The sequence below is a fragment of the Staurois parvus genome, unplaced genomic scaffold, assembly GCF_062004578.1.
Source record: "Staurois parvus isolate SC_StPar_1 unplaced genomic scaffold, SC_StPar_1.0 ptg000351l, whole genome shotgun sequence".
In the NCBI taxonomy this organism is placed as follows: domain Eukaryota; kingdom Metazoa; phylum Chordata; class Amphibia; order Anura; family Ranidae; genus Staurois; species Staurois parvus.
The window spans coordinates 998,816-1,070,904 of record NW_028318147.1 but is presented as its reverse complement, the minus strand read 5'-3'; the positions used below and the strand labels follow the sequence as shown (position 1 = coordinate 1,070,904).

At 42.9% G+C, this 72,089-nt stretch overlaps 1 protein-coding gene across 1 annotated transcript; it reads right to left on the bottom strand.

The window, feature by feature from the left end:
• Nucleotides 1–18,305: 18,305 nt before the first annotated feature.
• ZNF706 (zinc finger protein 706) lies at nt 18,306–48,245 on the bottom strand. The gene is made up of 4 exons (XM_089684639.1): nt 48,086–48,245; nt 30,885–31,021; nt 19,087–19,190; nt 18,306–18,542 (listed from the first exon to the last, which is right to left on the bottom strand). Exons 2-3 carry the CDS (start codon nt 31,017–31,019, stop codon nt 19,095–19,097), a joined length of 231 nt encoding a protein of 76 aa, XP_089540765.1. The 5' UTR covers nt 31,020–31,021; nt 48,086–48,245; the 3' UTR covers nt 18,306–18,542; nt 19,087–19,094.
• Nucleotides 48,246–72,089: the final 23,844 nt, after the last annotated feature.

The following is a 72,089-nucleotide window of genomic DNA, read 5'->3' as shown; positions in this document are numbered from 1 at the left end:
CAAGCTGCTTTGTGTTTTCTTCATTGGGGCGCAGCTACACATTAAATTTTGACTCATTTGGTAGCCTGAGGTGAAAGTGTATCTAAACCCAAGAACAAAAATTGATAGTATTTCAGCTTACCAATACTTAGATGTGGCGGCTGCATTTGTTTTCCCCCAATTTTTTTTCCTTTATTTTAACCTGGAAATCCTGTCATTTACTCACTTCCTGTGACAACTGTACTGAGCAGAGATGTCAACCTAGGACACGGAGTGTGTTAGCACATAACCACCCCCTCTCTTCTCCATAACAGTGGGATGTGTTTTGTATTCCACTTCCAAGCTGGTGACCCACAGGTCTTCAGGCAGTCCTTACAAAAAGGATCCGGAAACAGCCAGTCTGTTGAGATATTAGGAACGGTCAGAAGCACACTGTAGCAAAGCACAGGAAAATTGATGTGGCCTTGGGGAATACAACACATCTCAACTCTTGTCACAGCAGCCATTTTGAGCCAGGATTCCTCCAGAGATTTATTTTTTAGGGGTTCTTTGAGCTGTGGCTCATTGACCTCCCATTTTATGGTGGCTGCATAATTCCAGGGCCAATGCCACTTGGTGAGCCCAGCAACATAATACTAATGATCTTTACAGATGTCTGTAAGGGTGGAATTCTAACCACCACTGTTAAAGAACTCTAGGACTGGCAGAAATAAAAAAAACATCACCCATTAGTACACCCCCTACACAAACCGCTAAACCGTTAATACAATTTTGAAAATCCTTACCATTTAGGAGAAAAGTCTAACTGAATTTTCAGGACATCAGTAATTCAAAAGATAGCAGCATTTGCTCTGCAGAGTAGGAGGTGTAAACGCAGGGATCTCATCTCTCTCTGCATTAATAGGAAACTACAGTTCCCATCAACTACAGGGAATTGTAGTGAATGTCGGCGAGTACACTAATCCTGTACATGTTAAATGTGCCCAAGAGTCTCGGTCTGCCCTCCACTGCAAGTGGGGCTGAATTACATCACTTCTTCCTGGAAAAAGAACTACAGAAGGGATGTGCCAAGACCAGTGGATGGGGGAATAGGAGGCATAGCAGCCTCTGGTCTTACAAACAGGAAACCAATGAGAAGGAACGGTTTGATCCGAATATGATTAGGCTTATTCAGAGCAACTACTGAGTGAACCAGATGTATGACATATTGAGTGAAAGTAGGGAATCAACAAGGACATGTAAAGAAGTTTTTGCCCAGAGTTCTGCTTTAAGGGTTGCATTATTCCTGTTGATGTAGAGGGCATTTTTTTCCCATTGACCTCATTGAATTGGTTTTGGAAAGGGATGCCTGAGACCTGAAATTTATTTTAGGGCTTCCTCTGGGGTAAAAAGTCAGAGAAAGGCTGCTCTAAAGGACGTAAATGGCTTCATCCATTACCAAATAAGATTAGAGTAATGCAAAAAAATCATTGAGCACACAGCTAATAATCTAAAGGCCAATGACATCTAAAAAATGGTGGTGTACTGACACCCTTTACATATCAGGATCCTCTAGTAATGCTTTATTGGGATGATTGCTGCAGTGGTTTAATATGTACAAGTACTTTCAGGAACCCTTCACAATTCTCTGCTGCATTAACAGAAAAGCAGTTTCATAAGGTTTTAATTTTTCATACTTCGAACATTTTCAGCAAGTAGTTGATTTTGACAAAATGCAGCGTCCTTATCACTTCCTATTTTTATTCATTACAGGTACTTGTATAGCGTTTTCAATTTACGCAGTGCTTTACATATATATCGTACATTCATATCAGTCCCTGGAACCCTCAAAAGATGTACAGTCTAAAGTCCCTAACTCAAATTCATACATACACATACTAGGGCCAATTTAGACAGGATCCAATTAACCTGCCAGCATGTCTTTGGAATGTGGGAGGAAACTGGAATACCCAAAGAAAACCCACGAAGGCACAGGGAGAACATGCAAACTCCAGGCAGGTGGTGCTGTGGTTAGGTTTCGAACCAATGACCCTAGTACTGCCAGGCGGAAATGCTAACTTCCTAAAAGATGAATAGAAAAAGTTCAAACAATGTTATGTTTCTTCTGTAAACTAGTAATCCATTACCCCCATGTAATGCAGATAAAGAGAGTAAGACATATTTGAAGTTCAGGTAACAACCATGGCTTCCTCCAAAAATACAGCAGAGCAGAAAGCGCAGACACCCAGATTTAAGGACTGGCAAGCTGCAGTATAAATATTTTTAACTCCTTTCCTGATGCTGCCTCCTGGCTTTGTAAGAAATTCTGAATGCCGGGAGGCGAGTATTCCGACCATGTGACCACTGTGTTTGGCAGCTACAGCGGTCGCATGATCAGAAAGCTCCTGATCGCAAGTATGCATTGGGAGGTTTCCAGTACCTACCGGTAATTGTGCTGGGTGCGCACAGGGCATGTGCTCTCAGCACAGAAATGTTTACATTTGGGAAACATGTATGCGGTATCTCTGTGTTAAAGCCCACCTGCCTAGACGCCGCATATATGTGTGTGGCCGGCAGGAACAGGTTAATATGTGTTCTTCTGTTCCAATATGCCTAGCTGGTTAATATGGGGATGTGGAAATAATAGTTGAGTTTCAGGACCCTAAGTAAGTTCACATGGGCATTCAATCTTAAAAGCAACCTTAAATGTCCATTAGCATACTATAACATTAATGAACATCTTTGATGCATTGCACAGGTGTGAAAGTCATGTCAAGCATTACTCTTCAAACGTTTTGTGATATATATTTTATATATACATATAAAAATAAATATATTAGCAGTGCACCGAAATTAAAATTCTGGTGCCGAAACGGAAAATGAAAATTCAAAATGCAATTGGCAGAAAAATGAAATGCACAGTTTTTAAAAAGGAATATATATTTTTTGGAAAAAAGCACACTGAATAAAAACCCCACAATATATACCCCAATTTTTTTGTAAAATATGAAAGAGGATGTTACGGCGAATAGATACCCAACATGTCATGCTTTAAAATTACGCACGCTCATGGAATGGCGTGAAACTACGGTACTTAATCTCCATAGGTGATGCTTTGTAACTTTACACTACTAACCTTTAGAAATTTTTAGAGGAGGTCTAGTGCGAGAATTATTGCTCTTGCTCTGACATTCGTGGCGATACCTCACGTGTGTGGTTTGCATATGTGGGCATGGCCTACATATGCGTTCACCACTACGTGCAAGCACAGGGGGACGGGGGCACTTTAAACTTTTTTTTAAAAATGTATTAATTTTTTTTGTTTTGTTTTTTGCTGTCCTTTTAAAACAAAATGTTAATCACTTTTATTCTTATCACACGGAATGCATGCATTGTGATAGAAATAAATAGTGACAGGTCTTCTTTATGGAGAGATATGAGGTCAATAAGGCAGGCCATAGACGGGCCGTTTTATCGGCCGAAAAATGAAAAATTGGTCGGCCTCATTGCCGATGCTGCCACTCATGTCCGCGAAAAATGGCTGTTTTTCACGGATTTTCCAGCATGACCATTAAAAATAAATGAGGAGATTGGCGAAAAACAGCCGAAGGGCTGGCCCCACTAACGGCGTGACTATCGACCGATTTTTCGTGCGGACGAAAATTCGGCTGATAAACGGCCCGTCTATGGCCTGCCTAAGACCACACATCTCTCCTCTGCAATGTAAAGCATTAGATCAAAAAAGAATTGATCTAGTGCTTTACAAAAAAAAATAAAAAAATGGCTGGAACCGGAAGTGACTGCTACGGTCCTCCAAGGACATAGAGATGAGTGGAGGCCACTTTCCTTCACTAATCTCTATACCCAGCGCCTGGATTGTTCAATGGTTTTTCAGGTAATGCTGAGAACTACCAAGCGGTGGCGACAGGTGGCGAGGTTTTTTTCAGCATCTGTATCGGTGCTTTTTTTCCCATATCGGCCAACAGGGGTGTTTCCCATATCGGCCAAAAATTTTGGTGCATCCCGTATATTTTTTAATTTGTTTACAATGCTAAATGGGAAACAATCCCTTTTGACGCTTTGTAACTGCACCCTAAAGGCACTGTAAAGGCCAATAGAAGTGAATGGAGGTGGTTACAAAATGTTATTGCCTGCCAGACTCTGCCGGTAGCATTATTCTTGCCTTGCATTGATGCAATGCTTAGTGTACATCTCCATCTACTCTCTGTTTTAAGTTTTGAGTTGTGTAAATAGGCAGTTGGAAAGTGATAAAAACGCAGCTCTTGTCAATGCCTCTGTGAATGAGGCCTATGAGTTTGTGTATAGCTGTAGCTATATTCTAACTATCCTCAGATTTATGTTTTGCTACCTCCAGATAATCTCCATTGATTACTGTAGAGTGTTTCACACTAGGAAGTGTTGATGTAAACTACTCACTGACATTTAAGAGGTAGGAATACAGAACACTGCAGTGATGTGGAATACAGGCTTGGCAGGTCCGTATGAACCTCAGCTGAGCATGCTCCTCTGTTATCAGCTTTCTGGCTGAATAGAACAAGTAAATCATGTACTGCCAGCTGCAGGATGTGTCATTTGCAGTGTTTGACGTAAGGGCAGGAAATAATTACTCATGCATTACTTTCAAATATAAACTACAGCTCAATTTCAGCATGACGTACAAATACTGCCTTAACTGCCTGGCTTATTGAAATGTCACATTGGTTTGGTCAAACAGTGTAACCTCCTGTAATAGAGGGATTGTGTATACCATTCTTTAAAACATGTAAAAAGTATCAGCTTCATTTCATCAGACTCATTCACCTTTCCAACCACTCCATTTCCGCCACCCCCCTCTGCGAATCCCTCCACTGGCTTCCGATTGCGCAATGGATCAAATTCAAAATCCTAACATTGACGTACAAAGCCGTCCACCACACTGCCCCGAACTACATCACTGACCTAATATCCAAGTACCACCCAACACGCACACTCCGCTCCTCACAAGACCTCCTTCTCTCTAGTTCCCTGGTCTCCTCCTCCCATGCCCGCCTCCAGGACTTCTCCAGGGTGTCACCCATCCTCTGGAACTCCCTGCCCCAACCCATCAGATTATCACCTACTCTCCTCTCTTTTAGGCGCACCCTGAAAACCCATCTCTTCAGGGAAGCCTACCCAACCCCCTGCTAATTTGACCGACCTCCTCCACTCTTCCTACCACTCCATCCCCCACAGCTATCTCCTCCTGTGCCACCATCCCCTCCCTCCTAGATTGTAAGCTTGAAAGAGCAGGGCCCTCGATCCCCTCATGTTTTGCATTGTATTGGTATTGTTCTGTCACATGTTCTGTCCCCCTTTGTAATGTACAGTGCTGAGCAAATTATTGGTGCTTTATAAATACTGTATAATAATAATTTACTACTGAAGGACATACTTGCATAACTGCTAGAAACATTTATGGCTTCCACAATGCTGGTACATACAGTGCCCATTACAGTCACATTTATCTGTTTTGCAGAGCAATTTTATTTAACTTTGTTTTTTACTGTAGGAAAAGTAATTTTTTTGTCAGGATCACGTATGAAACTGATACAGCGATTCCTTCCTGTCATTTAACAGTTACAGAGCTTGTTCACTCCTGCTGTGTAATAGGATTGGTGTGAAATGACTGTATGGACTTGTTAAAAGTATTTGCTATGGGGCCAGTGTATATTAAAGCAGAAGTGCACAGAATCTGAGAACCACAAACTGAAATCACTATTTAATTCATTTTTAATATTCAAACCAAAAATCACCCATTCATCCATGTCTCCAGGCTATATTTTGTTGAGAAATCACTGTAAAATCCCACCACGCAGCATTTCTAGCCATGGCCATCTTGATTAATAGAGGATTCGTGTAGCACAGCCTTTCTTAACTGAGTTAGTGTGGTATCCTCAGAGAAAGGCATTCAGATAAGATCAAGCTCCCACTCCTTAGTCGAACTGTAGATCGGCACTGGGGAGCTCGATCTGGACAGTGAATGCACTTAAGAAAGTGAAAACAGTTAAAGGGGGAGGTGTCTGAGTGCGGAGCTTTCCACCTTCCCCTAAAGTGCAAGTAAAGTACTGCAAATTTTTAACACTTGAAGACCAGGCCTTTTTCTGACATTTTATTACATGTAAAATTCTTTTTTACCTTTTTTTTGTTACACAATTACTTAGAAGCCTCAAACATTATTTTATATATATATATATATATATATATACATATATATATATATATATATATATATATATATATATATATATAAAATCTCCAAAATACTATAGGGCGAGAGCTGTAAGAAGCAACAAAGCAGCTAGCACAAGAGATAGTGACAGCCAATCGCACAGTAACGTGTATAAAGTATAAAAAAATATGATGAATATAGATATCAAAGGAATCATACTAAAACGCCAAGTGTAAAATGAACACACTAATGTGCAAAATGAATTGCATATAGCGGAGTGAAACAATGAAAAAATAAAGTCCATCCAGCGCATACTAGTGCTAATGTGCAGCACAATAAAAAGGTGACAAAGTATAGTTCAAATGGTGAACAAATATGTGTCAGTGACACTGAAAGACACAGCAGCAAAGTGTTCAATTCCAAACGGTGCTAGAAGATCCAGTGAACATTCCGACACCGCTATGCACTCACCAGAATACTACTGGTATAGTAGCAGTAATTGTTGGTCACTCCAATACAATGCTCAGGATCTTTGGCCAAAAAGACTTGTCCTAGGAGAAAAGCAGTTTCTGTAGAAAATGGTTCTTGTACTTCTCTTATATTACCAAATGTATTAGGGATGCCTGCCTTTACGCGCACATGAACTTTAATGGCATTTCAGGCTTAGTCCGTAGGGTTCAATATTGAACTGTTATGGGAAGGCTGTCCACAAGGTTTAGTAGTGTCTATGGGAAGGTTTGACCATTCTTCCAGAAACACATTTGTGAGGTCAGGCACTGATGTCGGACAAGAAAACCTGGCTTGCAGTCTCCACTATAATTCATCCCAAAGGTGTTTTATCAGGTTGAGGTCAGGACTCTGTGCAGGCCAGTCAAGTTCCTCCACCCCATATGCACTCATCCATGTCTTTATGGACCTTGCTTTGTGCACTGGTGCGTAGTCATGTTGGAACAGCAAGGGGCCATCCCCAAACTGTTCCCACAAAGTTGGGAGCATGAAATTGTCCAAAATGTCGTGGTATACTGATGCCTTAAGAGTTCCCTTCACTGGAACTAAGATGTCAAGCCCAACCCCTGGAAAACCAATCGCACACCATAATCTCTCCTCCACCAAATTTACACTTGGCACAATGAAGTCAGGCAAGTACGATTCTCTTAGCAATCGCCAAACACGTCCATTGGATCGCCAGAGAAGCGTGATTTGTCACTCCATGGAACACGTCTCCACTACTCTAGAGTCCAGTGGTGGTGTGCTTTACACCACTGGATCCAACGCTTTGCATTGCACTCAGTGATGTAAGGCTTGGATGCAGCTCTCAGCCATGGAAACCCATTCCATGAAGGTCTCTATGCACTGTTGTTGTGCTAATCTGAAGGCCACATGAAGTTTGGAGGTCTTTAGCTATTGACTCTGCAGACAGTTGGCGACTTTTGCACTGTGCGCTTCAGCACGCACTGACCCAGCTCTGTCATGTTACGTGGCCTACCACTTCGTGGCTGAGTTGCTCTTGTACCCAGTTGCTTCCACTTTGTTATAATACCACTAACAGTTGACTGTGGAATATTTATTAGCAAGGAAATGTCACAGATGGACAAGTGGCAACCTATCACAGTACGACGCTTGAATTCACTGAGCTCCCGAGAGTGACCCATTCTGTCACTAAGGTTTGTAGAAGCAGTCTGCATGCCTAGGTATTTGATTTTATACACCTGTGGCCACGGAGGTGATCAGAACACCTGAATCCAATAATTTGGAGGGGTGTCATGCTTGCAACCGTCAGCCTTGCAATGCTTGTGGAGTCGAACGCTGTTTACATACCTACGCTTGTGCTCGCCTTTACGAGTGAGCACAGAGGCACTTAAAATTTTATTTAAATTTTTACACTGTACCTTTTCTTGTTATAGCATATAAAAGTGAAAAAAACAAACACATGTAACGTACACATCCCTTGTGACAAGAATCGGCAGTCACAGGTCCTCTTTACTGAGACATCTGGGATCTAATAGGGGTCCAGATGTCTCCTGTGCCCTTAAAAGTTTTGGATCACACAAAGATTAGTATGATCCGATGCTTTTTACAAGCCACTAGTAGTGTGTTCACAACCGGCAAAACCAGAAATGACAAAATACTTGTTTCCGATTTCTTAGACCATAGAGATGATCCAGATCCCAGGTGGAATGGGAAAGCCCGGGAAGGCAGAAGAAGGGACCACCTTCTGCTGCTTGTAAAAGCAATCCAGCAGCTATTTAACTGCTAGGATTGCTTTTACAAGAGAGTGTTTCGTCAGCTGTAAAAAAAAAAAAAAAAAAAATACCAGGATGATGCCTGCAGCTGGCATCATCTCGGTATAACCACTCACCTTGGTGTTAGGTGGTAAAAAGTGTGTGTGATATATATATATATATATATATATATATGTCAGAACTGCTTTTTTTTTAGGGCTCGTTCACGATAGCAGCAAGCATCACTTTTCAGAGGCATTTGGAAGGTAATGAAGATGTGATATGTTGCCTCTTCACCGCCTGTTTTAACCCCCTCACTATGCTGCAACATCATGCAATGTATGCAGTTGCAGGATAGCCCCATTCATCCAGGAGTATATTTCAGGCCACAGCATGTGTATACCCCCAACTGCTGCCTCTGCAGCAAAAGGGGGAGCAGTTGGAAGTGGTAAAAACAGCTCAACCATATAATTTTATCACCCCCAACCTCACGTGTGAATGAGCCCTTGGTTCACATCTGTGCAGCTGCGTGCTGTATGTAGGTCAGGCCATTCCTTTCAATGGGCTGTCCTACTCACAGAAGCACAGGGAAAGAGGTCACAGATTGTATTTTTAAAATTGCACCAAGTTTGCCAATGTGTGAGGGTACCTATTAAGAATGAATGGCACCCCTATGTATCTGCTAAAAAGCAGTGCATTTGTGTGTCAGGAACGCACACATTCAACGAGCCGCAAAAATTTGTACCAAGTCCAAGACTCGGGTGTCTGGAGACTGAAAACACTTTTCAAGGGCACCCTGACTGGAAAAGGGTTGAGAAACACTGATGTAGCATTTACTTCCTGGGATCTATCTGTCCTTAGCTCAGGCATGCAGGCCAGTCAATTTATTAATGCTAGCAGCATAAGGATTAAAACTAGTCATTGTTAATTGAGAGTTTAGTTCCACTTCAACCTCCTCCTAAAAGAGAAACCCCTAGAGTGAGGTTGCTGATTTTTCAAAATGAAATCCAGTGGCACCCCCATTTGTAGCCATGGCAACAAAATCAAACTTCCAAACAATTGGTCAAAGACTTTCAGAACAAGAGGAAGATGCTGAAGGTATAGCGACAACCAGATTTTAAATAAGAGGCACCAAGATATAGTTAGGAGAGGCATTTTCGAAGGTGTCAAGAAAAAAAAAAAAGTAAATTGTTTCAGTAGCACCAATTTGGGTTGGCACCTGCACATTGCGACTGCTGGGTTGGCCTCTGTACAGTACAATATGTATTCTAAACCACAGGGTTGCCAGGACACATTTTCCATTGACAGATATTTCAAAATGGGACATATGGTAACCATATCCCAGCCCCGTAGAAGATAATTGTAACATGCCAACCATATTACACTAAACTCCAGGTAGATATACAAGACATGGATGGATTGCACTTCTGTATTTAATACATAATTAAATGTTTATTTAGTGCAAGCAGTTTGGGTGCCTGAATTTGGCTAAGTAACAGCCTCTTGCAGTCCCTATACAGCGCTTTAGTCTGCTACTTCTTTCACTGTCCAGTCACAGGCTTGAGGAGGGACAAGACCTATAAGTGTCACTAAAAGCCCATCCTCAAGGGAAGACAAAAATGCTCCCATGCTGTCCTTGCACTGCAAGGGTCATACCCTCATTTATGTCTTGGGGGGGGGGGGGTGCAAGAAGTACTTTTACTTACCTGATCCTCCACTCCCCCAGCAGTCTGGGGTCCGCCCTACTTCCTTTCACTCCAGCGGTGGACTGTTGCTTGGTGACTGTACGTTCAATGCAGAGCTATGGGCTCTGCATTGGTCTTAATGATATCAGAAGTCATCTGACCAACACAGCATAGGACAGAAGAGCCTGCGTGGAGCAGTTTTACAGCTGGGAGGGAGCAGAGGATTGGGTAAGTAAAATTGCTTTATTGGCTCCCTAGACCTAAACAAGCAATTATAAATCTTGCATTGCACGGGCAATACCACTGAAAGGGAAAATTTTTTCTTTCCCCAGAGTTCAGTTTTAACTGCAATAGAGAAAGAAATACGGTGTCCTGGCCTGCCAGGCAATGCTGTGTTGTGGTAATGCTGTGTAAATATCAGAACTGAATGAACAGAAATGCACATTCTAATGGTAAAACAGCCTTGAAGTTCACGTTCAAAAACACAGCATACCTTGTTCAAAATAAATAAACAGAAAACGGGGCGATTAGAGGTTGGAGCAGCTAGCACTAAAAACTGAGTGACAAACCCAAATATTCAAAATAAACAAGGGTAGCACAGCGCATAAAAGAATAAAATATACAGTGAAGAAAAAGTATTTGACCCCCTGCTGATTTTGAATTTTGCCCACTCACAAAGAAATGATCAGTCTAAAAATCGAATGGTAGGTGTATTGTAACACAGACAGAATAGCAACAAAAAATTCAAAAGAAATGCATGTCTAAACAAATGATGCACTGATTTGCATGTTCATGATGGAAAGAAGTATTTGATCCCGTCATTCAGCAGGATTTCTGGCTACCAGGTGTCTTTCATACAGGTAACAAGACAAGATTAGAAGCAGTCTCTTAAAGGGAGTGCTGCTAATCTCATTTTGTTACCTGTATAAAAGACACCTGTCCACAGGAGCAATCAGATTCCAAACTCTCCACCATGGCAAAGATCAAAGCTGTCCAAGGATGTCAGGGACAAGATTGTAGACCTACACAAGGCTGGACTGGGCTACCAAACTATCGCCAAGCAGCTTGGTGAGGTGACAACAGTTGGTGCAATCATTCACAAATGGAAAAAACACAAAACAACTGTCAGTCTCCCTAGGTCTGGTGCACCATGCAAGATCTCACCTCGTGGAGTGTCAATGATCATGAGAACAGTGAGGAATCATCCCAGAACTACAGGTGAGGATCTTGTCAATGATCTCCAGGCAGCTGGGACCACAGTCACCAAGAAAATCCTGTGTGAAATCCTGCAGTGCCCGCAAGGTCCCTCTGCTCAAGAAAGCACATGTCCAGGCCCATCTGACGTTTGGCCCTGAACATCTGAATGATGCAGAGGTGGACTGGTTGAAAGTGTTGTGGTCAGATGAGACCAAAATCAAGCTCCTTGGCATCAACTCAACTCGCCGTGTTTGGAGGAGGAATGCTGCCTATGACCCAAAGAACACCATCCCAACTGTTAAACATGGTGGTGGAAACATTCTGCTCTGGGGGTGTTTTTTGCTAAGGGGACAGGACAACTGCACCGCATCAAAGGGATGAGAACCTTCTTCCCTCAGCCAGGGCATTGAAAATGGGTCGTGGATGGGTGTTCCAGCATGACAATGACCCAAAACACACAGCCAAGGCAACAAAGGAGTGGCTCAAGAAGAAGCACACTAAGGTCCTGGAGTGGCCTAGTCAGTCTCCAGACCTTAATCCGATTGAAAATCTTTGGAGGGAGCTGAAAGTTCAAGTTGCCAAACGTTAGCCACCAAACCTTAATGACTTGTAGAGGATCTGCCTAGAGGAGTGGGCCAAAATCCCTCCTGAGATGTGCGCAAACCTGGTGGTCAAGTACAGGAAACCTCTGACCTCTGATTGCCAACAAGGGATTTGCCACTAAGTGTAGCAATCGAGCACACAGAGATGGATGCAAACCTCCATTTTGGCAAAGGCCTCCATCTTCTTTCATTTTCTACTCCCAAATCAGCTTCCCTCATCCCCCCTCCCTCTCTGTTGAGCGAAACGTGGTCCCTGGTTGCTGAGTTCAAAAAGGCATCAAGTCCCAGCGGGGGAGCTCATGGCTATAAACCCCAATTAGTCTGGCACCCCTATGTCTGCGAGACTCTTGCTGGAGAAGGATCGTAAAGCCATAAACCAAGTCCTTCACTGAGTTCAAAGACATTCCAGATAAGCCATAAAGCAGACATCACATTCAAAACCAACTTTCCCCTATGATTACATATCTTGGAATATGAGAGACTTACATAAAAACCAGGCATATATTCAGACCGCTCACTTTAATACAAGTCGCCTGATAGGTTACATCCTCTAGCTGACATATACAGGAGAGCAGAAAATTTTATCTCCTTAACCGTCACAGCAGGTATGCCATATTTCATACCTAGACGTTCAGCAGATGCATCTGCATGTTAATCTACTAGTGGCAAGGCTGCTAAACACATCAAGCGTAAGTTATGGGTCATGATATCAACTTGTGAGGGATTTTGGTCCTAGCTGGGGCCACCGCCCACAACTCCCTCCCCAAATGAGGCAATTGGTTCTCTACTTCAAGGAGACACCCTGCTGAGTTGCTAGAAATGCTGTTATGCTTGGAGCAGAAAGCTAAGCTGAGCTAAATTGAAGATTCTCCCTTGTAACATCGGAACCAACGCTGGGAGATGGTCCTTTTGCTCTAAAACTTGAAAGCTGCTTAACCCAAGGCTTTTGGCAAGCATATATCTAAATACCTTTCTGTTATCTCTTTGCTGTATGTATGTATGTATGTATGTACGCTACATCTTTCTGTAAATATTTTTATTGCACCCTTTTGACCTTTCAGTAATAAATCTTACTTTCTGAAAGTGTTGAACTGTTTCTAAAGCTCTTTAAAGCAAACTAAGCAGCCCTGCCTCTGAAGAGCGCTACTGTGTGTGTTTTAAACTTCTGTATATCTCTGCCTGCGGGGACAGTGGTATACCGACGCTTATGCGAACATCAGTGTTATTGCTGAGTTTCCTCTCTGTGCAAAAAGGAGGTGGCAGTGTGAAGGGTTATTGCGTAATTAACCTGACCCAGTAACAATCGCTCCCAGGCTGCAAGTACACAGATTGTGGTCCATTAGCTGGAAAATCTCTGTGCAGGGTGCAGCTGGGCGTGGCATTGTTACGCACGTGACAGAGCGGTTTTAGATTGGCTAGTCCTTCGGTCCTGAGTTTGGCGAGAAGGGCTGGGGTCTGACACCGCGATCGTCACACCAAGTACCAAGTCATGTTTTGTGAAGGGGATCAAATACTTATTTCCCTCATGAACATGCAAATCAGTGCATAATTTGTTAGACGTGCATGTCTTTTGATTTTTTTTGTTGCTATTCTGTCTCTCAGTGTTACAATATACCGACCATTCGATTTTTAGACTGATCATTTCTTTGTAAGTGGGCAAACATTCAAAATCAGCAGGGGATCAAATACTTATTTCCTTCACTGTACATGTGACAATTACCCTAAATGTGTCCACATATTGCATACAATATGTATATACACACACACAAATAGTGCTCACAAAGTACAAGTGACGATACTATATGTCAGGGGTTAAAATTTCAAGTCCAGACCTACTAGCCAGGCACAAACCTTACTCGTGTCCCCCAAGGCGGCGGAGAGCGGACCTCTCCTGCACGTGTCCCCTCAGCGGCGCTGCCACTGTAATAGCGATGCCGTGGAAACCGGAAGTTGTAAACCGGAACTCTGCTTCACAATGAGGCTTGGAGCGCATGTGCAGTCGCTCCATGCTTCTTCACGAATTTCTCCTCGTATTTGGCAAGCGGCTTTTTCAAGCCCTGCTATATGTAACAAGGAGTCCATATAAAACAATCCCAAAGGAAATCATGTAAAAATCTCCAATAACCATGTTTCTCAGTGTGCTCTATCCACAGTGCAAATCCTCCACCACTATGCACTCACCAGAAGGATAATGTTCAATAGCCTAGGAAAGTGACCCAGTCACAGGAAACCTCCATAGATCGCTCCAAAATGGGGATAAAATACAGCCAGATCAAAGTCCTAGTAAAAATTGCTCTCCACACGGAGCCCAAGGAATAGTATAAAGTAGTATTTAATGATTATAAAGTCAATATTAAAACAAAACTATAAACAATTTTCCATGTGGAAACAAACATTTGCGGCCAGACTTCCTATGGTGGCCACCAATCCAGACCTCGAGAATGGTGTCGTGACGTCAGCACATAAGGTTCCACCCTAGATTCCTTGTTCTCAGCACACTGATTGCAGACCCATTTCAATCACCTTTCCTACATTAAAATTAAAATCAAGCCACAAAAATGCTCAAAAGCCATGCCACAATGGTTGTAAATCTACTTTTTATGCACCAAATGTCATTATGTCAAAAATTCAGTTATTAAAAGTAGCAGTGACATTGTCACTGTGCTGTACATGGCCTGTTCAGAGAGCAGAGCTGTGGGAGAGACCCAGGAGGTGACCGGTCTTTATAACAGGAAGCTCCTGCACAGAGGCAAATTTTCACATTGGATTACTGTACACATCTGGAAGAAATACACAAAGTAATCAAGTTAGAACACATACGTCTCTTGTAGTTAGACAATATTTACTTATCCCAGAGTTCAGCTCTAACTATAGAAAGCACCCTAGCTACAATACGGTCTATACTAAAAGAAAAAAAAAACGATCGGGAAGGTTTCAGTTATGTCTCCAAAATATTTATATGAATTAAGGGTAAGTTCACATCTATGCATGTGTGGTTGATGCATTTTTGCCACATATTTTGTATTTTTCATGCATTTTTAACGCACTTTGCATTATTTGTTTTTCCCAGTGGCAGGCCATGTGTTGATGTTGCCTAGGAGGCAGCATTTGTTGTCATGCATAAAAAAATGCATATACATGCGTTTTTCTGCAATTTTATTTACATCATGGCATCAATATGCATTGTGCAGCATGTAAAAAAAATACCTGCGCCTTTCCAAGAAAACAGCATAGATGTGAAAGGGACCCATAGGAAATAAAAAAGTTAAATGGATTGTAGTGTGTTTCTGTAGAACTGCAAATACACAAAAAAAAAAAAAAAAACGTATAGATGCGAACCTAGCCTACACTAACTAAAAGCACATTTTTTTTTTTTTCCTAGTTTTGGGTAGCGTGACGAGGGTATAGAACACCTGTCAGGTTTTTATGGCTCTCTGTGCCCCTTGTTAAGAGATACGCAACCTCTCTGTCCTGTTTACGGTTTTCACAGAGTAAAAGAAAATCCCACATTTTGGGGTCTCACCAGAACAGGAATAGAGGGGAATTCATCCAGTGGGGGGGCACTAGTTCTGATGTCCTGGTGAGAACCAGATATTCCCTCTCACTTTCCGTTTTGGCTATGGAGAAGGATGTAATGGTAAACCTACCCAATGGCACACACAAAAGAGAAACAAAAATAAACTCCCTTACTCTCCCCAAAATGAAAAAAATGTAGTTCTACTTTATTTCCCCTTCCCCCACACTGTGTACTAGTACCCAAATTAAATTCCAGTGTGCAAGTGGGAGCAGTATTCAAGAGAAGTGTGTTCCCATGTTTCAATGTTTGTTACAGAACACAAGTAACCAGTTTTTTTCCTGCTCTGCCCATGCATGAAGCTGCCACCACCAACCTCTTCCCTGAAAATGCTAGCTACTTGGAAGTATAAAAACACTGATTTGATTGGTAGCCAGATGAGGAGCACTGACTTCACTTGCTGATGGCTTCTTGTGACCAATTTATATTTAAGAGTAGATATTGCTAGCCACTCTGTTATACTCAGCTGTTTGCATTTTAAGGTCCATTCATAAAATGCAGGAAACAGTGTTTGGCCTCTGGTACATGTGGTAGAGAGTGCTCCGTGATTACATGGGAGCAAGTCATGTAATATGGCTGAGCTTCCTTCCTGGCTTTTTTGACCCCACAAAAAAAAGGCTCTGCAAACCATGAAGCCTATAAAGTTCAATGCATATTTTGAATAAAAAAAAAAAAGTAAGGCATCGCTACAGATTTTGAAATGGACCACTTAGTATTGTGTTCAGACAATAGGAAGTCAGCATTTTAACCTGAAAGCACCCACGTAACCAAGATGTGCGATGGCAAAGATGGTGGGCTCCGTTTGTCTCACGTGTGCATGGATTACAAAGGTTTCTGTGCTGAGTGTGCTCCCTGTGCACTCCCAACACAGTGACTGAGCTCATGGTATCTTGTAATTATCGTGGGCCAGCGGGACCAGCTCCCGGTCATTTGACCTTTATGACAGCAAGTCCTTCCTGCCCCAGGTGCAAAGACCCAGTAAGGGAATGCCAAGGAAGGGGTTAAGAGTCAACAATGTCAGTCTGCATATTTCTGTCTGTGCCATGTATCCAAGGAGGGCCAGTGTCCCTGATGCCAACTGCACCATATTTTTGCTCCTATCACAGCCACCTAAAGCCACAATACAACATAGGAAACAGGCTGCACAGTATCAAGAGATTGTAGACCAGAAACACCTTTGAGAATCATGCAGAATCTGACTTGCAGGGGATGTGTAACTTGACATTTGGCAGATTTATAGAATAGTTATTGTATAACCGACTGTTCACTACAACAGCAGTGCTAGAATGCATCTGCAGCTTTAATGCAGGATGACAGTGGTGGCGATTGCTGTGCATTACACGGTTTACTTTGTTTTGTTTTTTTAGAAACAGTTTATTGAATTGTTAGAAAGTGACATTTCATTAAGTTATATTGGCCACAGTGTGGCGAAAGGCCAAAAAAAAAAAAAAATTATGGCTGAAATAGCTATCCAACGCAGCCCTATCACTCCTTATGTGAACAGGCCATAAAATGTAAATCGTTATAATACTGTAGTGGCTGGCCACACCACTGATTATATTGGCCCATGATGGACACTACCCTGGCTAAAATCAAGGTCTAACTTTTGTAGGAGGCAAGAATTCTTTGCATTACTATAGCTCCCTAGGGTGAGGTTAACATATGGTAACACCACGAGTGCAATACCAGGCCATGGATATTTTTTCAATTATTAGGAAAGTGTTGCTCAAAACAAAAATTTCCAATACTATATTGAACCAACCAGCATAAAAAAAAAAAAAAAAAAAAAAAAAAAAAAAAAAAAAAAAAAAAAAAAAATGGGGAGAACGAGCCCTCTGCATGAGGGGAAAAATAAAAATAAATAGGTTAGGTCTCATCAATGTTCACTGGCCTGTGCTTTCAACTTGCCTATGCTCTTTGTGCAGGTGTGCTCATTTTTAATTTTGGGATACCAAAATCCTATCTACTGTAAACACGGTACAAGTCATCAAAGTGCTCTGGACTGAGGGCAGAAATGTTACAGATCCAAGTTACGTTACAAGTGGACCTGAAAAGAAGAAGATCTGCCACATTATCAGAATCCTATAGAAATTTTATTGTATAATTAAAAAATATGGACAGCGCCACAAAAAAACAAATTATGCAGTGAAAATAAATATAAAAAGACGCAAAACCTAACCTATAAAAAAGGTGTGTGCATTAAAAAAAAAAAAAAAAAAAAAAAGTTTGTGCTAATAATCTCACCCAAATTATTACAAATATAGTCACTTATATAACTATATAAATCTTTATAACAATAAATTAATAGTGTCCAAATATTGTGCAAAAAGTCCAACACCAACAAAAAGTTATTTTCTGTGTTCAATAAACAATCTTCAATTAAAAAATAAATTTTTCATGTGCAAAATCACCGTGCATCAATCCACCACCGAATAAATTGAATGAACTCAATGCACATGAAAAATAATTTTTTTAATTGAAAATTGTTTATTGAACACAGAAAATAACTTTTGTTGGTGTTGGACTTTTTGCACAATATTTGGACACTATTAATTTATTGTTCTAAAGATTTATATATTATATATGTGAATATATTTGTAATAATTTGGGTGAGATTATTAGCGCAAACCAGAAATTTTATTGTGCCCAAGCAGTTTCGTGAGGATTCCAGCCTTAAAGATGTATATCTACAGTGAGAGGCAACCTCAGATACCAAGAAGCTTCTTTTGTGACCATTCTGCCTAATGATTTGAGAAATGTTAGACCCAGTGGCTTTAGATTTTAGTCACCTGCCCCAACAAATTCTCTTTTTTTGGAGGATTTTGCAAGATCATTCAAAAAGGTTTTGAAGACAAAGTGTAAAATCAAGGTACTACTTTTATTGAACAAAGTATACACATTATAGACATTAAATCAATATAATTACAACTGTAAAAATTTGAGGGTTGCTCAGCTTGAGATTTACAAATTGGTAAATAACTGTACATTTAGAGGTCTCTGTATGAATCCCTTTGAGGAAACCACATAGAAATATGGTTTTCTAGAGCCCCTTTCTTGATATACCACCAGAGAACAGTCGTACAATGAAGGAAATCCCTGAAAGAGATAAATGCACCTCCATCAGATCAGTCACATGAAATATAAAACAATGTTGTATTATAACAATGCTTATAGTCGATCTAAAGTCAGAGTACAAACTGAGTACATTATTGAGGTTAGAACTTCGGTCAGATTTGAAATGCTGTCTTTGTCACCTCTGGAAAGATTCAGTTTGTCCTGGCAATCACTGTTGCTGGGACAGAAAGTAAGGGACAATCCTAAATTTTAGGTTGCCACTAGACTAGATCTTCTAAAGAGAACACTTGTTGCAGCAGCAGACAACTGACTTTTCCATGACTTGAAAGTGACTCAGAAGTATTGACGCCAGAGATTCAGCATAACAGCCTGACAACAGTCAATAACAGCTCCTATATTTCCCTCATTACAGCATTACTTTAGATGAATCAAGAATGGTAATGGGTCAAGTTTATGTTTAAAGTTACAAGGTTACAAAGTGGCATTTTAGTTACTGTAAGTCAATACCACACAAAGCCAAGACTGTCAGTTTAAGTATGTTAGCATTTATAATGTCATTCCATACCTTTCCGTCTATGCCTCGACTCCAACCAGCTCTGGAGGCAGTGGCACCTTTGGATGTTTGCTCTCAAAGTGTTGTTTGAAGGTTTTGGGATCTGGCATTTGTGTCTAATGCAAAAAACAAACAAACACGTGTTTCAGAATGAAGGTGGAATAAACTTTAAATCAAAGTAAACATATTACTTAGCAACACTTTAGCATTTTGTTAAGATGTCACAAGTTCCCAGTTGTACAAAGCCAAGGAGCTAGAGTTGGCAATCAAAAGCGCCATCAGAATCCACACAGGGACACGTGGCAGTAGAGTGTTTTATCCTTACAGACCTTTTCAGACCAGAATCCATTTACTTTCCCCCCCAAATTTTGGACATTGTGAAGAATTGCTAAAATCAGTTGTGTTTTTATTACCATTTGTGTCCCCACTAAAGAGATTTCTTGTACGCTTGTCTACAGCAATGCATTTCCTAAGGTTAGGGATAAAAATTGACAGATACTACTATAGGGCGGCAGGAAAGCGGTTAAAACGTCTACAAACTTAGCTGTCAATATACTTCACATTACATAACCCTCTGGACCCATGCACATTACACAATTCAAGAGGTAAGAATGTCTGTTGGAGTTTGGATCTAAGCTCATGCTAGTAAATTTAAATTTTTAAAACAGAAAAAAGTGCAGCTGTACAATATAGATGTAAACACAACTCTGACAGGAGGACATAAAACATTTGGCCCTGTGTTCAGTATACGCCGAGTAATATTCAGGTTTGTCTTGGGAGTAGGTGACAAGAAAGTTCAGGCCTTACAAGTTTTCATTCATTCATTCATCTTGCTCGCTGCAATAATGGCAACAGCTGACAAACAAGCTTTAATGAGGTAAGCTTTTGGTCCATGGTTATTCCTATTATGTGGTTTCACCTATGGAATATGCCCCCAGCTTGAAAATAGGTGACAACAAAAAGTAGAGGTTTCATGAAGAACATATCCCACCTTCAATAATAAAGTGTATATTAAGTAATTCAAAACCAAAATTTTAAAAAGTGTTGTCCAATTCCTTGTACATATATATATTTTACCCAACCAAACCCCATTGTTCTTACCCCCACCCCACATCTATAAACCTCTACACATTCACATGTGTAGGGATATGAGATTATCATTTATACAATCTGGGAAGTAATGTGAGTACATTTGATTTAAAAGGGGCACATAAGATAAATACTGCAAAAAAACAGAACACAAAGCTTTTAAAAAAAGAAAAAAAAAAGAAAAAGAAAAGCGCGCTTTATTACTGGTGATGTTTTCATTGTGGATAAAACTGAGAACTATATGCAATACTTTCATGTACTAAAGTGGTCTTTAACCACTTTCCCTCCAGAGGATTTACCCCCCCCCCGCCCCCCTTCCTAACAAGGCAATGTTTAGTGATACGGCACTGTTACTTTACCTGACAATTGCACGGTCAATGAAATAGAGCTTTCTTTCAGTGGTATCTGATGTGGTTTTTATTTTTTGAATTATAAAACAAAAAATGACAATTTTGAAAAAAAACGAAAAACCCCCCCAATATTTTTGACTTTTTGCTATAAAACATATCCAGTAAAAAAAAAAAAAAAAAAAAAAAAGTAAAATTTAGACCAAAATGTATTCTGCTACATTTCTTTGCTAGAAAAAAAAAAAGTCCCAATATGTGTAAATGAATTTGTTTACGTGAAAGTTATATTATATATATTTATTTATATTACACACACACACACACACACACTGGAATTTACATTTTTTTTCATACTAGTAATGGCGGCAATAGCGGGACTGTGGCGGGCGTTCTGACACTGGGTGGAAACGGACTGTCACTGACACCAATACAGTTATCAGTGCTGATAAAGACCACTCACACTGTACTAATGACACTGGGCAGGAAGGGGTTAACTTAACAGTGTGCCGTTTTACATGATGTGCTGGGTTTTACTAGGGAGACATGCTGTTTATTTCTCTGCACAGCATGTCCTTGCTGGCAGGAGAGAGACCAGTGTTTACACACAGGTCTCTCCCGTCAGCTTTGCCCAATGTTCGCCGGGTGCCGGCTGGGACTCGGTGATTGAGTATATACTGAACGAGGGTGCGTTTCCCTACATACCATCTGGCCAATTGATGAATCTAAAATATAACCTTTATTCAGATACAGTCAGGTCCATAAGTATTGGGACATTGACACAATTCTAACATTTTTGGCTCTATACACCACCACAATAGATTTGAAATGAAACGAACAAGATGTGCTTTAACTGCAGACTGTCAGCTTTAATTTGAGGGTATTTACATCCAAATCAGGTGAACGGTGTAGGAATTACAACAGTTTGCATATGTGCCTCCCACTTGTTGAGGGACCAAAAGTAATGGGACAATTGGCTTCTCAGCTCTTCCATGGCCAGGTGTGTGTTATTCCCTCATTATCCCCATTACAATGAGCAGATAAAAGGTCCAGAGTTCATTTCAAGTGTGCTATTTGCATTAGGAATCTGTTGCTTTCAACTCTCAAGATGAGATCCAAAGAGCTGTCACTATCAGTGAAGCAAGCCATCATTAGGCTGAAAAAACAAAACAAACCCATCAGAGAGATAGCAAAAACATTAGGCGTGGCCAAAACAACCGTTTGGAACATTCTTAAAAAGAAGGAACACACGGGTGAGCTCAGCAACACCAAAAGACCCGGAAGACCACGGAAAACAACTGTGGTGGATGACCGAAGAATTCTTTCCCTGGTGAAGAAAACACCCTTCACAACAGTTGGCCAGATCAAGAACACTCTCCAGGAGGTAGGTGTATGTGCGTCAAAGTCACCAACTTCACTAGAGTGAATACAGAGGGTTCACCACAAGATGTAAACCATTGGTGAGCCTCAAAAACAGGAAGGCCAGATTAGAGTTTGCCAAACGACATCTAAAAAAGCCTTCACAGTTCTGGAACAACATCCTATGGACAGATGAGACCAAGATCAACTTGTACCAGAGTGATGGGAAGAGAAGAGTATGGAGAAGGAAAGGAACTGCTCATGATCCTAAGCATACCACCTCATCAGTGAAGCATGGTGGTGGTAGTGTCATGGCGTGGGCATGTATGGCTGTCAATGGAACTGCTTCTCTTGTATTTATTGATGATGTGACTGCTGACAAAAGCAGCAGGATGAACTCTGAAGTGTTTCGAGCAATATTATCTGCTCATATTCAGCCAAATGCTTCAGAACTAATTGGACGCCGTTTCACAGTGCAGATGGACAATGACCCAAAGCATACTGCAAAAGCAACCAAAAGAGTTTTTTAAGGGAAAGAAGTGGAATGTTATGCAATGGCCAAGTCAATCACCTGACCTGAATCCGATTGAGCATGCATTTCACTTGCTGAAGACAAAACTGAAGGGAAAATGCCCCAAGAACAAGCAGGAACTGAAGACAGTTGCAGTAGAGGCCTGGCAGAGCATCACCAGGGATGAAACCCAGCGTCTGGTGATGTCTATGCGTTCCAGATTTCAGGCTGTAATTGACTGCAAAGGATTTGCAACCAAGTATTAAAAAGTGAAAGTTTGATTTATGATTATTATTCTGTCCCATTACTTTTGGTTCCTTAACAAGTGGGAGGCACATATGCAAACTGTTGTAATTCCTACACCGTTCACCTGATTTGGATGTAAATACCCTCAAATTAAAGCTGACAGTCTGCAGTTAAAGCACATCGTGTTAGTTTTATTTCAAATCCATTGTGGTGGTGTATAGAGCCAAAAATGTTAGAATTGTGTCCATGTCCCAATATTTATGGACCTGACTGTATATAAAAAAAATGTATGCTCAGCTGTAAGTGTTGGAGTGGAATGTACTGCGCACAGCAATATAACTGAATACCATTGCAATGGTTTATCTTAAATCCAAATGGTTGATAACACCAGGCCAAAATCAAATACCATACGGTTTTAGATGAAGTGATGGCATAAAAAGAGACACTGTAGTTTGATCATAAACCCATCAACTTGAATATATAATCTGTTAAGGAAATAGTTACCCATGGGACTCTGTTTTGACAACCCTAGCCGCCAATGGCAGCGTGGGCAGGGCTGCGTGCCCGCCCCCCCCCCCCCTGGAAATGAAAATCACGTATATATACACACGCGATTTTGCGCAGCCCTGCTGCCCCTGTAGCAGTAGTTCTACTATAGGGCGGCAGGAAAGCAGTTAAAATGTCTACAAACCTAGATGTCAATATACTTCACATTACATAACCCTCTGGATCCATGCACATTACACAATTCAGACCACAAAACCTGGAGGTATACTTTAACCATAAGTCCACCAACTAGCTTGGTTGCTATAGGCAGCAAAAACATGCCACTGCATAGTATCATACCTTTTAAATCACTATGTAATGTGCTGCATGCTATGGAATGTAATAGTGGCTCTAAAAACCTAATTTACTGCAGGCAGTTCTGACATTTGGGTGGAGAACGCACTTAAGTGCTATGTATAGTTTATGACAAGAGTCATTAAATGTATATGTTCATATCTAGAGCATCAAAAACAGACCTTCCCAAGATCGAGAAAGCATACAACTTGAATAATCAGCAACCTGCCAATCAGTATACATACTACTGCAAATACATCACATCTCTTTTCCTAGTCTCTGTTATTTGTTCCCTGTACCTATAAAGTACCAGCACATAATGCAGCACTGAGTGCGCCGTTCTAATCGCTGCAATTTCTTCCAACAGCTTTAGTGATATTGACTTAAATGGGACAGATCTCATCATGCAGCGTGGGGTAAGCAGCATTTAGGCACTGCTAGCACAGAATGCAGTCAGTAAGATTTTGCACCTATTACCACATCCATGTACATTGTGTGCCGAGCTCCTCGGGGGGGGAGGTCAATTAATGTCAAGGGCTCAGTCAGACTGTTGCAGTTTGGTACCGTATGTGTGTAAGTGTGCATTAACTGCTTGCCCGCTGCCCTATAGCAGAAATACTGCTACAGGGAGGCAGGGCTGCACAGTCATGTATATATACAGGATTTTGCATTTACCGGTAGGGGGCACGCACGTGCCCTACCTGCGTCGTCATTGGCAGCTTCAGCGGCTAATCACCGGGTCCCGGCCTGCAATTCCCCACTGGCACTCGGCGATCGCCTAGTGGCACTGATTGGGGGGGGGGGGGGGCGGGGAGAAGAGGACTGTATGTAAAGGACATAGATCTCTCCCGTCAGCTCCAGCACACTGCTTTATACTGCAGAGCAATAGAAAGCAATGTGCTTACAGAGTAAAACACACCTACAGCAAAACAGCACAGTTAGCCCTTAGATAGCCCCAGATGTTAAGCCCTTCCTGCCCAGTGTCATTAGTACAGTGTCAGTGCTTTTTATTAGCACTGATCACTGTATTAGTGTCAGTGTCAGAATGCCTGCCGCAGTCCTGCTATAAAAACAGCAAAGGGTTAACATGTGGGGCGATAAAAGGGTTACTGTGCTGTTTGTTTCACTGTAAGCACACTGCTTTGTATGGCTGCAGAGCCATGCAAAGCAGTGTGCAGGAGCTGACAGGGGAGAGATCTGTATTGTTTACATACAGGTCTCTCCCCCGTCGCAAATCCTCCGAGATAGCCGGGTGCCGGAGGAGAATCATTGGCTGGGAACCAACTGCAAAATTACACACACACACACGCGCACACACGCGCACACACGCGCACACACGCGCCACCCTGTAGCAGTATTTCTGCTATAGGACAGCATGGAATTGATTAAAGTTTGTGGTGGCAACAACAGAACAAACGTTTAATGTGTATGTAAATGATCCCCAATCATTCAGTGCACTATAAATCATAATAGTAAAATATTTGTGCTTTGTTTTTTTAACAATAAATATTTTCTGTAAATACTTTATATTTAGACCTTTAGAAAGCGGTCTTGTGACCATTATTCAGTCAACCTGCCAGGGCTGGTGAGGGCAAGGACATGTGACGCTGGTGGAAGCCACCAATCATAACATCAGAAAGGAGCACGTTTGATCTATTGAAACGGCTGTATATAGCAGGGCTGAGGAGGGGGAACCTCCATTGCTTGGAGTCAGCAAAGAAATAGGTTTCCTGTCTATGCAGGATGTGTCAGGCAGAGCAGAGGGTTGACATGGCGTCCTGTAGCTCCGATCATCTAGTTGAGGGACACAAACTGACCACTGACCATACCAGCACAGGTCTGCTTGAGTGCTTGGAATGCCAAGAATGCTTCAGGAGGACAGGAGATTGGTGCGATTACCAAGAATCTCTTGAAACTAAGTAAGAAGAGCTACATTACCAAACATCAACATGGACACAAGACACGCAGCTAAAATAAATACATTTTGGGGGAAACATTCCCTAATGCAGAGCTTGACAAATCCCAGGCGCCAGGTCGCCATGGCGACTAGAAATTGAGTCCTGGTGCCTGGGTACAATGCAAAATCACATCCCCGTGACTTCAATGCAAAAAGGCCTCCCAGTGACTTCAATATAAACTCCTGTCAATAGCAATGAACACTTATCTCCGTATGCCACTCTACTCTATCACTAGTGAATCTGGAACGCACCACTACAAACTCGCACAGGACCCTTTTCATAATTGCACTGTAATGCAGTGCACCAGTCACACAAACCGTTCATATCCGAGTTAGCCAAAATAAACGTGTTGTGTTGGCTAGGTGTGCTGGGGTACCATTAAAAACAAAACGCATTGCCCTAATTGTCAATCAAGATGCACATTTCCATAACAGAGCTGCATCGGAGATAGACATCACAAGCACGGCATACAGACTCCGGTACAAGCAGTCCTGCAACACTTCAGTCGTTACCAACACAGGAATGCCTGCCTGATGGAGCAGAAATGTAATGCATTTAACATAAGAACTGGGGCAATCATGCATTTAAAATTTGTACATTTTCCTTTAGGACTCATTTGTACAGATACAGTGGGGCAAAAAAGTATTTAGTCAGCCACCAATTGTGCAAGTTCTCCCACTTAAAAAGATGAGAGGCCTGTAATTTGCATCATAGGTAGACCTCAACTATGAGAGACAAAATGAGAAAAAAAAAAATCCAGACAATCACATTGGCTGATTTGGAAAGAATTTATTTGCAAATTATGGTGGAAAATAAGTATTTGGTCAATATCAAAAGTTCATCTCAATACTTTGTTATATATCCTTTGTTGGCAATGACAGAGGTCAAACGTTTCCTGTAAGTCTTCACAAGGTTGGCACACACTGTTGCTGGTATGTTGGCCCATTCCTCCATGCAGATCTCCTCTAGGGCAGTGATGTTTTGGGGCTGTTGCTGGGCAACACGGACTTTCAACTCCCTCCAAAGGTTTTCTATGGGGTTGAGATCTGGAGACTGGTTAGGCCACTCCAGGACCTTGAAATGCTTCTTACGAAGCCACTCCTTCGTTGCCCGGGCGGTATGTTTGGGATCATTGTCATGTTGGAAGACCCAGCCATGTTTCATCTTCAATGCCCTTGCTGATGGAAGGAGGTTTGCACTCAAAATCTCACGATACATGGCCCCATTCATTCTGTCCTGTACATGGATCAGTCGTCCTGGTCCCTTTGCGGAGGAACAGCCCCAAAGCTGGATGTTGCCACCCCCATGCTTCACAGTAGATATGATGTTCTTTGGATGCAACTCGGCATTCTCTCTCCTCCAAACATGACGAGTTGCGTTTCTACCAAAAAGGTCTATTTTGGTTTCATCTGACCATATGACATTCTCCCAATCCTCTTCTGGATCATCCAAATGCTCTCTAGCAAACTTCATACGGACATGTACTGGCTTAAGCAGGGGGACACGTCTGACACGTCTCGCACTGCAGGATCTGAGTCCCTGGCGGCGTAGTGTGTTACTGATGGTAGCCTTTGTTACGTTGGTCCCAGCTCTCTGCAGGTCATTCACTAGGTCCCCCCGTGTGGTCCTGGGATTTTTACTCACCGTTCTTGTGATCATTTTGACCCCACGGGGTGAGATCTTGCGTGGAGCCCCAGATCGAGGGAGATTATCAGTGGTCTTGTATGTCTTCCATTTTCTAAATATTGCTCCCACAGTTGATTTGTTCACACCAAGCTGCTTGCCTATTGCAGATTCAGTTTTCCCAGCCTGGTGCAGGTCTACAATTTTGTTTCTGGTGTCCTTCGACAGCTCTTTAGTCTTCACCATAGTGGAGTTTGGAGTGTGACTGTTTGAACTTGTTATCAGTATAAAAGACACCTGTCCACAACCTCAAACAGGTGCCATTGATACAGGTAATGAGTGCAGGACAGAGGAGCTCTTAAAGAAGAAGGTACAGGTCTGTGAGAGCCAGAAATCTTTCTTGTTTGTAGGTGACCAAATACCGTATTTTCCGGCGTATAAGACGACCCCCCTACTTTTCCTGTTAAAATGTAGTGTTTGGGCTATACTCGCCGTATAAGACTACCCCTCTTCCAATGCACACCATTGGGAAGAATCGTGCCCCACCATTGGTGTCAGTGGGAGGAATAGCGGCCCCACCATTGGTGTCAGTGGGAGGAATAGCGGCCCCACCATTGGTGTCAGTGGGAGGAATAGCGGCCCCACCATTGGTGTCAGTGGGAGGAATAGCGGCCCCACCATTGGTGTCAGTGGGAGGAATAGCGGCCCCACCATTGGTGTCAGTGGGAGGAATAGCGGCCCCACCATTGGTGTCAGTGGGAGGAATAGCGGCCCCACCATTGGTGTCAGTGGGAGGAATAGCGGCCCCACCATTGGTGTCAGTGGGAGGAATAGCGGCCCCACCATTGGTGTCAGTGGGAGGAATAGCGGCCCCACCATTGGTGTCAGTGGGAGGAATAGCGGCCCCACCATTGGTGTCAGTGGGAGGAATAGCGGCCCCACCATTGGTGTCAGTGGGAGGAATAGCGGCCCCACCATTGGTGTCAGTGGGAGGAATAGCGGCCCCACCATTGGTGTCAGTGGGAGGAATAGCGGCCCCACCATTGGTGTCAGTGGGAGGAATAGCGGCCCCACCATTGGTGTCAGTGGGAGGAATAGCGGCCCCACCATTGGTGTCAGTGGGAGGAATAGCGGCCCCACCATTGGTGTCAGTGGGAGGAATAGCGGCCCCACCATTGGTGTCAGTGGGAGGAATAGCGGCCCCACCATTGGTGTCAGTGGGAGGAATAGCGGCCCCACCATTGGTGTCAGTGGGAGGAATAGCGGCCCCACCATTGGTGTCAGTGGGAGGAATAGCGGCCCCACCATTGGTGTCAGTGGGAGGAATAGCGGCCCCACCATTGGTGTCAGTGGGAGGAATAGCGGCCCCACCATTGGTGTCAGTGGGAGGAATAGCGGCCCCACCATTGGTGTCAGTGGGAGGAATAGCGGCCCCACCATTGGTGTCAGTGGGAGGAATAGCGGCCCCACCATTGGTGTCAGTGGGAGGAATAGCGCCCCACCATTGGTGTCAGTGGGAGGAATAGCGCCCCACCATTGGTGTCAGTGGGAGGAATAGCGCCCCACCATTGGTGTCAGTGGGGGGAATAGCGCCCCACCATTAGTGTCAGTGGGAGGAATAGCGCCCCACCATTGGTGTCAGTGGGAGGAATAGCGCCCCATCATTGGTGTCAGTGGGAGGAATAGCGCCCCATCATTGGTGTCAGTGGGAGGAATAGCGCCCCATCATTGGTGTCAGTGGGAGGAATAGCGCCCCATCATTGGTGTCAGTGGGAGGAATAGCGCCCCATCATTGGTGTCAGTGGGGGGAATAGCGCCCCATCATTGGTGTCAGTGGGGGGAATAGTGCCCCATCATTGGTGTCAGTGGGGGGGGGAGGAATAGTGTCCCATCGTTTGTGTCAGGGGGGGGGGGGGGGGGAAAGTGCCCCATCGTCTGTGTCAGTGGGAGGAATAATGCCCCATCATTGGTATCAGTGACACCAATGATGGGGCAGTATTCCTCCCACTGACACTTGCTGACCCCTGTTCAGTACGGTGCTGCTGCAGCAAGCATATATGGTTGCAGCAGCACCTGTGCACGGCACACTTACCTTCACTTGATTTTCACGGGGCCGCTCGGCTCCGCCTCCTCCCCGGTGATTGGCCGCCTGTGTGCCTTTCCTGAGCTACAGTTCTGGCGGCCAATCACCGGTGAGGAGGCGGAGCCGAGCAGCCGCACGAACATCCAGTGGCCGAACTGAAGGAGGGAGCAGCTGAGCTTCCTGGACCGGATCGTCGTGGGACCGGAGCCAGGTAAGAAACAGAAGCCCCTGCCCACCCCTGTACTTAGTTTCACTTCCGTTGGAAGAGGGGGGCGGCGGCGGCACCGCACCGCCCCCCTAAAAAGTGTCAGCATGCCGTATACCGCCGTATAAGACGACCCCCGACTTTTGAGAAGATTTTCAAGGGTCAAAAAGTCGTCTTATATGCCGGAAAATACGGTACTTCTTTTCCACCATAATTTGCAAATAAATTCTTTCCAAATCAGCCAATGTGATTGTCTGGATTTTTTTTCTCATTTTGTCTCTCATAGTTTAGGTTTACCTATGATGCCAATTACAGGCCTCTCATCTTTTTAAGTGGGAGAACTTGAACAATTGGTGACTGACTAAATACTTTTTTGCCCCACTGTACATTTGGGCATACACCACCAGAATTCAGTGCATTTCTGCACCCCCAGAAGACACAGGTGTTGGTGTACAGCAGAAGTGTTTGCACCCAGGGCCACTCGTCTTTCCCTGTACACTTGTAACCACTGATAGGTCTCAGCTGTACACCTGTAAATGTATATGTCAGCATGTCATCAATTTGTACAGGCTGCTGGATGCAGAATTAAGCTAAATTCTGACAGTGTGCACCCAAATGCATACATGTGCACAAGCCCTTCGATTTACCAACAACTATGCAGTGCACAGTCCTACCTGGCCATAAATCAAATAGATTGTTTAGACAAGTCCTCATACCTCAGCGGTGATGGTGTAAAAAGGCGGTTTGATCCCGTCTTCTCTGATCCTCCCCTTCTACTGTCCCCAATCCATCTGTTGATAGTACAGAGCCCTAGGAGGCCCTCTGTATATGCTCAGTTTGGAGTGTATTGCTACAAGCTTTAACTGATGCTTGGCCAGACACTGATAGAAGTAACAAGATTGCTATATACTGCTGAAGGGAAAAGCAATTTATATTAACTAAAATAATTACATTTCCGTGTTCTTTGGGATACCAGATATAGTGAATGCAGGGTCATAGGTTTAGTAACACTTTAAAAAAAGTCACAGAATGGTTAAATTGTACTTACACATCCAACTGCCCTCTAAGGTCTGCAACAACCATTAGGTTAGGGTCAAACACTGTATATACAATTTATAGTCTTGGTGGTTCCTTCACACAGAACATAGAAATATTCAGACTGTATCCAGTGACACAATTCTACAGCATCCACCAAGCATGTTTTTTTCTAGCCCTTGAATAGACTGTCTTGTTATGCCATAGAAATGCAATAGAAGCACACACTGCAATTGTAACCAAGCTCCAGAATGACACAACCCCAATATTTACATGTGTCTATATACTAGTCTAGCACGGAGGAGGAAGAAAAAAGGAAGAGGAAGTCAGACTATACCTCTGAAAGCACACAATATAGTGAAACAGAGCTTTTATGTCCCGTCTAATCAGCAAATTTCCAGACTAGTAAAAAGGATAATAGTAGGCTATATGAAAATGAGGTTAGACACAAGCAGTTGCTGCCTGCTTTATGCCAGTAAATGTTCTGCCAGATCAGTGCTGAGGATTAAAGTCTTACCCGACAAACAGAACAGGTGTATACTAGAGCTGCTTTAGCTGCGGCTTTCTGATCGTGTCCTTGTTTCTTCTTCTGTTCTGCTTGTTTCTTGGCATTTTTCTGCTGTGATTGAATCTTCTGATGTCCTCGAGCCATATCTGCAATGTTAAACAGTTTACTTAAACAGAAGCTGAGAAATCCCCACACTACAGCAGGTGCAAAACGTATTTACTGGAAAAGGAGGGCTAAGAGGAGGTTATGCAATTGTGAACACCTGCTGACTTCCATACACAAACCAAGATATGCTGTGAGTAAATTGTCCGGTGGATATATACAAAGCAGCAGGGTGGATAAAAATCAATGATTTTTTTAAAAACAAAATAAAAAAAAAAATTGGATTTTTTTTAATTTAAATCAGATTTTTTTTTAAATAAAATGCTTTTTGGAGAAAAATATATTACCATCCAAAGGTTATTCCATCATGAAAGATTAGTTTTTTAATTATGTAGAATAAGGCTGTATATGTTTAATTTTTTTGGTAAATAAATTCCATGAATCCATTCACAATGTCATGCTCTTCCAGAGGTTTTTGTAAGATTATTGGGCAGTTTCTCTGCCTACAAGTTATTATCACAGATGCTCGGTTCACTTTTGCAGTTCTCAAAACTGAATTTGACTCAGCGGAGATCACATGCCTCTTCTTCACAGCAAAAATGTTATAACATGAACAGAGTTAAGAAAAAGACCTTAATCCTAACTTCTACAAACCTATGAATACAGAATCAACCCCTTCAGTGCTAAGTTTCAAGAAGTTCAGTGAATAGAAACAATATTTTTCTGATTGTTTGGAGTGGAATAGATCTGCACAAGAAGAAAGTGAAACTAAGTGTGAGGAGGAAGGGGCTGACAGTCTAAGTTTCTTAAAATATATATATTTTGTTTAGCCAAATTAGTTAAACATGGATGTTTGTTTAAGCAAATAACATATGCTGGAATGTTATTGTTTCAGTTAAATAAATCTATTTAAATTGTTATTATTAAGGTAATGATTATTTTTCTCCTTCCTAAATACAACAGAAAAGTTGTCCAAATATGAATGATTAACCTATTAAACTGGGGATAAAAAAAACTAATGAAAAGTTATTCTAAAAATCTACTTGCATATTAAAGTTATACCAGCAAGAATTAGTCTTTATGTAGAAAACTAGGATTTAAATCAAGCCTTACTGACTAGTGATTTAAATCAGTTTGATTTAAATCAAATCCACCCTGCAAAGCAGTGAAATGAAAATGCAACTACTCACTTGGTTGTAGACCCTCCATTTTGTGATATGTGGTTCCAATTCCTACAGCCTCACTGGAAACACAAACAAGACTCCCATCCGGTTTGTGCTTACAATTATTGGCAGACTGCAACACAGTATATTCTATGGTCATGTCTCAATACCAGATTTCAGCAGTAGGTGGATTGACGCATGAACTCAAACTGCAGCTATCAGCCCCAAGGCCCCATTCACACGTCACATAGTGGTAATGCGAATTCCCACTAGTGTTTTTTTTACACTTTTTTTGTGCAAAGAGCAGACCATTCACTTGAATAGACTGCCCTACTTGCTACAAACACACCAAAGAAGCTCCAGAACTATTTCAGGCATGGAGAGTAGCAATTGTTTTTTAGCACACGTATTGGTGCTTTTGTCACATCACATGGCAAAACGCACATCTGCTAACCTTGCTTGTAATTCCATTGACAATGGAATTGCAAGTGCAATGTACGTTTACAGCACACTTCCAAAGCGGTTGGCAAAACACTCATTTCCTGGGCACTATGTAATGCATTCCCAGAAAACAAATTTGAATGCGGCCTAAGAAAGCTCAAAAGGTATTAAAGTCTCAGCAGGAATAAAACAGTTACCTTCACAGTGTAAAAAAAAAAAAAAAAGAAGCCAGCACCCCCCCAAATAAAAATAAATCCTCCCCCCCCCCATTATAAATCCTCCCCAAAATCCCCCCACTAGTATAAATCCTCTCCCCACATACCCCCTACTAGCACAAATCCTCTGCCGAAATAGCACCTCCTAGCGCAAATCCTCTGCCGAAATACCACCTCCTAGCGCAAATGCTCTCCCCCAAATCCCCCTTCTGAGCACAAATCCTCCCACAAATCTCTCCTCTTAGCACAACCCCCCCCCCCCTCTAAATGACCCTTTCTAGCACAAATTAACCCCCCTCCCCCCTTTCCAATCTTACATGCAGGAACTACAGGAGTAGTGAGGTGGTGGGGGCTCTCTGTGCTCTCCCTTCTCTTGTCATAACAGCACTCCAGATTACACAGGATAGCTCTTACATCGGACAGTACACGGCTTGATTAATGGGCCCTATCTGCTCCAAAGACTGCTCATCTCCCGCAGATGTGGGTAGGGGCCAGGTAATTAAGCCATGTAATCCGCTGCATGGAGGAGCGCTCCACTTACAGGATGGGAGAAAGCACAGAGAGCCTGCACCTCCTAAAGGCTTTCTCCTCTCTGCCGCCGACACTTCTGTCCCCCACCCATTATCCGGACCTGAGTGTGGGGATTGCGGGGACCCAGGCGTCAAGATGCAGTTTCTGGTCGACCTGGAGCCTGGGGTTTGTCGAGCCTTGCTTTCAGAAATTATTCAGCAGAAAAGCCCTTCCTAATGTCTTGTATTTTGGGCTGTAAGCTCCAGCCTGTTCATGAAGCCAAATTTGTGGTCGAACTCGTGACAAGGGTCAAGCAAATCCCAGTAGCAACTGCCTCTCTGCTATGCCCTCGCCCTGTCATTACTTTTGCCCCACTGACTGCTGCTAATTTAATTCTCCTCCTATATACACACACATTAGGCCCTGAAGAACAAGAGTAACCACAACAAAGTTTGGAGAGACTTTTTATTTATGTTGGAACCCTTTGTGAAGTTGCATTAAAGCACAAGAGCTTTGGAATCGGGAAACCTATTTTACCAAGGATCCCTTGTTTTAAAGTGTTACTAAGCCCAGCACCCTGCATTATTATATCTGGTCTCCCACAGTACATGGAAATACAATTGTTTTAGTAATTATAAAATGCTAAATAACTTATCAGTAGTTAGAGCAGTCTTGTGACTATCAGTGTCCAACAGAGCACTGGTTAAAGCTTGTAGGAGAAGTTCTCATTCTTCCCTGATTGTCCTTTGAGACTGCATAACCCCTGACCCTGTCTAGACAGTGCTGATTTGCCCTCTGTGGATCACATGCACTTTCCCACACACACTAAAAATAAACTAATAATAGTAAACCTCTAGCAATACACACCAAACTGAAAATGTGCAGCTTGCCCCCAAAGCTCTGTTCTATCAGGAGATGGATGGGGACAGCAAAAGAAAGGGAAGGATCAAACAACTTTTTTTTTTCCACAATGCAGAGGATTAACCCCTTATGTTCCATTGTGAGTATAACAAGCATGCTTTACTGCATATACAGACTGATTTTACTGTTGTGGCTTTAGTAACACTCTAAAATATAAGGGTTCTGAACAGAAAACAAAACCGTTCTGGAATTTCCATTCAAAAACACTACAGAAATACTAATTTTTGTAATCCTATCCAGAAAGAGTAGTCATTACCTAAGCAAAGTTCTAAGTGGTTTCAAGATTTGATGTCAGAGTTCAACAGACGATTTAAAGCAGACATCTCAACCCTGCATCACTTGAGTGATAAGCCACAAGACTACTGTGTATATTGCCCACCACGACCTTACACTGTGACCAACAGGCCAGGAGTCTCCTAGTCTGCCATGCGATTGGCAGGCTACACAAATTAGTAGGATTTTCTGCCCTATCATAACTACAATTCCCATTGCATGATGGATTTTTTATTTTTCATAAAATCACCACAAAGAAAACAGAGTGGAGTGATCCAGAGATTTCAATAGGGATGCACAAAAACATTGGCCGAAAATAGCCCTGTCGGTATTTTGGCGACAGGAAAATTTTAGCCAATACAGATGCTGATAGGGGGCTGTGTGTACTACATATGGCTGTCATACTCTCCTCTGCTAAGGGACACTAAGGGGCAGGGTCACTGGGTAGTCACTGGGTGACCCCGCCCCTAGCAGAGGAGAGGATGACAACTCATTCTTGGAGCTAGAGTTGAAGGGGGGGGGGGGGGGGGGGGGGGGGGGGACACGACCGTAATTACATTTAAAAACCGGCATTGTTTAAATGCAATTACCGGCTTTTTTCTTCACTACAACTCCAAGAATGAGCTGTCATCCACTCATCTGCTAAGGGGTGCGGTCACTGGGTAATGTCACCGGGTTACCCCGCCCCTTAGATTGTATTCAGTTCCAAAAAGGCACGTATAGTAAAAAATATGCATTCTTCCTCTATTATATTGCACCACCTTCATTTACCCATATGGATCATAACCACCTCTGATGTTTCTTTCCTTTATGTACTTGTACTTTTTTTTTTATACTTCCTATGCTCGGTTTGTTAAATTTATGTAAAATAATAAAGACAAATTTGCCTTTAAAAAATATGCCACGGACTGCACCAGTTAAGAGATTGTAATCTGCCATGGGAAAAAAAAAAAAATAAAAAAATCTCACACTAGACAGCGAGGGGAACTACCGTATTGGTTATGTTCAATACAAATTATTCAGAAAGTGCAGGAAGAGACAGGAAGTTAAGCTATACACCAGGAAAAAGTTATACACCAGGAAAACAAAATCCTCAAACGAAAAGTCTATCTCCAGGCTGGAAAAAGTTAAACAAGCAAATGTCATATTTCACCTGCACAGAGATGTCAAAATGACTGCAGCTGTTCAGCCTATCAGAGGCTGCTCTGAGGTCACCAAACAGTCAAATAGCTTCCAGAAGGAATCCACCTTCAACACACATGGGCATAAAACCCCAGATTGGTAATGAAGAGAAGACCTTTCCACAACTGATCAGACCAATACCTTTTCGAACAAACCATGAACCAGTCTAATAAAAATCCCTTACAATAAAGAAAACAAAAAAAAACGAAAAAAAAAAAACAAAAAAAACACGACATGGGTAAACATGAAAGAAACCCTCCTAGTGCAGCCTTTACACAATAATGAGAAGCACAGCCAGCGATGCACTAAACCACAACAGTCTAGTTATAATTAGCAGACCAAATAAAAAGGTATGAACCTTCACTGCAGAAATAAAGGGGAAAATTCTGCCTTGCACATGAAAACACTGCTGTGTCTACCAGTTGTATAACAAAGTTGGGTAATATGCATCACATTGTTTATGCAACAAACCACACAAGTTACATCATAGCCTGTAGAAAAAAAAAAGCACTGTGTGCATTCCTTTACATTATAAAGGCCAAATAAAAAATATTAATTTCTGTAGAACAGTCAACTTAGTTTAAAGCACTAACAGATTACCACTTTGAACAAGAACTTCTCTATCCTGGATAATCTCAAGGTGGAAAGATTAGGAACATCAGCTTCCAGGAGGCTGGGAGACAAATGACCAACAGTACAAGCATCAGAAACACAAACAGCAAATTGGGAATAAGGCCCCATGTACACAGGACACTTCTGAATGATGGAAACTGACTGCTGGAAAATGTAGGTTAAAAGACGTCTGGTTAACCATGTTTGCATGACGTGTTTACCTTTAGAAGTAAAGGTCTTCTCTGATGCCCACCTCACCACCTGCCCCCTCACAACTCCTACGACCTCCCTTCCCCCTCCATCCTACACTCCCTCACCCACATCTTTAACCTCTCCCTCCCTTCCGGTGCATTCCCCTCCCCTCTGAAGCACGCGCACATCACTCCCATACTTAAAAAGCCCTCCCTGGACCCCAATGATCCAAACAACCTCAAACCCATCTCCCTGCTCCTATTCACATCCAAACTCCTCGAGCGCTTAGTCTACAATCACCTAAGCTCTCACCTCAACAACCTCTTTGATCCCCTACAGTCCGGCTTCCGTTCCCTACACTCCACCGAAACTGCCTTACGCAAACTTTCCAACGACCTTCTAACCACCAAAGCTAATGGCCACTATTCAGTGCTCCTACTCCTCGACCTTTCTGCAGCCTTCGACACAGTCGACCACCCCCTCCTCCTCAAAAAACAACACTCCCTCGGCCTCAGAGATTCCGCTCTCTCCTGGCTCTCGTCCTACCTATCCTTCAGTGCTCCTTCAGCGTTACCTATAACGCTACCACCTCCCCCTCACTCCCCCTCTCTGTTGGGGTCCCTCAAGGCTCTCTCCTCGGGCCCCTTCTCCATCTACACCTCCTCCCTTGGCCAGCTCATACACTCTCACGACTTCAACTACCACCTCTATGCCGACGACACACAAATCTATCTCTCAACCCCTCTCCTCACCCCCTCAGTCTCCGCCCGAATCACAAACCTACTAAATGACAGACTGGATGTCGCTCCACTTTCTTAAACTGAACCTCTCCAGAACTGAGCTCCTAGTCTTCCCCCCAGCCCGTACACCACCCCCCATTGACTTCTCCATCATGTCCAACAATGCCACTATCAGGCCCACCCCGCAGGCCAGAGTACTTGGTGTCATTTTGGACCCCAACCTATCCTTCCAGCCCCTAGTCCAATCACTAAAACTCATGCAGACTCCACCTCCGAAACATCGCCAAAATCTGCACGTTCCTAACCCCAGAAACCACTAAACAGCTCATCCACTCCCTCATCATATCACGACTGGACTACTGCAACTCCTTCCTCACTGCCCTGCCTCGCCACAGGCTATCCCCGCTTCGGGTCGATCCGGAATACGGCAGCCAGACTCGCTCACCTTACCAACAATCCATTTCCGCCACCCCCCACTGCCAATCCCTCCACTGGCGTCCGATTGCACAACGGATTAAATTCAAAATCCTAACACCGACGTACAAAGCTGTCCATAACTCTGCCCCAAACTACATCACCGATCTAATAGCCAAGTACCACCCAACACGCACTCTCCGCTCCTCACAAGACCTTCTCTCTAGTTCCCTGGTCTCCTCCTCCCATGCACGCCTCCAGGATTTCTACAGGGCGTAACCCATCCTCTGGAACTGCCTACCCCAATCCATCAGACTATCACCTACTCTCCTCTCGGCACACCCTGAAAACTCACCTCTTCAGGGAAGCCTACCCAACCCCCTGCTAATTGCAGACCTCCTCCACTCCTACCACCCCATCCCCCACAGCTCTCTCCTCCTGTACCACTATCCCCTCCCTCCTAGATTGTAAGCTCAGAGGAGCAGGGCCCTCGAACCCCTCGTGTATTACGTTGTATTGTTATTGTACTGTCGCATGTTCTGTCCCCCTTTGTAATGTACAGCGCTGAGCGAACTGTTGGCACTTTATAAATACTGTATAATAATAGAAGTGTTTTTTAAAGATAAGCACAGGAGAACTTCCCAAAATGCCCAGAATGCACTGAAAAGTGGTAAATTATTAACTATTTCAGACTGTTTCAGAGAAATAGAATAGAGTAGAAGCAGAGACAGCAGTATGTGTTGAGATTAGCTTAGGTGTGAGTTGCTCATTAACATTTCTTTTGTTTCCAAGGGTGGGAAAGGTGTCTGGTGGAGGGAGTCATTAAGGCCACCTGGCAGGGGGTCTTCATGAGGAATTTGAGGTATGAATGTGCATTAACATATCTTTTGCTTCCAAGTGTGGGAGAGGTCTGTGGTGGGAATTGGTCATTACAATCTGTGACAAGCTTCATAGGAACATCCTGTTTCCAGTGTTTTGTCCACCTTGAAAATGCTTTGTATGCATTTTTCATGATGAAAAATGGACATGGACAGCATGGAGAACTGGAAGTGTTAAAAAATTTCAGACGCAAACGCTTATAAACGCGATTTGCCGCGTTTACAAGAGTTTTGCCTTTGAAACGCTGATAGAATCAACTGCTGAATGCAAGTTTTCTGCGTTCAAAAAAAAAAAAAAAAAAAAAAAAAAAAAAAAAAAAAAAAAAGGACTGTAAACCCAAATGCCTGTAAATGAGGGTGTGTACATGGACACATAGGAAAACATTAAGGTAAGTTCAGGGGCTGATGAAAAAAACAAAACAAAAACCCGCTGAACAGCTCCTAAACGCGTGTTTGTCAGCTGCAGTGTACATGAGCCCTAAAAGCAGCCAAGCAAACAGGAGTTGATACTGAAAACATGAGATGCAAATGAGCACTAGAATACAAAGTGACAATCTCTGGAATTAATAGAGTACCGCACCCTCAAGAATTGTTACATAACTCTGCAACAAATGGCATGGTGTGCAACAAATTCATGTACACAATGGAACCATGGACTTGTCACTACTGCAACCAATGCCATTTTACATCTTGCAACACAGCAACTTCAAAATAAAATCTGACTATACCAAACTGGGAAAGGCGCACTAAATGAGACTCATTCCATTTAGAACCTGTTGCTGACATAACACCACAATACCAACCTGTTGTAAATAAGAACTTGAATTTGTTGAACGCTCTGTAACTGTGTATGAAACTTTGGCATGAATTTGCCACATCACTTTCAACTGAAGCTGTACCGCCAGAAAATGTCAAAACGACTGAACCAGTCACTGCGCTTACTTCCCAGTGTAGGAGGCTCTTAAAGTGCATTTATGGTCAAAATGTAAAATTCTATATTAATTTACATATTGTAGTTCAATTATTTCTAGCCTACTCCTATTAGCAGAGCTCCAGTCTTGTATTTATTTTTAAATCATCCCTGCGATTGTCGCTGTGGCTGTCCTGTAAATTGACATACTGTAATATTGTAAACTTTTTAAATTAAAATGCAGCATTATGTAAGCAACCAACCACAGTGTGGGCATCTGAAGCCTGCTAGGAGTTTCTTCCAGGATTACCCAGCATACACCTTCTGATCTCACGCATGTGCAGTGGGAACTAACTGCAGCTCACTATGTGTATTGCAGGTTGCCATAGCAATGGCGGCGTTGGAGGAAGTTCCTGCCCCATTGTCATGGCAGGGATTATTTATAAAAAACAAAACAAAAAAAAGCAAAGCATGCTGGGAATCCAGGAAGTTGTGGAAAGACAACCGGCAGACAGGCAGAACTCACTACGTGAAAGGAGATTTGCAAGCAAGCTTTTATTGGATTGTCAAATATAACTATTGTTTGTATTATTACAATGCTGATATAAAATGACAGCGTAAGCTGTGGCCATAGAACTTTTTAAGCTAGCCACTTACGGCTCAAATTTCGACCAATTCAGCAGATATTCAAAGCCATGTGTTGCCCTGTCTGCACCATCCAGCTTGACAAAAGTCTGTTTAAAGAGGTAGTAAACTCTGCTCTATGACCTGTACCTACAGGTGAGCCCAAAATAAAGCTTACATGTAGCTTCATTGAATATCTCCTAAACGTGTGCCATGTAGGAGGTATTCACATCTCTAGCATCCGGTGACTTCACAGGCACATGCACTCTGAATGGATGGCACACTGGAGTAAAACATCAATTAAGTGCGCTATGCCGCGACCGCGATTCCCAGACTATGCGCAGGAGACATAATCGCGTCCCGACCGGAGAGTGCGCCCTTAGGAAGGAAGGCCAGGTGAAGATAGAAGCCCTGCTGGCAGTGATGGTGCTCTGCTGGAGGGCTTCATTTTAAGGGGAGTCTGTTAGAAAGTGCCAGTATACGGTACATTGACTGAGCCAACTGAACAGTGAACGAATCAAATCAGATGCACGTACAGGTCGAGCACTCAGGCAGGGTCCGGGGTTTAGTAACACTTTAACCACTTGCCCTCCTGAGGATTTACCCTTCTTGCTGACCAGGCCCATTTTTTGTATTATGGCGCTGCGTTATTTTAACTGACAATTGCACGGACATGCAACGCTGCACCCAAATGAAATTTACATCCTTTTTTTCCCCCACAAATTGAGCTCTGTGGTATTTGATCATCTGTGTGGTTTTTATTTTTTGCGCAAAAAAACCCCCACAGTATTTTTTTACTTTTTGCTATTAAAACTTGTCCAGAAAAAAAAAAAAAAAAAAAAAAAAAAAAAATCTAATTTTGTTATAAATTTAAGCCAAAATGTATTCTGCTCCATGTCTTTACTGAAAAAAATCCCAATACGTGTAAATTAATTGGTTTACGTGAACGTTATAGCATCTACAAATGGCGGTATATATACTGGGCTTTTTTATTTTATATTTTTACTAGAGATGGTGGTAATCAGCGACTTATAGCAGGACTGCGGCGGGCATTCTGACACGGGGGCGGGGGGACTTAGTGTCACCGACATCCCCAGTGACACCAATACAATGATCAGTGCTAATAAAAAGCACTGACATTGCACTAATGAAACTGGGCAGGAAGGGGTTAACATGAGGGTCGATCAAGTGTGTGTTTTACTATAAGCGGTGTCCATGTACTACACTGTAAGCACACCGCTTTGAATGGCTGTGCATAGCCATCCAAAGCAGTGTGCATGAGCCGACACAGAGGAGAACTGTTTTGTTTACAAACTGTTCTCCTCCCCGTTGGAGATCCTCGGCAATCACTGGGCACTAGCGAGCAATCACCGGCCAGGACCCGGTGATTGACAGCAGAGTGGGTAGGGTGCGCATGCGTCCTCTACCCGGAAATGCAAAACCACGTGTGTGTATACACACACGAGAAACTCGAAAAAATAGAATATCGCGCAAAAGTTCATTTACAGTCATGGCCGAAATTGTTGGCACCCTTGATATTTTTCCTGAAAATCAAGTATTTCACACAAAAAAGGTATTGCATTAACACATGTTTTGCTATACACATGTTTATTCCCTTTGTATGTATTGGAACAAATATAAAACAGAGGCAGAAAAGCAAATATGACATAATGTCACACAAAACCCCAAAAATGGGCTGGACAAAAGTATTGGCACCCTTAACTTAATATTTGGTTGCACACCCTTTGGAAAACATAACTGAAATCAGTCGCTTCCTATAACCATCAATAAGCTTCTGACACCTCTCACCCGGAATTTTGGACCACTCTTCCTTTGCAAACAGCTCCAGGTCTCTCTTATTGGAAGGACACCTTTTCCCAACAGCAATTTTAAGATCTCTCCACAGGTGTTCAATGGGATTTAGATCTGGGCTCATTGCTGGCCACTTCAGAACTCTCCAGCGCTTCTTTGCCATCCATTTCTGAGTGCTTTTTGACGTATGTTTGGGGTCATTGTCCTGCTGGAAGACCCAGGATCTTGGACGCAAACCCAGCTTTCTGACACTGGGCCCTACAGTGCGACCCAAAATCCTTTGGTAATCCTCAGATTTCATGATGCCTTGCACACAGTCAAGGCACCCAGTGCCAGAGGCAGCAAAACAACCCCAAAACATCATTGAACCTCCACCATATTTTACCGTAGGTACTGTGTTTTGTTCTTTGTAGGCCTCATTCCGTTTTCGGTAAACAGTAGAATGATGTGCTTTACCGAAAAGCTCTATCTTGGTCTCATCTGTCCACAAGACGTTTTCCCAGAAGGCTTTTGGCTTACTCAAGTACATTTTGGCAAACTGTAGTCTTGCTTTTTTATGTCTCTGTGTCAGCAGTGGGGTCCTCCTGGGTCTCCTGCCATAGCGTTTCATTTCATTTAAATGTCGACGGATAGTTCGCGCTGACACTGATGCTCCCTGAGCCTGCAGGACAGCTTGAATGTCTTTGGAACATGTTTGGGGCTGCTTATCCACCATCCGGACTATTCTGCGTTGCAATCTTTCATCAATTTTCCTCATCCGTCCACGACCAGGGAGATTAGCTACAGTGCCATGGGTTGCAAACTTCTTGATAATGTTGCGCACTGTGGACAAAGGCAAATCTAGTTCTCTGGAGATGGACTTGTAACCTTGAGATTGTTGATATTTTGCCACAATTTTGGTTCTCAGGTCCTCAGACAGTTCTCGTCTCCTCTTTCTGTTGTCCATGCTTAGTGTGGCACAGACAGACACACAATGCAAAGGTTAAGTGAACGTCTCTCCTTTTTATCTGCTTTCAGGTGTGATTTCTATATTGCCCACACCTGTTACTTGCCCCAGGTGAGTTTACAGGAGCATCACATGCTTGTAACATTCTTATTTATCCGCAGTTGTGAAAGGGTGCCAATACTTTTGTCCAGCCCATTTTTGGAGGTTTGTGTGACATTATGTCGAATTTGCTTTCTTTCCTCCCTTTTTTTGTTTTGTCCCAATACACACAAAGGGAATAAACATGTGTATAGCAAAACATGTGTTAATGCAATACGTTTCGTGAGAAATACATGATTTCCTGGAGAAATATCAAGGGTGCCAACAATTTCGGCCATGACTGTATTTCAGTAATACAGCTTAAACTCCCTGCCGGTATTCCTGAGTGTAGCTCAGGGTAAAGTTTCAGTACCAAAAGCAGTAACCCTGAGCTACACTCGGGCTTACCATGCGGCGTTGCACAGGGATTCCCTACAGCGCTTACCTTGTCCTTCGCTCCCGCGATGCGTCCGCTGCAGTGTCCCCGGCCATCTCCTCCGGCCGATGCCGGCATCTGGTTTCCGTGTTCCGGTCCCTGTGATGTCGGGACGTACGGGCGCCGGAACCGGTGGCAAATTTGAAAATTTAAAAAAAAAAATGACTTTTTTTAAAAACGATTATCTCATAGCAAAACATTCTTGTATTAAAGCATTTCACATACATTTTGTCCCTACTTTGTCCTGTGCCTTGCCTGCATTTTGACTGTTCTTTCTGCTTGGAAACTTCAAAAAGTCCCCGGCGTCCAAAAAGCGTCCCTTTAGGTCAAAATCAGAACCACTTGCAGAATTGAGTGATGATTCATGGGGGAAATCCGTCATCATACACTGAAAACGATTCTGCGACTTTGCTCAGTGATGTGCGAACTTGGTGCTATATTTCAAATTTCAGTGTTTTTGGTTTGATTATATTATTGAATTAAATGTATTATATTATTTTTTATGAGTATTTATTAAATTATAATTTATGATTTCGTGTTTCAAGTTTTATCATATCCGGAATGTTTACTAGACTCTTGTTCGGACAGATTTCAGGGAGTTATTCCTAAACTACAATAAAAAAAAAAAAAAAAATACATATTTCCATGCAAAAAAAAATGGTACCGCTTTTGGTACAAAATTCCTGACAATTATACTGCCAGGGAGGTTAAAAGGTGGAATATATGAGATAGACTCATTACATGCAAAGCAAGATAGTTCAAGCCATGATTTGTCATTATTGTGATGATTATGGCATACAGCTCATGAAAACCCCAAATCCACAATCTCAGATAATTAGAATATTACATGCAATCAATAAAACAAGGATTGTACATAGAACAATATCGGACCTCTGAAAAGTATAAGCATGCATATGTACTCAGTACTTGGTATGGGCCCCTTTTGCAGCAATTACTGCCTCAATGTGGCATGGCATGGAAGCTATCAGCCTGTGGCACTGCTGAGGAGTTATGGAAGACCAGGATGCTTCAATAGCGGCCTTCAGCTCTTCTGCATTGTTCGGTCTCATGTCTCATCTTTCTCTTGGCAATGCCCCATAGATTCTCTATGGGGTTCAGGTCAGGCAAGTTTGCTGGCCGATCAAGCACAGTAATCCCACGGTCATTGAACAAGGTTTTGGTGCTTTTGGCAGTGTGGGCAGGTGCCAAGTCCTGCTGGAAAATGAAGTCAGCATCCCCATAAAGCTTGTCTGCGGAAGGAAGCATGAAGTGCTCCAAAATCGCCTGGTAGACGGCTGCGTTGACCCTGGACTTAATGAAGCACAGTGGACCAACACTAGCAGATGACATGGCTCCCCAAATCAACACAGACTGTGGAAACTTCACACTGGACTTCAAGCATCTTGCAGTGTGTGCCTCTCCATTCTTCCTCCATACTCTGGGTCCTTGGATTCCAAATGAGATGCAAAAGTTGCTCTCATCAGAAAAGAGGACTTTGGACCACTGAGCAACAGGCCAGGTCTGTTTTTCTTTAGTCCAGGTAAGACGCTCCTGACATTGTTTGTTGTTCAGGAGCGGCTTGACAAGAGGAATACGACATTTGAAGCCCATGTCCAGGATCCGTCTGTGTGTGGTGGCTCTTGATGCACTGACTCCAGCCTCAATCCACTCCTTGTGAAAGTCCCCAACACTTTTGAATGGCCTTTTCCTGACAATCCTCTCCAGGCTGCGGTCATCCCTGCTGCTTGTGCACCTTTTTCTTCCACACTTTTCCCTTCCACATAACTTTCTATTAATGTGCTTTGATACAGCACTTTGGGAACATCCAACTTCTTTTGCAATTACCTTTTGAGGCTTTCCCTCCTTATGGAGGGTGTCAATGATGGTTTTCTGCACAACTGTCAGGTCAGCAGTCTTTCCCATGATTGTGATTCCTACTGAACCAGACTGAGAGACCATTTAAAGGCTCAGGAGCCCTTTGCAGGTGTTATGGATTAATTAGCTGATTGGAGTGGGACACTTTGAGCCTAGAATATTGCACCTTTTCACAATATTCTAATTTTCTGAGATTGTGGATTTGGGATTTTCATGAGCTGTAAGCCATAATCATCACAATTATGACAAATCACGGCTTGAACTATCTTGCTTTGCATGTAATGAGTATCTCATATATTAGTTCCACCTTTTAAGCTGCATTACTGAAATAAATGAACTTTTGCACGATATTCTAATTTCTTGAGTTTCACGTGTGTGTGTGTGTACACATACACACACATACACACGTGATTTTGCGCATCTGTGCCACCCTGTAGCAGCATTTCTGCTATAGGGCGGTCAGGAAGCGGTTAAGTTGGTCATACACTTTGTTTTTCATTCAACCAGCAAGTTGAACAAGAAAAAAAGAAAAACAAGGAGGTGGATAGAATACAATTTCCCCCCAGGACATTGCATTCTGACAGCTGCACCCACCAATAAACGTTTTCTAACATGTCCCTCTGACAGAAGTCAACAATTTGATCAACTTCTGTCAAACAGGGACAGCTACTCAGTGACTGAAATATGTCCCTGCAGAACCAGACGACGTTGGGTCAGTATATGGCATGCTTTAGACTTGATTGGGGTACTCCCCATCTGGGTTTCGCAGTGGCATTTTCAGATGTGTCAGGTGAAAACTGTTCTTGTTTGTTCAGCTCCTGCAGCCCAAATAAAGTTAATCATGAGAAAGGTTGTTTCATGAAATGTCCCATCACAATTGCCCAACAAGCGTCGTGCTCAAACTACAAAGATCTGTTATAACATTAACTATTAGCCATAGTATGGGATTAAAAAGAAAATTGGTTCCATCATTATTTGATTTTTCAGCGTACATCTCTGGACTGATTTTCAACTGCTGCTTCACTATTAGAACAGGGATTGATATTGTCACTGCAGAATTCTCTGCATATAATGATACATTGTGCACAAGACAGGGATACTCTTACTTCCAGAATGACGGAAGAACAAAAGTAGCAACATTTGAAGAAAAAAAAAAAAAAAAAAAAACACACAACATGAAGCTATCTCAGATCCTATCACTTAGCGCCCCCTCTCCGACTGGGGGGAGAAACAGCTTTGCGCCCTCTCTCAGACGGGGGGGGGGGGGGGGAATAATCGCTTTGCGCCCTCTCAGACGGGGGGGGGGGGGGGAATAATCGCTTTGCGCCCTCTCTCTCAGACGGGGGGGGGGGGGGATAATCGCTTTGCGCCCTCTCTCTCAGACGGGGGGGGGGGGGATAATCGATTTGCGCCCTCTCTCTCAGACGGGGGGGGGGGGGGGGGGGGATAATCGATTTGCGCCCTCTCTCAGACGGGGGGGGGGGGGATAATCGATTTGCGCCCTCTCTCAGACGGGGGGGGGGGGGATAATCGATTTGCGCCCTCTCAGACGGGGGGGGGGGGGATAATCGCTTTGCGCCCTCTCAGACGGGGAGGGATAATCGCTTTGCGCCCTCTCTCAGACGGAGAGGGGGGGGGGGATAATCGCTTTGCGCCCTCTCTCAGACGGAGAGGGGGGGGGGATAATCGCTTTGCGCCCTCTCTCAGACGGAGAGGGGGGGGGGATAATCGCTTTGCGCCCTCTCTCAGACGGAGAGGGGGGGGGGGGGGATAATCGCTTTGCGCCCTCTCTCAGACGGAGAGGGGGGGGGGGGGGATAATCGCTTTGCGCCCTCTCTCAGACGGAGGGGGGGGGGGGATAATCGCTTTGCGCCCTCTCTCAGACGGAGAGGGGGGGGATAATCGCTTTGCGCCCTCTCTCACACGGAGGGGGGGGGATAATCGCTTTGCGCCCTCTCTCACACGGAGGGGGGGGGGATAATCGCTTTGCGCCCTCTCTCAGACGGAGAGGGGGGGGATAATCGCTTTGCGCCCTCTCTCAGACGGAGAGGGGGGGGGGGGGGGGATAATCGCTTTGCGCCCTCTCTCCAATGGGGGGATAATCGCTTCGCGCCCTCTCTCAGACGGGGGGGCGCTTGGTCGGGGGTGGGAGAACGGCTTCATGTCCTCTCTCCGACTGGGGGGGAAATGGCTTCGCCCCTCTCTCCGACTGGGGGGGGGGGGGGGGAGAAATCGGATCGCCCATCTCTCCGACGGGAAGCGGGGGGGGGGGGGGGAAGGGACGAGAAAACGCTTCGCCCCTCTCTCCGACGGGAAGCGGGGGGAAATAGCTTCGCCCCTCTCTCCGACGGGAAGGGGGGAGGAAAATCGCTTTCCCCCCTCTCCGACGGGAAGGGGGGGGAAATCGCTTTGCCCCTCTCTCCGACTGGGGGGGGGGGGGGGAAGAGAAAGAAGAGAATCACTTTGCCCCTCTCTCTGACTGGAGGATCGCTCAGCACTGATTGATAATCCAGCTACACACTACTCTGGTGTAGGCAGTCGGTCGGGACAAAGTGTGCCGGTCACCTCATTCCTACCATAGTACATTAGAGGAGACATACACTGTACACACCACGTAGTGACATATTGGGGGGGCTCCTGCCGGATTGCATTGCCCCCATAGAAGTGATATCCCCCCCGTCCCTGGTGGCCCCCCCGGCGGAGATAGAATCACCCCCCCCCCTGGCCGTGCTCACCCCCATAAGGACATGGAGATGACCAAGTCCGGATCATGGCGGTGTGAAGGAAGAACTCTCCCCACCATATGTCGGCGTTTCACTTCTCCCGACACCCTCTACAGACTCCTCAACATACCGCCAGACACCCCCACCCTCCCTCCTCGCTCACCTCTCCCGGGCGGGCTCCGGCGGGCCGGACAGACAGAATGCAGCTGACCCTCTACTACAGCTGGGAACACAGAAGGAGGAGGCGGGCAGGCGGGCGGACGAACCGCTTGTATCCGGACCTGCGCCACCACTAGCCCCTCCTTCGGGCCTCAAAAAGCACACTGCACAGGCGCGTTCCACACGGTCGTATCCAGGGGAACACAGAGGTAGGTGGAGCCACATTGCTTCACATGAGAAGAGCCGCGGACCAATAGAAGAGCCGAGCCGTGATGTAAAAGGACTGGGAGTGGGCGTGGCTGTGGGGATTAGGCGGTCTGGACCTTCCGAGGTATTGGCGTGGTGTAGTGTCCTCGTGTGCTCCGGGCTGTGGTCACCTGACACCAACCTGAGCGGGGCACGGAGGAGCGGACTCTACATGCATACATAACATACGTACATAGGTACATACATAACATAGGTACATACATAACATAGGTACATACATACGTACATACATACATACATAGGTACATACATAACATACGTACATACATAGGTACATACATAACATAGGTACATACATAGGTACATACATAACATAGGTACATACATACGTACATACATAACATACGTACATACATAGGTACATACATAACATACGTACATACATAGGTACATACATAACATAGGTAAATACATAACATACGTACATACATACATAGGTACATACATAACATACATACATACATAGGTACATACATAACATAGGTACATACATAGGTACATACATAGGTACATACATAACATACGTACATATAAGGGTTGCCAAGCGACTGTAAATTGACAATTTTTGCCGGTTTACAAGCTGTCCGGCCTGGTTTGGTACGGTAGGGTTGCCACCTCATCTCTTTAAAACCGAACACATGAATTACACAGGTTCTGTGGTGATTAACCACTTGCCTACCAGGCACTTATACCCCCTTCCTTACCAGGCCAATTTTCAGCTTTCAGCGCTGCCGCACTTTGATTGACAATTGCGCGGTCATGCAACATTGTACCCATATGAAATTTTGATCATTTTTTTCTCACAAATAGAGCTTTCTTTTGGTGGTATTTAATCGCCACTGGGCACTTTACTTTTTGCGCTATAAATTAAAAAAAGTGCAAAAAATTTGAAAAAAAAAAAAAAGTTTATTTGTTTCTTTTATAAAATTTTTCAAACAGGTATTTTTTCTCCTTCACTGATTTGCGTTGATGAGGCGGCACTGATGGGCACTGATAGGCAGCACTAAAGGGCACTGATAGGCAGTACTAATGAGGTGGCACGGATAGGCGGCACTGATAGCACTAATTAGGGGTCATGGATATGCAGCACTGATAGGCGGCACTTATAGGTGACACTGATGATGGGTACTGATAGACGGCACTGACTGGCATCACTTCTGGGCACTGACTGGCACAACCCCTGGGCACTGACTGGTGGCACTGACTGGCAGCACTGCTGGGCTGCACTGGTGGGTGGCACTGGTGGGCAGCACTGGTGGGTGGCACAGGTGGGGGGCACAGGTGGGTGGGCACAGGTGGGTGGCACTGCTGGGCACATGTAGGTGGCACTTCTGGGCACAGGTAGGTGGCACTGCAGAGTGGCACAGGTGGGGGCACTGCTGGGCACAGGTGGGGGCACTGCTGGGCACAGGTGGGGGCACTGCTGGGAACGGGTGGGCGGGGCTAGTGGGCGCACTGCTGGGCGGAACTTGCGGGTGTCACTGCTGGGCACCGATCATCAGGGCACTGATCATCAGTGCCCTGATGATCGGTGCCGATCCCCGCTCTGACAACTGCCGGTTCTCGGCAGTACTTTCCTCACGATCTGACAGCGTGAGGAAAGTGCAGCCGAGAACCGGCACTTGCATTTCCCTGTGATCAGCGTGTCATTGGACACCGCTGATCACGTGGTAAAAGGCCGGTGGGATCGCCCTTTCACCACATCACGTGATCAGCTGTGTCCGTAGGACACAGCGATCACGGAGATCGCCGGGTGCGCGCCCCCTGGGGCGCGCAGGAGAGCGCGTTCTGGGAGGACGTCATATGACGTCCACTCAGAACTGGCCGGCCGCGGTGAAGCCGTCATTCGGCTATGCGCGGTCGGCAAGAGGTTAAACTCACTTGGTGCTTTACCTGTGTAGCCCTGTTTTGGGGGGAGTTATGTGAAATGGCCCACACCCAACAAGCTATGGCGCTAACCTGTATATGAGTAGGCAATCCTGAGCCTTCACTATATGGAAGAGGGGGTTGTGATAATACAAATGGCAGTGCCTCCACCTAGAATAGGGATCCTGCAATTGAGGAGACTCACCCCTTTCTAGGAATGTAACAGGTAGACAACTTAAAGTAACTATACATAGCAGTATTAATGCACCCAGCTTATATTTCTAACATGAAAACATGTCACCACACCTGTATGAGATTAATGCAAAGTTTATATAAAGCAGCCACATAAAACAGGATGCATAAGAATAACATTCAGGAATTACAATTTAGCATAAATTGGGAGGTTGCAATTATACCCGGGTATATGTGCATGTAGTATACAGAATACCTCCAACCATGGGTTATAGCGCAGTCCGGTTGCAGGGGCCCCTGGAGAGGTGAGAGTCAATAAGATGCACGCTTCCACTTTAGATGCTGTGATGGCGTCCAAGTAACATGCGGATGATTGCACGGCTTGTCTGAAGATCAGCGATGCATCACCTAAAAGGATAAAATTGCTCTATCTATCCTTACTCTTAGTCCCTATCCTTAAACTGGGCCTCTATCTGTCTAAGTGGCCGTCGGATGCCTAACCTACCTCTAGCCTAATCTATCCAACGCTCCCTATGCTAATTCTATCTAAAAGGAGATCCAGACCAATAAGGATGCTATAGCTTTAAGCAAAAGGCTGCAAAGATACACTGCAATTAACAGAAAGTTCACCTGACAGTCTTATGCAGGTGAAAACACGGATCTATCTATCTATATAGACAACTATAAGGATTCTGCAGTGTGTAAATAGAATAATGATAATGAACCACAAATCTCTCTCTTACAGAGATATTAGGGTTCCTATACAGAAGTTGAAATATAACAGAGACAGACCTAATCTGCTTCAGTAACAACTAGATAGATAACAGCCTTGTTAATCTGGATCATTACTCACAGAATCCCCATACAGTTCTCCCCAGATACATGGCAGGCTGGAACCCTCTGCCTGATACTTCCTGGAAAAACAAACTATATAACATCCTGGGGTTTCTTGACCTCCTTGTAGGGGCAGGAAGCACACCTAGGGACTTGTCTGTAATGGGACCTCTATGGTAGTGGCTGTATATGAACATAAACAAACCACAACTAGTGTATAAAATAACAGTTTCCTACACCTGCAATAAGTGCCAGAACTAGAGATGAGCGAATCGAACTTGGCGAAGTGGAATTCGTTTCGAATATTAGGAAAAATTTGATTCGCACCGAATCCGAATTTTAGCAAACTTCGGATGCACGAATCAAATTTTTCCCGATCAGCCGGCAAAAAGTGTCACTGCAGAGAGCTCCGCTATTTCTGACAGTTCTCTGACAGTTCCTTCACATTTACAGCGGTTGAAACATTGTATCTATTTGTTTCCATTTAGGATACAGATGTTTTTATTCGGGAATAAATAGATACAATGTTTCAACTGCTGTAAATGTGAAGGAACTGTCAGAGAACTGTCAGAAATAGCGGAGCTCTCTGCAGATACACTTTTTGCTGTACTGGAATTCTTCTTCTTTTCATTCTTCTTCTTCTTCTTTTCATTCTTCTTTTCATTCTTCTTCTTTTCATTCTTCTTCTTCTTTTCATTCTTCTTCTTCTTTTCATTCTTCTTCTTCTTTTCATTCTTCTTTTCATTCTTCTTCTTTTCATTCTTCTTTCCATTCTTCTTCTTTTCATTCTTCTTTTCATTCTTCTTCTTCTCATTCTTCTTTTCATTCTTCTTCTTTTCATTCTTCTTTTCATTCTTCTTCTTCTTCTCATTCTTTTCATTCTTCTTCTTTTCATTCTTCTTCTTCTCATTCTTCTTTTCATTCTTCTTCTCATTCTTCTTTTCATTCTTCTTCTTCTCATTCTTCTTTTCATTCTTCTTCTTCTCATTCTTCTTCTTCTTCTTTTCATTCTTCTTCTTCTTTTCATTCTTCTTCTTCTTCCTCTTCTTTTCATTCTTCTTCTTCTTCTTCTTTTCATTCTTCTTCTTCTTCTTCTTCTTCTTTTTCTTCTTCTTTTCATTCTTCTTCTTCTTCTTTTCATTCTTCTTCTTCTTTTCATTCTTTTCATTCTTCTTCTTCTTCTTTTCATTCTTCTTCTTTTCATTCTTCTTCTTTTCATTCTTCCTTTCATTCATCTTTTCATTCTTCCTTTCATTCTTCCTTTCATTCTTCTTTTCATTCTTTTCATTCTTCTTCTTCTTCTTCTTCTTTTCATTCTTCTTTTCATTCTTCTTTTCATTCTTCTTCTTCTTCTTCTTTTCATTCTTCTTTTCATTCTTCTTCTTCTTCTTCTTTTCATTCTTCCTTTCATTCTTCTTCTTCTTTTCATTCTTCTTCTTCTTTTTATTCTTCTTTTCATTCTTCTTTTCATTCTTCTTCTTCTTTTCATTCTTCTTCTTCTTCTTCTTCTTTTCATTCTTCTTCTTCTTCTTCTTTTCATTCTTCTTCTTCTTTTCATTCTTCTTCTTCTTCTTCTTTTCATTCTTCTTTTCATTCTTCTTCTTCTTCTTTTCATTCTTCTTCCTCTTCTTTTCATTCTTCTTTTCATTCTTCTTCTTCTTTTCATTCTTCTTTTCATTCTTCTTCTTTTCATTCTTCTTTTCATTCTTCTTTTCATTCTTCTTCTTCTTCTTCTTTTCATTCTTCCTTTCATTCTTCCTTTCATTCTCCTTCTTTTCATTCTTCTTCTTCTTCTTCTTCTTCATTCTTCTTTTCATTCTTCTTTTCATTCTTCTTTTCATTCTTCTTCTTTTCATCCTTCTTCTTCTTCTTTTCATTCTTCTTCTTCTTCTTTTCATTCTTCTTCTTCTTCTTCTTTTCATTCTTCTTCTTTTCATTCTTCTTTTCATTCTTCTCATTCTTCTTCTTCTTTTCATTCTTCTTCTCATTCTTCTTCTTCTTTTCATTCTTCTTCTTTTCATTCTTCTTTTCATTCTTCTCATTCTTCTTCTTCTTTTCATTCTTCTTCTCATTCTTCTTTTCATTCTTCTCATTCTTCTTCTTCTTTTCATTCTTCTTCTCATTCTTCTTCTTCTTTTCATTCTTCTTCTCATTCTTCTTCTTCTTTTCATTCTTCTTTTCATTCTTCTTCTTTTCATTCTTCCTTTCATTCATCTTTTCATTCTTCCTTTCATTCTTCCTTTCATTCTTCTTTTCATTCTTCTTTTCATTCTTTTCATTCTTCTTCTTCTTCTTTTCATTCTTCTTTTCATTCTTCTTTTCATTCTTCTTCTTCTTTTCATTCTTCTTTTCATTCTTCTTCTTCTTCTTCTTCTTTTCATTCTTCCTTTCATTCTTCTTCTTCTTTTCATTCTTCTTCTTTTTATTCTTCTTTTCATTCTTCTTTTCATTCTTCTTCTTCTTCTTTTCATTCTTCTTCTTCTTTTCATTCTTCTTCTTCTTTTCATTCTTCTTCTTCTTCTTCTTCTTTTCATTCTTCTTTTCATTCTTCTTCTTCTTTTCATTCTTCTTCCTCTTCTTTTCATTCTTCTTCCTCTTCTTTTCATTCTTCTTTTCATTCTTCTTCTTCTTTTCATTCTTCTTTTCATTCTTCTTCTTCTTTTCATTCTTCTTTTCATTCTTCTTTTCATTCTTCTTCTTCTTCTTCTTTTCATTCTTCCTTTCATTCTTCCTTTCATTCTTCTTCTTTTCATTCTTCTTCTTCTTCATTCTTCTTTTCATTCTTCTTTCATTCTTCTTTTCATTCTTCTTCTTCTTTTCATCCTTCTTCTTCTTTTCATTCTTCTTCTTCTTCTTTTCATTCTTCTTCTTCTTCTTTTCATTCTTCTTCTTTTCATTCTTCTTTTCATTCTTCTCATTCTTCTTCTTCTTTTCATTCTTCTTTTCATTCTTCTTCTTCTTTTCATTCTTCTTCTTCTTTTCATTCTTCTTTTTTCATTCTTCTTTTCATTCTTCTTTTCATTCTTCTTTTCATTCTTCTTCTCATTCTTCTTTTCATTATTCTTCTTCTTTTCATTCTTCTTTTCATTCTTCTTCTTTTCATTCTTCTTCTTCTTCTTCTTCTTCTTTTCATTCTTCTTCTTCTTCTTTTCATTCTTCTTTTCATTCTTCTTTTCATTCTTCTTCTTCTTCTTCGTCGTCGTGCCCCGTGACTGCCCAAATGAGTGAAGTGTGCGGTGATTCTAAGATCGACGGCACTCATCTGCATGTCATACTGACTGACAGTATTATTTCTCTTCCCCAGCAGACTCCAAGGGCATTTAAATTAAAGGTACAGTGTTCTGCACTAATATAAAGGCTCTCTGAAGCCTAGAAACCCTTTTAATAAGTTAAATTCGCAGCGAATAAATTCGCATCGAATCGAATTTCTCCCGCAAATTCGGCGAATCAGCCGAATCGAATTTTTGAATAATTCGCTCATCTCTAGCCAGAACCCGTGTAAGTAATATGTGTTTCGGGGTTGAAGAAATGATGTGGCGAGCCTACATTACAGATAGTGTCCGACCATAAAGAAATGTGGCTGTAGTCCAACTTTGGAGCTGCACATGCACAGTTCTGAAGCCAGGTGGGCCAATCAGGCAGGACTCGGGAGTTGGGCAGACTCAACAAGGGCTTGGACAAGGGTGGGCTGCGTGGTGACGTCATGAGGTGGCAGGACTTGGTACCGAGCAGGGGTGAACTGACCATTTGGAAACTCGGGCACTGCCCGGGGTCAGTAGGGGGCCCCATGAGATGCCCCTGGTACCTTTTTCATAGGCTTTTTTGAGTTTGGGCAAGGACACAGGGGCCCCATGAGTTGTCAGTCCGCCCCTGGTACAGAGTAAGACACAAATGATGAGCAGCTTTGCCCTGGGTCCTGCCACACTGACCTTGAAAACCAACATCTGTGACATGGACTGGGTTGGGGGCAGGGAAATCACATACAGTGGATATAAATATTCTACACACCCCTGTGAAAATGTCAGGTTTCTGTGATGTAACGACATGAGACAAAGATGAATCATTTCAGAACTTTCTCCACCTTTAATGTGACCTATAAACTGTACAACTCAGTTGAACAACAAACTGAAATATTTTAGGTGGAGGGAAGTAAAAATAAAAAACTAAAATCTGGTTGCATAAGTGTGCACACCCTTAAACTAATACTTTGCTGAAGCACCTTTTGATGTGATTCCAGCACTCAGTCTTTTTGGGTATGAGTCTATCAGCATGGCACATCTTGACTTGGCAATATTTGCCCACTCTTCCTTGCAAAAACACTCCAAATCTGTCAGATTGCGAGGACATCTCCTGTGCACAGCCCTCTTCACATCACCCCACAGAGTTTAGATCAGATTCAGGTCTGGGCTCTGGCTGGGCCATTCCAAAACTTTCATCTTCTTCTGGTGAAGCCATTCCTTTGTTGATTTGGATGTGTGCTTTGCGTCATTGTCATGTTGAAAGATGATGTTCCTCTTTATGTTCAGCTTTGTAGCAGAAGCCTGAAGGTTTTGTGCCAATATTGACTAAGGCTCCAGTTCCAGCTGAAGAAAAACAGCCCCAAAGCATGATGCTGCCACCACCATGCTTCACTGTGGGTATGGTGTTCTTTTGGTGATGTGTTTGCTCCAATCATATCTAAGCGCTTGTGGAGCGTAAAACGCGTTAGCTGGAGTCCTGTATCTCTGTCATATTTGTTGAATATGCTGTAAGAAGAAATAAAGGTGATTTTACTGGATGTGCAGCCATTGGATGTTTGTATGTATATTGGAGTCTACTGTGGACAGAGCCAGCACCTGGGATTTAGTTTGTGTATGGTGGTGGAAGAGGGAACCGACCTGGAGCAGTGTTTTTATATTTTTTTTTGCATTCTAGGAACACGCAAAAAATTAATCACACTTGTGATGCCAATGATTCTTAAAGGAACCCCAGTCGTGGCTAGCAGATACATGTTTTATTGCATAACAAAACATGCCAAAACTTGAGGTAAAAAAAAGCCAAGCTTTGCATTCAAAAAATTCGCAGGAGCTTCTTTGGCATGTTTGTCACACGTAGGGCAGCCCATTCAATTGAATGGGCTGCCCTATGCTGTTATGTGCAAAAAATTCCTGCTATGCTAGCTGTGAATGGGGCTGGGATCATGTTTAGTCCTGAAATATGGCAAAATGCACATCTCGTTTGCGGTATCATTAAAGTGGTTCTAAAGGCAGAAGGTTTTTTTTATCTTCATGCATTTTCTGCATTAAAGGAAAAGTTCAGCCAAAATCTTTCTAATACTAAACCTACTACCAGTCCCATTCTAAGCCTAATCTATCCAACCCTGTAAAGAAGAGATTGCTACACTTACCTATTCTGAAGCTTTTCTGGTCCGGTCCCAGGCTGAGCTGTCAGCGGCAGCTTCTGTGTACAGCAGAGGCAGCTGATGCCCCAAAGTAAGTTTGGGGGTGACTCCATCTATTCATTTCCCAGCCATTGTCGGCTTTTTCCCTCTACACAGAAGCTGCTGCTGGAGACCGGAGTGAGCGGATTCAGAATAGGTAAGTATAGTGATCTCTTCTTTACAGAGTTAGATAGATTAGGGTTAGAATGGGGCTGGGAGGTGGTTTAGCATTCGATAGGTTTTGGCTAAACTTTCACTTTAAGGTAAAAAAACCTTCTGTGTGCAGCTCTCCCCCAAATCCTCCTCTTATACTTACCTGAGCTTGATCTCGATCCAACAATGTGCAAGAGAGCAGAGGCTCTCCTGGCTCTCTCCATCCTTATTAGCTCAGAGACAGCTGTCAATCACAACCAGTGAGCAGGGGCAGGGCCAAGTCCCGCTCTGTGTGTGAGCACCCGAGTGCCCTCACAGCAAGTGGCTTATCATGAAATAAAAATTGGGGTGTATTATTGCAGAGACAATTGTCACAAATACTGTACGGTTGCTGAACAGTATCTAAGCAGCTTGATTAGGCCCACAATGTAAAAGGGAGAGACAGAGCAGTTTTCATCTTGGAGTGCAAAATTTTAGAGACAATAGCCACAAATATTTGTGAGTGCCTGAGCACTACAATAGGCTTCAAACCAGGGGGACACAGAGCATAATTTACCCTGGAGCAAATTAGAAATTTTGCAGATGCGGCCCAGCTGTGGAAAAATTAGGTATTGAATATTTACAGTGAAGGAGCCCAGAACAGAGCAGGAGAGACAGCAGAAGCTAGTAATCTTGTCAGACCAGCAAAGGTTACAGGAGCTGATAAAAGTGGCTGACCAGCAGTGGTGACAGTAGGTATAAATGGTGACAGGCCAGTAGAGATGACAGGAGCTGGTAATGGTATGAGTCCAGGAGAGGTGGCAGTAGCTAGTAATGGTGGCAGCAGCATGCCAGGAAATATTTCAGGATCTGGTAATGGTGGCAGGCTAGAAGAGGTGGCAAGAACTGGTAATGGTGGCAGGCCAGGCAAGATGACAGGAGCTGGTAATGGTATGAGTTCAGGAGAGGTGGCAGTAGCTAGTAATGGTGGCAGCAGCATGCCAGGAAATATTTCAGGATCTGGTAATGGTGGCAGGCTAGAAGAGGTGGCAAGAACTGGTAATGGTGGCAGGCCAGAAGAGGTATCAGAAGCTGTTAATAGTGGCAGATGCAATCCAGGCAATATGTCAAGAGTTAGTAATGGTCGCAGGCTAATAGAAGTGGCAAGAACTGGTAATGGTGGCAGGCCAGCAGAGGCAGCAGGAGTTGCTAATGGTGGCTGCAGAAAGCCAGGAGAGGTGACAGGAGCTGGAAAAAGAGGCAGGCCAGCAGAAGTAGTAGTAACTGGTATTGGTGGCACTCTGGCACAGGTGACATGAGTTGTTAATGGTGGCAGGCTAGCAGTTATGACAGGAGCTGGTGTAAGGTATCTTTTTGGTTATGAGATGGAGATTACAAAGGAAATTTTGGTAACAACTGTGGGGATTGCTGATCCAGGACTGACTATTTTTTGGAGGTGTGCCAGTCCATATTGTCAGAGGACAGATGGTTTTATCTCTCTGTCCTAAAACAGGGAGATGAATTCTCCTGTCCTTTGCTGCATTAAAGCCCTCTCAGACAGCACCCTGATATCAGGGCAAGCCAGAAGTTCCAGCTTGTACTGTGCAAGCCCTGCCCAATGTTCCAGCCTGGACCCCCAATAGTCCATGGGTTTCTCATTTCCAGTAATGTTTAAATTAGCCTTGGACCACAAGTGGTCTGCAGTCATATGTCTGGAAGTGTGCCACATTTCCTCCTCTCTGCCAGCACCCCAACCCCCCTCCTTGTAGTTCACCCCCTGTCTCCTGCTGTCTCTGTCTTACAGGAAATAAGGCAACAGGCATAGGATCCTGCTGGCGCTGAGACAGTCGGAGGTCCTCCTCTTCCCTTGGTGCTGTGCCTCCAGTGCCCAGTCTATTACACCATGCAGTGTGAACACCACACGGCTCGTGTTGCTAATCATCCCTGCTATGCCACAGTTCACCATTCTGGCATATGCCTTGCATGCCTTGTACATAATGACTCTGGGTCAGTCACCCCTCGGCCTACGCCTGCATAGCTGCCAGAATCTCTGGCCCAGTGTGGCCCTGTGTCCCCCAGGCATACAAGCTGCAAACAAGACAAAACAGCCTGGGCAACTGTATAGGCTATGAGGTGCTTAGGGGAGATTGGTGGTTCTGAAGAATCACCAGATGAGGCCATTGAGGAGGAGGGTGTAGAGGTGACTGAGCTATCACCATCATCAAGGTGCAGGAAATGAGGTGGCAACACCACCTCTAGCAGTATGCTCTGTCCTGCATCCTCCCCAGCCATCAGCAGATTTACCCAGTGAGGGCCATTAAGTGGGTGTAATGTTCCTGCCCATTGTCACGATCAGAGGTCAGGATCTGTAGCTATAGCAGTAGAGAGGCTCCCACCGACCAGCAGGATAGGTATACAGGCAATTCACCCTTGCAAATGACTGAGGTGCATGAATGGTGTAAGCACTAACCAGTATTCACCAGAACTACTGATGGTGTAAATGGGTTTTGCTGAGTGTTAGTACCAGGTCACGGTCCTCAGGATCTTCCCATCGGGAGGTGAGCAAACCGGGGTTCATTAGCAGATGTAGCAGGTTGGGTTTCAGCAATAGTAGTCAAAGACAGTTAAGCATAGTCATTAAACAAGACAAAGTTTGGTAACAAGTGGTTGCAGGTTGGGATCAAGAGGAAGCATAATCAAGGAACAAGCCAAAGATTGGTAATGAGTGGTATTGAAGATACGGATGGCATGAGGATTGACAAGAGCAGGATATTGGCTGGAGAGAGCACAATAATCTGGCAAACAGGAAGTGCAAAGGCATAGCCTAAATAGGAAGGAACAAAGAGCTCAAGAGAAACAAGACACAAGGCAAGGTTGTCTGAAGAATCAGGCAGGGAGCTGTCCAACATCTCGGTTGGTGCAGCTGGGTACTTGCCACTGTGGTGCAGCATAGGTTATAAACTTGTGAAAGGCGCCTACTCTGCCATCTGGAAGGAAGCAGCTGTAAATCCAGCAGTTTTACAAAGGTTGCATTGACACACTCTGCATGGGGGTAATTAGAGTAAAATTTTTCTTCTGCTCAGGCAGCTGTGGATTGACACCTGCCTGGTCAAGGATGCTAATGATTGATGGGTGGGGTTAGGAGACTTATGATGAGGTTCTAGACTACACTTGTCCCTACTCAACACAAACGCATGCTGACCCACTTTTCTGCTTGATGGGCCATAAAGCAAAGTTCTCAAACTCCTTCTTAAACTTCCCTTCCCTCCCCGTCGCTTGAAGCTGCAGATGTTTCAGCATATACAAAGTCTTGTGGAGTGGAAGAGTGGTGGAAAGCAAGGGAGGAGGAAAGTTCTGATTCCACCAAGCTTTGTGGTGCAGATGTGTGAAAAAAGGCCAGAACTGTAGTAGTATTTGAAGCGGCACTGGAGAAAACAGTGGCCTGTACCCATGGGGCACTGTAATCTCAGGGGAATAGGATGGCTGCTACTCACAGTCCTTTGCTCCTGAAATAAATCCTCCCTCACTGCTGCTCTGCCTTTTCCTCACCTTTCTCCTCTACTATTTCTGGCACCCAGGTATGGTTTGCTATCATGTCATCCCCACCCTCCTCATTACTCAAGGTCACTTGGCAGTAAGCTGCAGGATCATCACTGCTAATTGCTGCTCCTTGCCTGATTTAAACCCTCTATGCTCATGGTGCTTTCTTTCTCATTATCCGATTGTCAGGGCAGGAGCCGAGGAACGGACAGGCAGGCCTAACAATGTAACGCACTGGCTGACGAGAACCACCACCCACAGACCGGAGTCCCTCAGGGCGCGGAGTCTAAGTCCCAGGCTGCCCTTCACCAGGGCCCCTGATGGTGGGGATGGACTTGACGCAGCCAGGAACCAGGTCGCGGCCCCCGAGACACCTCAGCTGCGGTAATGGCCGCCGCAATGGCGTGTAGCTGGTGGAAGAAACAAAAGAGTAGTCAGACAAGCCGGGGTCAACAACAACAGGACAAAACAGTACAGGACAGCAGACGAGAATCACAGGTCACAAGCCGGGTTCAGCAACAGAGGGTCAGATCAAAGGAGAATACAAAGAATAGTCAAGTCACAAGCCGAATCAGAATACCAGGAGAGTCACGAGAGTCAGAACAGAGTAATAGTAACACAAAGACACAAGTGCAAAGAGCATGTGCGGGCCACAGGCTTATATGTCATCAGCCACGCCCCTCTGGGGGGTGGACCTCAGAGACCTGAAGGCATAAAAAGGACTCCCATCATGCACAGCAGAATCCAAGATGGACGCCAGCACATGGAGTAACATAACCTCAGGGAAAAGGTAGGACCTTGACACCGATAACATGAATTCTCCCATAGCAAGTTACTGATGGCGTCCTGAAATAATTAAGCCTAAGAAAAGGGCACATTTTCAGCTGTTGTGGAAAACTGGTTTCTATGCATCTGGGAAGAGGAGAACGAAGAAGACTTTTTGAACCATTCAACTACTTCCTTTACAATATGTGCTCAGGCTGAATAGCACATCCAATGCCAGAAAGAAAATGCAGATGTGCTCTCCCTCTCAAAGGTGTGTCCTGGCCACACCGTTGTCTTGCAGATCCAGAACTTGCTCACCTCCTGCTAGCTGCATGTGCAGAACCTCTGCCTCTCCTTTAGACCTTCCAGACATAATGAATACCGGGGTTGACCTAACTGTATTATCAGTTATGGCTATAGGAGGGATAAGGATGTGGTGCTTTGGTGCACTTATGAATGTGGTAATTTGGCACACTAAACTGTACCACACAAACGGGCGGACTGACAACTTATGGGGCCCCCGGGCAATAGGGGATCATGGGGCCCCTGTGTCCTTGCCCAAACTCAAAAAAAGCCTATGAAAAAGGTACCAGGGGCATCTCATGGGGCCCCCTACTGACCCCGGGCCCTCAGGCAGTGCCTGAGTTTCCAAATGGTCAGTCCAAACCTGAGCACAAACATGCAGCGATGTACTGCAAACAAAGGGCAGCTTTGCCTCTGTCCGTCATGCCCACACCCAAAATACTAAAAAAATTACCCCAGCAAAATTATATTAAAATAAACTATATCCTCCCCAAAAACCTAAAACACTGAACCCCCAACCCTATATTTTTGTGCTTTTGTTTTATTTAATAATAAAAGAAGAAAAAAACTATAAAACAAAAAGAAATACTGCAACGGAGGGCCCAGCAGCGAAACAACTGAGCTTGTTGCTAAAACACAACCAAAGTTAGTCTTAATCAGCCCATAGATAAGCGAGTGTACTGAAAAAAACTGACTCGACTTCAATCCTCCTCGCTTAGCTGTCAGAATACACTGATCAGCATTGCAAGCTATAGCCTGCAGCGCTGGTCAAGTGGGGAAAATCTGACAGGGTAATTATACAGACGTCGGATGTTAGAGCGACTTCTGTATCACCACAGTGCCCATACATTGATCAAAATGTGTTGACTTTCCTATTCATGTATGGCCGGCTTAAAAAACAAATGACTGTTGGGTCTATGCACATTGAACAAGGTGGGGTATACATTAATAGCCTACCACACAGCACTTCACGGTAATGTAGCACAATGCTGCACTGTGTATAGCATTAAAGAGCACTGCATAGCACTATATAGAGCACTGCATTGCACAGCTATCTCACCCTGAAAACACTGTTAGTTCTGCCTATCTACTCCAACATCTACTGAAAAAAAGCTGCTGGGAACTCTTTTATCATGAGGGATTGGCACATAAAAACCTCCCATTACTGACCCTTCTAACTTATCTAACCACAGTTTAAAATGTAGGTAATGCATTAATGGTAGTCAGTGCCGATGCGAGGATTGATTGATTTATGGTACTTGTATAGCGCCGTCAATTTACGCAGCGCTTTACATATATATTGTACATTCACATCAGTCCCTAACCCTCAAGAGACGTACAATCTAAAGCCCCTAACTCACTCATACATACACATACTAGGGTGAATTTAGACAGGAGCCAATTAACCTACCAGCATGTCTTTGGAGGGTGGGAGGAAACTGGAGTACCCAGAGGAAACCCACACAGGCACAGGGAGAACATGCAAACTCCAGGCAGGTGGTGTCATGGTTGGGATTCGTACCAACGACCTTAGTAATGCCAGGCGGAAGTGCTAACTATTTAGCCACTGTGGATTTTTGTCTGATTAGGCCAGTGTTTCTCAACTCCAGTCCTCATGGACCCCCAACAGGTCATGTTTTCAGGATTTCCATTATTTTGCACAGGTGATTTGATCAGTTTCACTGCCTTAGTAATTACCACAGCTGTTTCATCTGAGGGAAATCCTGAAAACATGACCTGTTGGGGGTCCATGAGGACTGGAGTTGAGAAACACTGGATTAGGCGAAGGTGCCTTTTCATGTTCCATCAGCTGCTTCCCTGATCTTGGTGATTGACAGCACCGGACCAGGAATTGACTCCATACACCTCACTTCCTGGTCTGTACGCAGGAGGAAGTCCTTTCACAGTGACACCCACCATGTTCGCACCAGGCTCGCAGATGGGACAGCGGAGCCCGGTAAACATGGTGGTGTTGGTGGGGAGGCGGCACATTGCAGCAGTCAGAGCCACTTGTATAACTTTCACATTGAAAGCCCACAGCTTTGCAAAAGTGCAGTATGGTTAAAAATTTTACCATTTTACAACCCCCCATCCTGGTGCCTTAGGACAGCTCCCTAAGCTGCTCAATGCTGGCGCCAGCCTTGATGGTGGTTGGTAGCTCTTGCAGTGAATGGTTGCTCTAGTTCACAGAGTGCACACAAAATGGGTTGAGTTTACCATGAACCCAAGCTCAGCCAGAACTTAAAGCTCTTCCATAATTATCAGCTGCAGGGGCGGACTGACAACTCAATAGAGGATCATGGGGCCCCTGTGTCCTTGCCCAAACTCAAAAAAGCCTATGAAAAAGGTACCAGGGGCATCTCGTGCGGCCCCCTACTGACCCCGGGCCCTCGGGCAGTGCCCGAGTTTCCAAATGGTCAGTCCACCCCTGATCAGCTGTATTGAAAGCTGAACTAAGACCTAACAACCTATTCCCTAAGTCCCTATTAATTCATAGATCATTGAGAAGATTCAAATGCACAATTTATTATGTTTAGTTTTAAAACTAGGCTGGAATTTTTTATGATTATTTCTATTAAGATATCCACTCAATTGCACAAAGTAGAATTATACCAAGAATACAAAATATTAGAACTAACTTAAAGTCACCATGACAAAGAGGTCAAAAATCAGCTTTCAAGAGGGACTTAGCTATAACACTTAAAACTATGTGGGAAAACCCCATGACATAGCGAGAGATTAACAATACACAAAACCAAAAGGAACTCCTAACCCTTTCAAAGAGATTAGTAGGCAGAACCCAAAGAGCAAGCTGAAGATTTTAAACAATGTTGTCACATGAATAAGTATATTGAAATCGACAGCTGAAAATGTAGAAATATACAGTAGATTTATCTAGCTGAAATTCACACACCGAATATATTATACTCCACAATTCTTCCCTCCATTTACCCATAAATCTCAGCTATGTATTTTCACTAGCCTACTGGGCACTTACACCTTCTTCCTGCCCAGGCCAATTTCCAGCTTTCAGCGCTGTCACACTTTGAATGACAATTGTGCGGTCATGCAACACTGTACCCATATAACATTTTTATCATTTTTTTGTGACAGATAGAGATTTATTTTGGTGGTATTTAATCACCTCTGGGTTTTTATTTTTTCTTAAACAAACCAAAAACCACAGAAAATTTTGAAAAAAATTTTTTCTTAGTTTTTGTTATAAAAGTTTGTAAATAAGTGATTTTTTTCCTTCACTGATGTGCGCTAATGAGGCTGCAGTGATGGGCACTGATAAGTGGCACTCATGGGCACTGATGGGCATTGACAGGCATCACTGATGGACACTGAAAGGCAGCACTCATATATGGCACTTATAGGCAGCACTGACTGGTACTGTTAGGTGGCACTGACTGACATTGTTAGGCAGCACTGATAGGCAGTATTGACAGGCACTGATAGGTGGCACTGATGCACACTCATAGGCGGCACTGACTGGCACTGATAGGCGGCACTGACTGGCACTGATAGGTGCACTGATTGGCAGGACTGACTGGCATTGATAGGTGGCACTGACTGGCACTGATGGGTGACACTGAAAGGCAGCTCAGATGGGCACTGATATGTGGCATTGATGTGCACTGGTAGGCACTGGCAGGTGGCATGGATGAGCACTGACAGCTGGCACTGATGGACACTGACAGGTGGCACTTCTGGGACGATGTCATATGACGTCCTCCCAGAATAAGAGAACCGCCTTGCGCCCGTCATTACACTATATGGCGGGCGGGAGGCTGTTACTACGGCTACTTTCTTTTTCAATAATATTTATTGAGTTTGCCATAAAAAAAAAATTGTACATCACATTTCAGGAAGCCATAAAAAGTGCCCAGATAGCGTACAGGCATGGCATATACAGAGGTAGAATAATTTCAACAAGTATAAATGTGATTGTAAAGGAAAGTGTCTGAGCCAATGAGGAGGGAGGGTTGGAAGGAGAGCTGCATGCAAAAGGTTTTTTATCTTAATGCAGAGAATGTATTAAGTTAAAAAAAAAATCTTTTAGACTTTAGAGCCACTTTAATGGCTTCATAAGATAATAGTCATGTAAAGAAGAAGGGAAGATGCAGAGAAGAAGAGGAAAAAAAAAACTAAAGAAAAGAGGAGAGCCGCTGACATTAGACCCCAAGCAATGTCTGTTAGGCTTTTTTTCTGTCTGACAAATATAAATATTCCCTAACACTTTTACATGAAACATTGATTGCAGCCAGGAAAATGATAGCTGGAGGCTGGTTGCATGCTTTACCCCCCACCATACAGGCCTGGATGACCGAGGTCAACAACTCTTATTATTATTATTATTTATTATTTCAGGTACTTATATAGCACCATCAATTTACGCAGCACTTTTACATACATATATTGTACAATCACATCAGTCCCTAACCCTCAAGGGGTGTACAATCTAAGGTCCCTAACTCACATGCATACATACACATACTAGGGACAATTTAGACAGCATGTGTGGAAGGAAAACTGGAGTACCCGGAGGAAACCCACACAGGCACAGGGAGAACATTCAAACTCCAGATTTCCTCCCACCTTCAACCCGACGACACTAGTACTGCCAGGTGGAAGCACTAACCACTTAGCCACTGTGCTGCCCACAGTTCTTTGCCCTATATGAAAATGATATATGTATATATATATATATATATATATATATATATATATACTGTATATAAACGGGATTTGTGTGTGTCACTTTCATGTTCTTCGGTCTTTATCCCCCAATGCTTATTGTAGTCCATTGGTATCCTTGCTATAACTATGTCCGGACCTATGTACAGTTTACTATTGGATCAGATGTCACCATGTGTTTTGAGACTTTTTTGTACCGTCTCTGTATTATGCTTATATATAAATAAACTTTGAGTTTTTGAGCAAAAAAGAGACGAGAGGAACCCGTCTAAGTAAGTGTCCACCTCTGCTGCTATCAAAATCTGCTGTCAAAAAGAAGATTGTGTATAAAATATCCAAGGATTCCAGACTCTCAATTTTTGATTGTGTATCTTTCAGTACACTATTTTATCATTTAGATTTTTCCATGTATATTTTCATTTCATTAAAGATTGATCTACCACGGAACTGTTCCATGCCGTAGCTATCGCACTTTTAGTTCCTAAGAACATTAAATTAACAATTAAATGAACGTTTGAGGCTACTTTCTGCATGTAAAATGGACTTGTCCTCAAGTCCAAAGTTACTGGAAGGAGGTTGTTGATATCATAAATACAGTAGAGGAGCTAACTCTGCCAAATGACCCTTGTTTTCCTACTAGACATCACAGATAATACTAAGGCTTCCCACTACCTGGAACTGTTTATTTTTTAATCTGCCTTTTATACTAGATGGGAAATCCTCTTGAAATGGAAATACTCTATATACAGAAATACACCTACTGTATATACAGGCATACCTCGGTTTACAAACGCCTTGGTTAACGTAATTTTCGGTTTACAAATGAAAATCCATTGAAAGTAATGCCTCCGTTTACGATTGTTTTTAGCAATACGAACAGATTAATTGGTTTTTAATGCATTTACAAATTAATTTTTATTCATGTCCCTGAACAGATAAAATACCTTTTTTTTACTTTTTTCTGACCTCCGGAACGGATTAATTGGTTTTCAACGCATTCCTATGAGAAACCGTGTTTCGGTTTACAAATGTTTTGCAATACAAAAAGTCCCACAGAACAAATTAAATTCCTAAACCGAGGTATGCCTGTAGTTGGAAGGAGACAACAGTTGGGGCCCTACTCCTGCATAAACTTACTTATGCTAGCTGGAATCGTCATAAAAAGTTTGACAAAATAGAGACAAACTGGATTGATGCACACGGCTTAAAGTGGTTCTAAAGGCTACAGTTTTTTTTTTGTACCTTAAAGTATAACTAAAGGCAAGTGATTAAGTATGTGTATAACCACCTATCCCCAAAGCCCCTCAAAAAGTCACACTTTCTCCCCAGAAAGCAATATAGTATTATAACCTTTTTGAAATTACATAAACAAATTCAAATAAATGAATATAATAATAAAATTCAAAATTAAATAAAAAAAAATTCAAAATGAAATCAAAAAAAGTCCAATGCAAAGTGTCCCAAAAAATGTCCCACTACAAACAAAAATAGTGTCCAAAAATTGTCCAAATATCCAAATTTGTTCATCCAGTAGGAAGAAATTCCCTTTCATCCCGTAGTACCTCAAAAAAAACAAATTCAAAAATCTAGTGCATTACTTTTATAAATAATATATTCACTCCGTGCAAAAACAAAAACACAAAAAACACAAAAATGTGCAATAACTATATATGTATCTCTTCCGTGCACATATGAGTAAACTGTGACCACTCTGTGAACACTGCAACACTGTGTATCCACCAACACCAATAGTATTAAATACTATTACCCTCTGTATCCATATACCAGCATCCAAATGAGATCTTCTAAAATGCTCCAAAGAAATTATTCCAAGGTCCTCAAAAGACAAGAAGGGTCTCAAGGCTCATATTCAAGGTGTAATAAAAATTTTTAATAGCAACTTACATTAAAATTTCATTATTCCGGCTTCCAACATGCTTCCTGTGTGAGTTCTATCAAACAAATGCGATATACCATGTGTTGACAACCCACAAAATGGCCGCGGCGACACTTCCGGTCTGCGTGCGTGCGTCACGACGTCACACCCTTATAACTAAAGGCAAACCTTTTTTTAGTTTTGAATAGAGTGGAGAGGGATTAGAATGCATATTAGGTCTTTATTCTCATTTGTGCCATCGTTAAGATTTACCCTCTTTATTTGTTTAACATTATCATTAAAAGTGAAAGTAAAGGAAAGCCCAAATTTTGGGTTGTCTCCAGAAAAGTAATAGAGGGGAAATTTCCCAATGGCGACATTAGTTCTTGTGACCTGGGGGTCCCTAAGGAATTCCTTTAATTTGCGGGTATCATCTCTTGTTTCCTGCTTTGGCTATGGGACAGAAAATGAAGGTAAATCTCCCCAATGGGACAAAGATGGCAAAAAATAAACTGACAGGGGATATAACCCTCCCTTATTCTATCCAAAATGGAAAAAAAAGTTTTGCCTATAGTTCTTATATAATGCATTCTCTGCATTAAGGTAAAAAACCTTCAAAATATAACTCCCCCCAGTCCCCCCCCGCCCATTACTTACCTGAGCTTAATCTCAATCCAACGTTGTGCCCGAGTGCAGCAGCTCTCCCCCCCTCTGTGCTGTCCGTGTCTATGGATGCGGGCAATGGGGCTCAGGATCAAGCCCTTACAAGCACTCACCAAAGAGGAGGAGCCAGAACTGCCTGCAAGATATCCCAGAAGAGGAGGTTCAGGCCCGCTCTGTGCATTGCAAAAAATAAATAAATCAAGGTTTAGAATCACTTCAACTGTTTAGGTTTATTTTGTGAACTCAATATCTATGCCAGCTATTCTGGGATTACCTTAGGGGCAAATCTCATCTGTTATCTTTTTACTTGAGTATGGTTTCAGGGGTATTAACACATGGCTTTAGTGACACTGGCAGGTATCAGCTGACACCTGAATGTGACTTGTGAGAAATGAGCTCTTGCAAGTTTGCGCAGAATTCTTATACACTCTGGCAGATGGCACAATTTTCTCACTTTTAACATCAGTCATTTTATCAGAATTGTTTCTATTGAAGTTTCAACAATAAGCAATGTACAAAATGTACAAACACAACAAGGTGTATAAGTCATACATCACAATGCACACTTGAATATATCTGGCAGTGTCTGGCTTATTTTTTCCCTACTACAGCCCCTCATTCTCCTATACCTTCTTATAACTCCCTCCATAACTTGCCCTTCCCTCATCTTCTACGTCACCTACCCTTCTTTCTCCTTACTCCCTATCACACACAGTCTATCTCTTCCCATTGTGTATTATCTTCAATGCACCTAGTATGAGTTGATCTTTGTATATCTACTGCAATATTGCTCTGTACCACCTCCTGCATTGCATTGTGATGTATGACTTATGCACCTTGTTGTGTTTGTACATTGTAGACAAGGCATCATCTTTTCACTCAAAGCAGCTCGTGGAAGCAGTAGGTTTGCAAAATGAAGGTGTGTGCATAGACCTGTTACTTTGTTCTGCATGGGAAAATAATAAGTTCAATTTAAGGGTGAAAAGAACCAAAAAATATGAAGTTGGAGCAGTACTTTAATGTATCTTAGACATCTTTTTGTATAAAAACTGTTTAATCCACATAAATTATTATATTGGCTGTAGTCACACCCTCAAATAAAATGTACAGTAGTTTTATTTACTATAGTCAGAACTAAAAAAAATACAATATAACATTTTTTTATTGAGATACATATAAAATATTGGATATTGATGTGCAATTTTTTATTCAGCCAGCAGATAGAGCTCTAGTCTTCACTTTATATATTTAGCTATTTTAACTTTCAGCAGAGCTGAAAGAAGCCCCCAGAACTTGAATGAGTCATCAGAGAGTGACCTAACCTTTATCAGATCACTATTTACCAGATTTTAATATAAAGGGAGCTGGTTCTGGTACCATCCAACTTATTATTGGGCGTCTGGAGACAGGACACATCAGAACTGTACACAAAACACAAAAATATCTAAAATAGGTACAACTACACCATTAACCCAAATGAAACACTAAGATTGTACACAAGGAAGAATTAATGTTATGTTCTAATTACTGATAATGCCTGACTTTTGAACTTTTACAGGAGAAATCATAACACCAAGATTAATACAATATTCAAAATATGAGAATTATATGAGAATTAACCTCAAACTTTTATATTACTATCACTTTACTACCAGGACAATACAAAATACTTGAGGAAGTTTGGAGTTGTTAAAAAAACAAACCTGTCCTCTGCCAGCTCTAGGCCCGAAAACTGAGCAATCACGTGACCGCTGATTGTTCAGTTCTCGGTCAACTCTGAGCAGAGAGCAGTAACTGTCAGTCTCTGCTCTCTGCTCTGCATCTCCAGTTCTCACTGAAGTGCTGGACTGCAGAGGGAGCGAAAATGGCTAAGAGCTTGAGCCAGCTGTCAGTCAGGGCCCTGGGTGGATCTCGAAAATATGATTGGGTTCCTTCCAGAGCCTAAGACAGCTCTGTGACATCAGCATACAGCTGGCTTTAGCCTGCTGTCGGATGATTCTGGGTCACAGGCGTGCACAAGTTAAAGCTTTGGCCATACGTCTCTTTTAAAGTGTATATAGCATGTATGCAGAGGATAGAGTGATGGGAGGTTGGAACCTCTGTCAGATTTTTGTTGCTGTCTGTCCCCATTAGTGAGATTTTTGCTCTCCACACCAGAAACACCTAGGGCTCTTTCACACAGGAGGCCAGGGGGTAGTAATAATAGATGAGCTATGATTTTAGCACTCATCAGCCACCCACCAAAAAGCTAACATCTTGACAGGACTGTATACATGCCACAGCCTACATGCTTAGCTTCACGGCCGATGTTTTTTTAACTCTGGCTGCAGAGTTGAACAGGTGGCTCCGCCTGATCGCTTTTCAGAGGGTTGTAAGCATTGTTGCCTGTTTAAAAGAAGCCTAAGTAATTTACATATAAAACAATAAATGCATTTGTTTTCTATAACATTTTTATGTATCATCAGGCACTGATTCTTCACTATTGAGGCTGCACTTAATTTAGATATAAAGTTATTATTTAGTATGAACAATTATCAAAACGCTAATTATCCAATAATTTTTCCTTAATTAAATTTAAAATTTAATTGATTAACTTCTAATTTAAAATATGTACTCTTAAATGTTTACGTAGAAAAAAAATTAAGTATACCACTTTTGCTGTAAAACCCATAGAAAATAATTTTTAAAAAGCAATTCACTGATCTGGTCAAAATATTGATAGAGCAATAAAATAATCTGAAGATTTCACTGATATGTATGTAGGTATTATTTGAAACGTCTCACTTGCTTACCTGATATACAAGAAATAACTAGCACAGCCTTCTCAACCTTTCTACACCAGAGGAAACCCTTACATTAATTTTCAGGTCTTGGGGAACCCTTACTAAAACCAATTCATCAGGTGTCAATTGGGAAAATACCACTCACACTGATGGTCAGTGGGAATAATGCAACCCTTAGAGTAGTGGTCAGAATTCCACCCTTACAAACCGCTAAAAAGATATTCGGATTATGGTGCTGGTTTTTCCAGGTAGCGTTGGCCCTGAAACTATGCAGGAACCATCAAAAAGGGGGTCAACTAGCTACAGCTAAAGGAACCTCTAGCAACCCCTAGAGCAGCCTTTCTCAACTAGGGTTCAGTGGAACCCTAGGATTTCCTTGAGAAACAAGCAATATCTTCTTGACACTGACACCAAACAGTCTTTATACTGATCACCAATGTAAGAGACATTCTTCCCACTGATCATGGGAATGTACAATATATACAGTATGTAAAGCGCTGCATAAAATTGACGGTATATAAGTACCTATAATAATGTACCGTGAGCTGTAGCTTCCATAACACTGTTCAACAAATTTTTATTTTTTGCCAGTTTTGGAAACAAAAGGATCCATTTCTTAATGAATTTCACATTCTGAGTTCTTCCGCGGATGTCCATGCTCCTGCCC

Excerpts from the sequence above, each read along its gene's own strand:
- ZNF706 (XM_089684639.1), bottom strand. The coding sequence starts at position 31,019 with ATGGCTCGAGGACATCAGAAGATTCAATCACAGCAGAAAAATGCCAAG. Across the intron at positions 19,191-30,884 it reads ACACCTGTTCTGTTTGTCGG|ACACAAATGCCAGATCCCAA; the intron begins GTAAGACTTTAA and ends TTTTTGCATTAG.